Below are 70,013 nucleotides of genomic sequence, written 5' to 3'. Positions count from 1 at the left end.
CCACAAGCTGTATGGCTTCAGGAGGCAGTATGGCCAGGGAAAGACTTTCAGAGACAGCAGCCATGGATCCCTTCTCCTCAGCCTTGCCAGTGATGAGGGCAACCTTTTTGGTCTGAGAGATCTGTAAAAAGTTGTAGGAAACCAGTGATATCTGTTCAACAAAAAACACTACAAACCCAACATAAAATAGGAAGGTTGACTGTGCCATGTTGAAGTAATTATTTCTCACCTCAGTATCCAGGGGAGTATCCATGCCAACCATTTCATTGGCTGCTGCTATGAGGTCCTCCACAACTTTGCAAGCTGTAGTTTTCAGGCCGTCCATAACCAGCTCCTTGGCTTCAGCCTTCACCAGAGCATTTTCCACACGGACATCAGTGATGTGTCCAGTTGCCACAAGCTGAATGGCTTCAGGAGGCAGTAAGGCCACGAAAATACTTTCAGAGACAGCAGCCAGGGATCCCTTCTCCTCAGACTTCTTCTCTGTCTTCTCCAGGAGTTCATCAGGAACATGAGAGATGATGTATCCAGCTGCAGCAAGCTCTTCATACTTAAAAACACAACGTAAACATAAAATATGTTTTAATATGAACATCGAACATGACAAGGCCGGTAAAAGAACTTTAGATATGTCTAGGTTCTTACCAGCTGTTTGGCAAGGATAGGCCTGTGAGAGTGAAAGATGTCATCCAGGACCAGGAATCTCTTCTGCTCTGAGTCCACCACCTTCTCCAGGAGCTCACTGGGGACTTCCTCAACAATGATGGGTGCCTCGATATTCCCACGAAACTCCTCAAGCTCCGAGGAATAATCATCAGCCAGGGGTAGCTGGTACTTGTAGGCAGCAGCCATTTTGCTTTGGTATATCTTTCCCAGATAGGTCACCACCGCCAGGACCACAGGCTTCAACTGGAAGAAGGTGCTATTGAAGCCTAGTAGGTTGAAGGTCTTGGCTGTTTCTTTGAAGCACCGAAGCACAGCGGCCATGCTGTCCCGTGCAATCACGCCTGTAACTGAGGTCAAGATGTGCCTGGAGCAGTTGCCACAATGGGACAGGAAGACTGAAACCACTCTCATGATCAGATTATAGATTTCACATGTGGCTGCCACAGCCTTCTGTCCCACAACAGAGACAAGGCCCAGGTTACTGAATTGTATACTTAGCTTAGCCAGAGACTGCTGGACCGTCTCTCTGGGTTTCTCTAGCAGGTGCTTCAGGGAACAGGTCATCGTGCCTGGGACCAGGACCTCAGCTCCCATGGTGAAGTCAGGCACGGTCAGGGCTAAAAACTCTGGTTCAGTTTGTCCAGACGATGATGTGGAAGAGCTGTTCATGCTCCCTGTTGCCATAATAGGAAGGCCTATCAAGGCCGGAGAGAGGCATTTCCTCACATCCTGGGCTGCCGCAGACCGGATCTTTTGGAGGAATGTGTCCAGACCCTCCGACGTGATCTTCACGGAGAGAGAAAGAGACAGGGAGATCCAATTTAGATATTTTAGTCACCAAACTAAATCTGCCCAGTGTCACGAGAGAGGCCAAGGACAGAAACGCCAGAATGCTGTGTTGTCGTTCATACCTTTCTGTCAAACAGCTCCGACAGACGACGTTCGTATGTTTGCATTTCACTGAGAATGTTCTCCAGCTCACAAACTACCTCACACATTTTGGTGTTCTCCTCCTGAATCCAACAATTGAAACTCTTAACGCTGAATGATCATCTCCAAAATGTCACTCAAATAATGACTTCTGAGCCTTTTTTCTTTACAGACAAAACTACAATGCTAACTTTGCAATGAATTGGATTTGCAGCTTTCAGAAACCTTACCAGTTCGACTAGATTTAGATCAGTCTCTTGTATCTTGTCCCCACTCCTTAAAATGAACATAAAGATGAGCAATCACATATGTTTCTATTTATATGACACTATTAAGACTAATTATTTACATGAATGCTTCACTCACTCCACATGGATGGGTCTTCTTGACATAATCCAATTCCTCATAAATGTTGAGGTATTGTAAGAAGGTAGGCCAATTTCCTTGTCATATTGCGATTCTAGAAATGGTCTCATAAGGTTGAACTGCAACATTTTGAATAAGCATGGGTTACTTAATCTTTAACATATTATGTATTCAGCAATAGCAGATTTTAATGAATTCATACTGTGTAATCTTACCTCAAACTCATCATATTCATTTTCTCTGTCCATTTTGGTGAAACAGTCATTTACCTAAAGAATGACTTGGCAATCAAAATGTCTATAAAATGAAAAAAAAAATCTAAATAACGTCCATTACGGTTTACAGATAATTATTGCAGATACGGTTTACTGCAATTTTGGTGCTGTTGTGAAGAGGACAAAAACAAGCTTTTACTTTAGTACTTCAGAATGGAATGACATTAAGGAATGTTAAGACATTGTGACATCACAGTTATTGATGCATCATAGTTCTTGTCAAAACCATAACAACTGTACACAGAAACTGAATATTGATTAGGGTACTGTTAATTACATAAATGTAGATGTGGAAATCAATGATAATACCAACTAAAGAAATATTATGATGCACAGTATGGGTCATTTATATAAATCATAGCTTATACTGTACATTCATTCATATAAGCTGCCTACATGTTTGAAAATTGTAATCATGGGAAACCACCATCAGTCTATCAAACATTTAAACTGCCTCTACCACCAAATTGACTTAAATTGATACGGCATAATTGGAAATATTAATAGACGGCAGTAATTTAGGGTAGCCTAATAACAGCATAGCGCAACAGTTTATCTAACAAAGATTCAGTTCAGAGCTGATCACTGGCTTTGCTTGCCACGTTCAAAAGGTGACACTAACTTCCAGATAGCGGCACGTACAGGCCTGTCCGAGATTGCTTTTGAACCACATACTATATGAATCCAAATCAACATTCATTGATTGACATAGAAAAGAAGACTAAACCTGTTTAAGTATTAAAACACATGAAATTAAATAACACATACCGTAAGTCTTACCTGAGAATTCGCCTATTGAAATAGAATTCGTTGTGTTTTTCTTCTTCTCTTGCAGTAAATTATTCAACGGAACGCGACATTGGTCGTAACATGATCGAGGTCAAATAACTTCTGGTGACTCAATGTTGTCTTTTCATTTATAATATTAACTTTGACATATCCATTATGACGTAATCATTCCAATAACTCAATGTTAACAGATCCGTGCGGTTATATTGTCAATCACTGATGGTGAAAAATAACGGTACAGTTCAACAAACAAACAACAACAACAACGAAAGAAATGCATAATTTAATCAAAAGGACAAGGATATCAATAACTTTATATATAAACGAGTCAACAGAAGAATCCATTGGTGCATTTATAAAGGAAGTAACACAAAACTGGAGAAAAACATGTGAAGAGTTTATAATCGTTTTCTTTTTACCTGTATGATTAAAAACTCAAATAAAACCATATAACTGCAAACAAAACGACTGTGGATCACAATGGTTTGCAAAATGCCGGTTTATCACTGATAAATTAAACAGATAATTGAAAAGAAGCAGTTACTCTTGGGTGTTATTTCCACAGGGGGGCGCTTTTAATCAAATCAGAATCAAATCACACCCTTTTATTGTCACTCAACCAAACAGACTGCAACAGAGGGTGAAAGTCTTGTGTGCAGTTTCAGGCAAATAAGCAATATATAACAATTATAACAACATGATAACTTCTTATTTACACATAACGCAATTTACACATCTGTTACACAACACAATGTACAATATACACCTAACAAATTACAATATATTTATACACAGGTACAATAAAATACACAACACAATATATGCAGTTGAGGGCAGTGCTGTTGCCGTACCAGGCAGCGATGCAGCCAGTCAGGAGGCTCTCCACAGTGCTGGTCTAGAACAGCGTGAGGATGTGGTGGTTCATTCCGAATTTCTTCTGCCGTCTCAAGAAAAAGAGGCGCTAGTGTCCCTTCTTCACAACAGCTTCAGTGTGGACAGACCATGTGACTTCTTCAGTGATGTGGACAGACCATGTGACTTCCTCAGTAATGTGGACAGACCATGTGACTTCCTCAGTAATGTGGACAGACCATGTGACTTCCTCAGTGATGTGGACAGACCATGTGACTTCCTCAGTGATGTGGACAGACCATGTGACTTCCTCAGTGATGTGGACAGACCATGTGACTTCCTCAGTGATGTGGACAGACATATATTAAGGCTAAATGTCTCGTCCGCGTTGCCGGACAACAGAGTCGAACATCCGCACATGGCGGCCATCTTGCTACAGTCAACTCGCTCACCCATAACATTGTGTTGGTGCTTAGACCACAAACTTAGACCACAAATCGTTCATTGAAAGTACGCGTGAGTTCACGCTGTCCCACAGTTTTTTATGCTATGAATCATTGATAAGGTTAGAGTAAGGGTTTCTAAATTAGTTTTCTTACTGATTTGTGTATTGTTATTGTTGTTGCTTTTATACCTGTACTCTGTCAAATGATCAGATCCACAAATCTCCTCGTAGTTTAAAATTATAGTCGAAATATCCAAAAGTAAAGTCAGTTTCCAGAATAAGAGTCCCATAATCAAATTAATATAAGATAGTCATAAACAACCCATATATATTTGAAAAGCAGAAAAAAAAAACTTATAAGAATTAATAGCAAAAACATAAGGTAATCAGGGATGAAAATTAATTCACATCTCCATTAATTTGGAGAATTACTATTTTATTGTTTTTGTGTTTCTTGTCATTGAATCAATTGACATTGTTGTATTTTTGTTTCTTTTTTTTACTTAAGAAAAATAAATAAAACAGAGGTAATAGAGAAACAAAATATCCTAAATAATAATTTGATTTATCCCACTAGGGGAAATGTAGGTATTTTAGGTATTAAAACACATTCAGTCCATCATGAGTACTATAAACAGCATACCTGACACCACACAAAGACAAAAAACACAATACAGTAAAGTACAAGAATCACTTCATGTTGAAATGTGTCAGTGTGTTTCATTCTGTTGTGCAAACGACCATCTTTCAAAAGACTTTAATCTTCTGATAAATTGTCCCATTCAGTATATTATTATTCTCTTGTAGTAGTGTTAAAGTGAATCATTCGTTACATGTGCGTCCAGGAAGTAGACATCATGACTCGACAATATCAGGTGCCAGAATGGCCTTCTTTATGTAAATAATAGATTTGATTACTAATATCTGTTCCCCATGTTTTGCGGTTGATGTACTAGCAGGACAGGGGATCCTGCTATGTAACAGCAGGATCCCCTAGGTCCTAAAAAACTGTAAGTAATCGTGAACTGGCGTGGCAGATTGGCATTAGGACCACACTCAGTGGACCAGTAGAAGGGGTCGTATTTTGTATTGAATCAGTAGTTTGGGCTTGGGTAGTCACCCCTTTAGTAAAGAGGTGGGTGGTTTGTTGGGTGGTTGGTCACAGGACCAGCAGTCAGAAGTGGAAAAAGTACTCAAATATTGTACTCAAGTAAAAGTACCAATACTTGTACTTGTTTGAAATATTACTCAAGTACAAGGGAAATTACCTATCTGAAAAATTACTCAAAAAATAAAACTAAAAGTAATAATAATTAGTTAATTTAAAATGTACTTTAGGTAAAAGTTAGGCTACTTAATTGCATTAAAAAATAAACTGTAAAACGGGGTGGGGGATCTCTCCCATGTAGAGAAAATAGGACAAGGGGTCATAAATCCCAAACTATGTTGTTTTTAATTAAAGAAAAATCTATAAAAATCTATACAAATCTATACAAATGCAATAACAACATAAAACATGTCACATATGACATGTAAGACCTTTATAAATGTATAATGTGCAATTTTAGTACATAACATCCCATAAAACGTTTTCAAACAATCAATTGAAAGTGAAAGTACCATACATTTTTCGTTTTGAGGGCCATCCTTCTTTTCTTCACAAACATAAACAACAGTTAACCCTTGTGTTATCTTCGGGTCATTTTGACCAGTCAGTCATTGTGATCCCCCCACGTGTTGCGACAACTTTACCTCATACAAATTTAAGTGAAGCATTTTCTTTTAACCGTCAGGCTGTCTCACACCCCCCACAACGCAAAGGTTAAAAGAAAATGCTTTTTGTTTGTTTTTGGAATTGGTTAAAGTTGTCGCAGCACAACGATAGGTCGTTGTGAAATTTCGGGTCATAGTGACCCGAAGGCAGCACAAGGCAAATCAAGGCCAAATAAAGTATTTGACTCCATAAATGAATCCATAAATGACCAAAATATAACTAACATATCAGTGACCTCGAGAAACGGAAATCTATGTGAAAACTCGGCAGATTTCTCCTTTAAGAGGACTAGTCTACAAATTTATTGTTAAATTTGAGCAGCAGTTTATTTTTTGTTGAAAGTTTGTTGCGTTCATCCTTGATCACTTTGCAGTAAACGGTAATCCAGAACAACATATTTTTACTCAACGGATGGGATTTCTAATGTAGAGAAATACAATACCTCACTCAAAACGTAATCAAGTACATTTTAAATGACTGATTAAAAAAAAACTACTTGAAAAATACAAAATACACAACTAAACTAGCCTACTCAGTAACGTGAGTAAATGTATTTTGTTACTTTCCACCTGTCCCAGCAGTGGGGAATATGATATTCAGCACACTGGTAGTGCTGGCTGCGATATTCTTCACACGACTGCAGGAAATTCCATCTTAAGTTGCAGAAGGCACAAAAGTGGCCATCAGAGACGCACTGCACAGATTTGAGGATATACAGCCCTTGAAGAAAACCGTGCTTGCTGTAAAAGAAGAAAGAACGAATATACTGACCTTCTCTTCAGGGCACACAGGGTTCTACTGTAAGTACTCAACACATGATAATTTCATCATTGAGACACTCACCATTGATCACAGCACATGTATCCTCCAGTCCGACACAGTTTGCCGGGGTGTTACACACAGTGTCTGAGTAGCTACTGCAGGAATCACACTGTAGGCCGTTTGGATCTTGACTGGGGACTGCAAAGAAACACAGATCCCATCAGATATACTGTACCGTTCTGTTTCAGTTATATTCATTATTGTCTCCTCCATCTATGAAAGTTGCAGTTAGAATGGATCGTTTTTACTATGTCTAATTTAGAAAAATATCCAAGTTACAAGTACTTGTACTTAAGATTCCTAATTGTCTTTGTCAACCTCCCATTCTCCTACAGTATTTATTGTTCAATGGCAAACCCCTCTCATTCTAAAAATAAAGTGCAGGAAGGCTCCATTGTCATTTTACGTAGTGCTCATAACACTTAATAACCTACCTAAGATGCGTTTGAAAAAAAAACCCATCTCTGAGAACATATGAATACTTTCACACATGACATATTTAAGGTATATCTCATACCTTAAATATCTTTAGCTGAAATTGTTTAGCTAAAACGACACCTTTGTTGGTCTTACCAGGTAGAGTCTGTTTGTTGCAGCGATCTGAGTCACAGCAGAGCACAGATTCAGACATCGGATCGACACCGAAGTTCAGTGAATAATCCAGCTGAACGTTCAGACGTGTTCTGCACTCCACCGATTGTGAGCAGTACTTTCCCTTTGTAATTGTTCTACCAACTGGATAAAAAAAGAACATTTCAACATACACATCAAATCAGAGCATTTAACATTATTGTTATCCTTTTTGATACCAAAGGAAATGCTAAATGAAATTAATGATAGTTTGGATGGAAGAAAACCACAAGAAAAACCCTTATTTCAAATAAATAAGTATACCGAACAGGGTATGTGTCAGACATACTGAGTCTGAGTGATATTGGCAGATGGTTAAAACTTCATTTGTGCATGGTGGTTCACATTCAAAACACAGCAACGATTCCACTGGAAAAACAGAATAAGACAAATAGACATTTACTACGGTTGTCCAAGAATTGTATTATAAATACTCTATAGAATATATACAGTAAGGACCTTACTTTACACATCCTTGTACTTAAATCTCACCATAATTCATGTCATTCATTCTTGAGAAACTACTTAGTACCAGTTCAGCTCAGTCAGAGTATGTTGTATTACCTGTGAGGAGAAGAGCCCAGTTAATGGAGAGTGTCAGAATCAGCTTCATCTTAGATCGGCAGGTGAGCATCTGTATTTTGAGCTGGGAGCAGATCCTTATTTAAGCATTCAGAATACAGAAAGGTGGAACAAAAAAACAGACTGTGACGTCATGAAATAATGGTCCAACCACATTCCCATCATTCAAAATGGATGCACCCATGTATATTTACATTTAGTCATTTAGCAGACGCTCTTATCCAGAGCGACTTACAGTAAGTACAGGGACATTCCCCCGAGGCAAGTAGGGTGAAGTGCCTTGCCCAAGGACACAACGTCAGTTGGCATGACCGGGAATCGAACTGGCAACCTTCGGATTACTAGCCCGATTCCCTCACCACTGAGCCACCTGACTCCTGTATATATGTCTATGGATGCACCACCCACAAAAATAGAAAAGCAGTTCTCATTGTGACCCACCGTTGTGTTGCGACAACTTTACCTAATGAAAATATAAAGTAAAGCATTTTCTTTTAACCTTTGCGCTGTGGGGGGTCTGAAACAGCGCAAAGGTTAAAATAAAATGCTTTACTTAATTTTTTTACTTTATCTTTGTATTAGGTAAAGTTGTCGAAACACGACAATGGGTCAAAATGACCCAAAGGCTGCAAAAGGGTTAAGTAAACACTTTCAGGGTTGGTCACATCTGATTGATGCATTTGGACCTGGCTTAGATCAGGTGACAACACAGAACAGGTTGCACAAGACAGCCCATTTATACTGGGACAGAAACCCACTCATCCCTGGAGCACCTTTGCCCATTCTGTGAAAGAAATAAGGGATTTTCTTTATGCTTATGTTCATCATAATAAGTAGATCAGCTATTGCCTTATTATCTGTTCATGTATTCTCATATTATTCATTCACATATATGAGTTCCTATTGTAACCTATAGTGTACTCTAATGGCAGTCACAGGTCTGTGATGTGGTATCCCTTGAAGCTAATAATGCTAACTATGTTCCCACACTGAAGAGTTAGCCCTATTCCATGTGTAGGGAAGACTAACCCTAATGAATATGCTGGATCCTGAAGTTTTTTTAATGTTACTTTTAATCCTGTTTTGTGTATATGAATAGTGAAGAGTAATGATTGACGTCATATCACATCCCTCACTACTGGTCCGGTGACTACCACAGCCCCAATTTCTGGACCGAGACTACGATAGCCATCACTACTGGTCCAGTTACATTGGATCCATTTCGGAGGTGCATTTTTCCAAAGCGACATACAAATAGTGCCTATAGTTGGACTGATATTAAAGGACTAGATGTATACATCACTCAGTGGTTCGTGCCAGGGCACGTTCTGTATCCTAACCATACACAAGGCAACAAACAAAGTATCTCAATTACATAACTCTGATGATTGGACAACGCTACAATAACAATAAGACAACTCCGTATCCAAGTGCAATATTGTCAAAAGAATGTTCGACATGATCCTTTAGAGCACATTGACATAAGTATCTGACCAAGTAGATGCCCTAAGGGCAAAGACACATACCAATAACTGCCACACCTCACTTAGATTATTGTGTGTTGTGCATCAGCCTCCTCTTCTCCACATACCATTCTGACTCACCTAGGCGGTTCCCCAAATTGTCAAAATGATTGAGAATTGAAAACCAATCAACTGAATACATACTATTTTGTGTCAGACAACACAGTTAACCCAAATGCCCCAGCACTCCAGGCACTGACTACCCAATATTAATCACCCGAGGACCTGGCCACAGACCAGCAGTAAAGATGGAGTTGGCAGTCCCAGGACTAATAGTGGGGTCTGTGGTATACATAGAACTAGTAATCACCAGATCAGTAAATCGAAATCTGAATCAGCTTTATTTGCCAAGTAAGTTTGCACAAAAAGGTAGGAAACCTAAGGAAGGTGCAGAGGGGCACTGCAAGAACATTACATGGTACACACGTGATTCGAGTCAATGAAGAAAATACTGAACACCAGCACATTCACATGGTATTTTCCCCCAAAGAATAGACGACACCTGTCAAAGACATACAGATAAGGATTGCGCGAGGCATCAATCACATTCAAATTCACATGATTGGTGGAAGGAGGAGGCACCAGAGCGTGACAGATCTGCACATCTTTGATCTATGTGTGCCTGAACGCAGGTGTATTACTACATGGGCGTGGATGCCGTCCAGGAGAGTTTGCTGGTGGACGAGGGGGCTTTGAACAGCGCCCTGGTGAGTCTCGCCCAGGCCCTGCAGTGCGACCTGGGCGACAGCCTGCCTGACCTCCACTTAAATGCCTTTCTGTAGCTATTCTGAAATGTGTTCGTAGTTCATAGCATGACCCACTTCAGTAACGATGAAACCAGAAGAACCAGATCCAGACAGGTTGCTTTACAACATTGTATTTCTGAGATAAAAAATATGGAAAAAAGTAGATTTACGGTTTGAGTACAACATGGATGATAGGAGGTTTTCATTTATACTGTACACAGAAAGAGTTGATTTACACCAGATATGGTATAATATATACAAATATATATATTTGATATGTTGATGATACAGAAAAGTTGAAAAAAACTGTAGAGTATGTTCATGATGTAAGATTCATTCACAATCCTGGAGCCCACTACACATTTAGCTCCAGTACTTTTTGACCTGTGTACACATGGATCGCAACTACTTGGAAATGCCAATAAGTGTTTTTATTTTGGATTCAAAATACTTTGTGTGCTGCTTGTAGGGGCACAGACACTCCTAGGTGACAATGCCTCAGTCCTCTTTGGGGATTCCAGAGGAACAAATCATCCTCTTCCAAAGCCCTCTGAAGAATGCACGGATTCCCTTCTTCTTCTTCTTCTTCTTCTTCACCTGTCTGTCTTCATCTGCTGAATAAAAACAGCATACATCACTGAATTAATTTCACGCATTTCAAACTAAGGAAATGAAGGCCAAATTATTGTGGAGCTTTGAATAACTCACCAGCACACTTTGCAGCCTCTCCACTGCACTGCTCAGGAACAAGATCGGTGAGCTGAATACAGAGACATAGAAATGAACGTGTTTAAAAACATCCAAAGGTGAAGATGGGGGTTGATTAAAAAAGAGCAAGGTGCACAAACCATAGAAACTTAGTCACATATATCATCTCTTACCTGAGGAAGCTGTGTGGCCAAGAGAGGGCAGTCAGGGACAGAGATGTGCCTGGAGCAGTTGACACACTGGGACAGGAAGATGGAAACCACTCTCATAATCAGATTAGAGACTTCACACGGAAATACGTAATTATATATTTTTTTAAAATATAAAAATGTATTATATTTATATGGATTACTATACAAAAATAAGGATACCTATAACTACATATAATCGAGTGAGAACGTAAAATCTTTGAGTTAATTTAGAAAGGAAGTAACACAAACTGGAAAAGAATGTATGAAGAAGATGATGATAACGAAGCATATGAAAAAATCTTTTTTTTTATTATTGTATGATTAAAAACTTCCCAATACATCCATATAGCCGGAAACAAAACCATGGAGTTAGTCTGTGGATCACAAAGGGTTTACAAAATGCCTGTTTAGCCCTGATCAATTGAACCGAGAACTGGTAGAGTTGCTCAATGGTGTTATTTCCACTGGGGGGCGTCATTAGCAAATTGTTTCCTTGTATTGCATAGAAAAGAAGACAATACAGTAGTGTAGAAAATTGGATTTCAATAATGTTTTGTCACTGTTTACAAGACAGTGGTGTAAACTGAACAATGTGTTCGAACCATTAAGACTACTAGGCATTTCAGAATCAGAATGGGTTTTAATTGCCATGAATGTTTGCACAGACAAGGAATTTGCTATGGCAGGAAGGTGCATACATTAAACATATAGGAATCTTAAACATTTAAATATGATTTAAATACTATACTAAGGGTACGTAAACTAGCAATACTAAGTGGATTTAGAATTTAAATTAAATATACAATAAAATATACAATAAAATATAAAGTTACCGTCATTTACAATATAAAAATACAAATATTACAAAAAATACAAATGGTAGAAGATACAATTGTGTAATGCAGTGCAAAATGCAATGTGTTTAAGACATTAAGTCATTAAAGTCAGTGTAAATCCTTGGCCTTGTTGAAGAGGCCAACAGCGGATGGAAATAAACTGTTTTTGTGGCGTGTGGTAATGGTCCTGATGGACCGCAGCCTTCTGCCGGAGGGGAGTGACTGAATTAGGGAGTGTCCAGGGTGGGAGGAGTCGGACAAAATCTTCCGCGCTCGCCTCAGGGACCTCGAGGTGTGCAGGTCCTCGAGGGTAGGCAGATTGCAGCCAATCAGCTTCTCAGCATTGCGGATGATAAGCTGCAGCCTGCTCTTGTCCTTGGCAGTGGCAGCAGCGTAGGACGGGATGGACTCAATGATGTCTGTGTAGAAGTGCACCATCATTGTCTTTGACAGGTTGAATTTCTTCAGCTGCCGTAGGAAGTACATCCTCTGTTGTGGTTTCTTGGTGAGGGAGCTGGTGTTCAGTTCCCACTTGAGGTCCTGGGAGAGGATAGTGCCCAGGAAGCGGAAGGACTCCACAGTGTTGACTGGTGAGTCGCACAGGGTGATGGGGGTGAGTGGGGCTGTATTCTTCCTGAAGTCCACAACCATCTCCACTGTCTTGAGAGCATTGAGCTTTAGGTTGTTCTGGTTGCACCAGGTCACCAGGTTGGCCGCTTCCCACCTATAATCAGACTTGTCTCCACCAGAGATGAACCCAATGAGGGTGGTGTCATCCGCAAACTTAAAGAGTTTGACAGACGGATGACTGGAGGTGCAGCTGTTGGTGTACAGGGAGAAGAGCAGAGGAGAAAGGACGCAGCCCTAAGGGAGATCTGGTGCTGATGGACTAGGTGTCAGAGACTTGCGTACCCAGCTTAACACACTGCTTCCTGTCAGACAGGAAGTCTGTGATCCACCTGCAGGTGGATTCAGGCACGTTCAGCTGGGAGAGCTTGTCCTGAAGCAGGGCGGGGATGATGGTATTGAAGGCAGAGCTGAAGTCCACAAACAGGATCCTGGCGTAGGATGCTGGGGAGTCCAGGTGCTGTAAGGTGAAGTGGAGGGCCATGTTAACTACATCGTCCACAGACCTGTTGGCTCTGTAGGCAAACTGCAGGGGGTCCAGTAGAGGGTCTGTGATGGATTTAAGGTGTGCCAGCACTAGGTGCTCGAAAAACGTCCTTACCACAGAGGTCAGGGCGACGGGTCTGTAGTCATTATGTCCTGTTGGCCTTGGCTTTGTGGGCACAGGGATGATCGTGGAGGACTTGAGACAGGCTGGCACATGGCATGTCTCAAGGGAGGTGTTAAAGATGTAGGTGAACACATTTCAACTGCTGTGAGATTGTAATTTAACACTGCTCATACCAGTATTTCTATATCACAGGATACACAGTCAACAGCCATGGCCCTCAGAAGATCCAACACAGCATTTGCGTCGGGAATTGTTTAATGAAAAGGTCTAATGAAAATGTTTTAATATAAATGCTTCATAAGCGTGAGACAAGAATCAAACCACTGATCAATCATGAAAGAGCATATTGTTATACTACTAAATTACATTAGTAGTAAATATGTGTTTTTGAAAAACAATTTGAATAACATGTTGTAAAATGAAGTATGTGACTCTATAATATGAGTAAAACTGTCAAACAAAGACATTGATTGGTTATGATTGTCTGCTGATTACCATGTCACATCCATGTGTTTTTGTTGTGTACTAAAACACATGTCTGTGTGTTTATTTAGTAGGTAATTTTGACCTGTGGTAATCACCAGACCAGTAGTGGGGTCTGTGGTAATCACCAGATCAGTAGTGGGGGCTGTGGTAGTCACCAGATCAGTAGTGGGGGCTGTGGTAGTCACCAGATCAGTAGTGGGGGCTGTGGTAGTCACCAGATCAGTAGTGGGGGCTGTGGTAGTCACCAGATCAGTAGTGGGGGCTGTGGTAGTCACCAGATCAGTAGTGGGGGCTATGGTAGTTACAGGACCAGTAGTGGGGGCTGTGGTAGTCACCGGATCAGTAGTGGTGGCTATGGTCGACACCGGACCAGTAGTGGGGGCTGTGGTAATCACCAGATCAGTAGTGGGGGCTGTGGTAATCACCAGATCAGTAGTGGGGGCTGTGGTAATCACCAGATCAGTAGTGGGGGCTGTGGTAATCACCAGATCAGTAGTGGGGGCTGTGGTAATCACCAGATCAGTAGTGGGGGCTGTGGTTATCACCAGATCAGTAGTGGGGGCTGTGGTAAACAAGGCCTCAAAGAGTGAACTTTACCTAACCTGGTCGTCGTCACGCATACTGAGCCTGATAAACAAGAAGTTTAACCTGGATTTGTGCATCAGGGATCGCATGAAAAACACTGAAATGGTTCCACTGGGAAAACAGAAGCAGACAAATAACCATTTAGAACAATTGTAAAAAAAACTGACTATAAAAAGTCTATAGAATATAGAGTATAGTAGGGACTCAATCAAAACCATACTTAACACCTCCTTTTCACCTGCATCCCATCATCATTCATGTAAATTCTTGAGAAACTCCTTGGTTGTGGTTCAGCTCAGTAGAGTATGTTGTGTTATCTGTGAGGAGAAGAGCCCAGGTAAGCTCTCTCTTGGAAGTCGCTTTGGATAAAAGTGTCTGCTAAATGAATAAATGTAATGCAGAGAGTCAGGATCAGCTTTGTCTTGGATCGGCAGGTGGTCAACTGAACATTAAGCTGGGAGCAGCTCCTTATAAAGTACACCACACCAAACCAAAATCTTTTTTTTTTTTTATGAGATGCTTGATTATAATATGATGTTCTTGATTGACCTTTTGATTGCTTTTATAACAAGCTTCCAACTGACCAGTGAAGGTGGTGGCCTGTTACAACGTGAAAGAGACACAATACTAACTGCTTGTAGTTATCACTCGTTTAATAGTAGATAGATTTAAGTTTGAATCTCTTGGTGTCTTGGCCTGAGTCAGGAAACTGTTTCACACTCCTAGACATCGCATGGCACACACTCAAACATCCCGTTTTGATTCAAAGCCTTTTTGCTGTTTGGAGCAAGGTTTTGTAAAGGTTTATTCAGCTTGGTCTGACAAACTGGTTGTTTGAAAACTGTAGCTATCAGAACACCTCAGGTATACCTCTTACTGGCTCACACACTTTACCCTGCAGACCTTACCTTACCACCTTACCCTGTCTGGTTGAAGGATGGCCTCCAAATCCACCTCTCGCCTGTGAGCGTGGACGAGGGGGCGCGGACGAGGGGGCGCCTGGGAGCGCGGACGAGGGGGCGCATGGGAGCGCGGACGAGGGGGCGCATGGGAGCACGGGCACGGGGGCGGGGGCAGGCGGCGGCCAGAAGTCCTTGGGCGAAGGGGGCGGCGGCGGCCAGAAGTTCTTGGGCGGAGGAGGCGGCGGCCAGAATTCCTCCGACCTGTTTCAGCATTCCCAAAAGATGAAACAGGTCAGACTGGTTGCGAGGTCAGTTCACCTATGGAGTGACGAGAGTGTGAGTGGACTTAAAGCCATTGCAGACTACAAAGAGAGAGGCTACAGTGAGACCCAGTCGTTTGTCCTACTGGCAGATGAGCTGAATGCCTTCTACGCTCGCTTTGAGAGGGACAGTGACCCCCCCTGCAGTGGAGCTACCTGAAGGCCTAGCCAGTGGTGTGCCTACACTAACTGTAGCTAAGGTGAGGTATTGCTTCAAAAAGATCAACCCTCGCTGGTCCAGATGGCATATCAGGTAAGGCCCTCAGGGGCTGTGCTGACCAGCTAGCAGGGGTCTTCAGTGACATCTTCAACCTCTCCCTCAGCCTGTCTGTACTCCCCACCTGCTTCAAGAGGACCACCATCGTCCCTGTGCCCAAGAACACCAAGGTCATCTGCATGAACGACTATCGCCCAATAGCACTCACCTCCGTCATCATGAAGTGCTTCGAGCGGCTAGTCAAATCATCCATCTGCTCTTCGCTGCCTCCCACCCTGGACCCCATACCGGTCCAACAGGTCTACAGACGATGCCATCGCCCTGACAATGCACACCGCTCTCTCCCATCTGGACAAAGGGGATACATATGTGAAGATGCTGTTCATTGACTACAGCTCAGCATTCAACACCATCATCCCCTCCAGACTGGTCTCCCAGCTTGTGGATCTGGGACTAAGCACCTCCCTATGAAAGTGGATCTTCCACTTCCTGACGGGGAGGCCACAGGTGGTGAGAATCAGTGACCGCACCTCATCCACACTGATCACCAAAACAGGCACAGCCCCAGGGCTGTGTGCTCAGCCCTCTCCTGTTCTCCTTGTTAATTAATGACTGTGCGGCAACGCACAGCTCCAACCTCCTTGTTAAGTTTGCTTACGACACAACGATCGTAGGCCTCATCTCTGACAGTGACGAGTCAGCCTACAGAGAGGAGGTTGATATCCTGACATCATGGTGTCAGGACAATAACCTCTTTCTCAATGTCAGCAAGACCAAGGAGATGATTGTGGACTATAGGAGGTGGCAGGAGGAGGAGCATGCACCCCTATACATCAACGGATCCGAAGTGGAGAAGGTATGCTTCAGATTTGTCGGGGTGAACATCAGCAATGATCTCACCTGGTCTGCTCACACGGACAAGGTGGTCAAAGCGGCCCGGAAACGCTGGGCTTCTTTTTTACAGATGCACTATAGAGAGCATATTGACTAGTTGCATCACAGTGTGGTATAGGAGCTGCACAGACAAAGACCGCAAGGCCCTACGTATTGTGGTCCGGTCTGCTGAGTTCATCATCGGCAGGAAGCTTCCAGCCCTACAGGACACCTACCACAAACGATGCCTCAAGAAAGCTGGCAGGATTCTAAGAGACTGTTACCACCCATCCTTCAGTCTTTTTACTCCGTTGCCTTCTGGCAGGCGATACCGTAGCATTCGGTCTCGCACACGCAGACTGGACAATAGTTTCTTTCCAAGGGCCATCAGGCTTCTGAATGAACATTGATATGGACACTGATACACTTTTCACTAGTCACTTGACACACTGTCACTTTCAGCTACTGGTTGCACTATCAGCAATATTGAACTATTGTACTTCACTTGTCTTCGGTTAGCATAGGTTTATAAGGTTAGTATAGGTTATTTCAGCTACTGGTTGCACTATCAGCAATGTTGCACTATTGTACTTCACTTGTCTTAGGTTAGCATAGGTTTATAAGGTTAGTATAGGTTATTATTTACATTTACATTTAGTCATTTAGCAGACGCTCTTATCCAGAGCGACTTACAGTAAGTACAGGGACATTCCCACGAGGCAAGTAGGGTGAAGTGCATTGCCCAAGGACATTTGGTTGGCATAGCCGGGAATCGAACTAGCAACCTTCTGATTACTAGCCCGATTCCCTAACCACTCAGCCATCTGACTCCCCTATTATGTGTATTATGTGCTACCCCTGGCTGTACCAGCTAGTACCAGTACCAGCTACCCCTGGCTGATGATTATTCCTCGGAGCTTGAGGAGTTTTGTGGGAAGATCAAGGCACCCATCATTGTTGAGGAAGTCTCCACTGAGCTCCTGGAGATGGTGGTGGACTCAGAGCAGAAGAGATTCCTGGCTGACCTCTCTCACTCTCACAGGCCTATCCTGGCCCAACAGCTGGTATGAACCTAGACATATCTAAAGTTCCTTTACCGGCCTGTTTACGTTGTGTTTTTTAAGTATGAAGAGCTTGCTGCTGCTGGATACATTATCTCTCATGTTCCTGATGAACTCCTGGAGATGACTGAGAAGAAGTCTGCGGAGAAGGCATTCCTGGCTGCTGTCTCTGAAAGTCTTTTCCTAGCCTTACTGCCTCCTGAAGCCATACAGCTTGTGGCAACTGGACACATCACTGATGTCCGTGCTGAGAAAGCTCTGGTGAAGGCTGAAGCCAAGGAGTTGGTGATGCCTGGCCTGAAGACTGCAGCTTCCAAAGTTGTGGAGGACCTCATAGCAGCTGCAGTAGAGATGGTTCACACGACCACTCCCCTGGATACCCAGGTCTGGAATCATTCATCAAAGCTTACTTTGCTGTTCAGACAACAGTACATATAACTTATCTAAGTCTTTACACTGATTTGCTGTTTACAGATTTCTCAGACACGGAAGGTGGCCCTCATCAATGGGAAGTCTGAGATTGCTGCTGAGGATGTTCTTAATGAACTCCTGGACAAGGTTGTGAAAGAGTCTGAGAAGAGGAGATCCCTGGCCCTGATCTCTGTCTCTGACTGCCCTCTCTTGGCCACACAGCTTCCTCAGGTATGAGACGATATGTGTGACTACGTTTTCTATGATTTGTGCACCTTGCCCTTCTTTATCAACTACCATCTTCACCTTTGGATGTTTTCAGACACATGTTAATTTCTGTGTCTCTGTATTCAGCTCACCGATCTTGTTCCTGAGAAGTGCAGTGGATTTTCTGCACCTTGCTCTTCACCTTTGGATATTTTCAGACACATGGAGAGGCTGCCAAGTGTGCTGGTGAGTTATTAAAAGCTCCACGATAATTTGGCCTTCATTACCTTAGTTTGAAATGCGTGAAATTAATTCAGCAATGTATGCTGTTTTTATTCAGCAGATAAAGACAGACAGGTGAAGAAGAAGAAGAAGAAGAAGGGAATCCGTGCATTCTTCAGAGGGCTTTGGAAGAGGATGATTTGTTCCTCTGGAATCCCCAAAGAGGACTGAGGCATTGTCACCTAGGAGTGTCTGTGCCCCTACAAGCAGCACACAAAGTATTTTAAATCCCAAATAAAACACTTTCCAAGAAGTTGTGATCCATGCAGATATGTGTACACAGGTCAAAAAGTATTGGAGCTAAATGTGTAGTGGGCTCCAGGATTGTAAATTATTCATACGTCATGAGCATACTCTACAGCATATTTTAACTTTTTTGTTATCATCAATATATAAAATATATATATATTTGTATATATTATACCATATCTGGTGTAAATCAGCTCGTTCTGTGTACAGTATAAATGAAAACCTCCTGTATGTTTTTATATAAATGCATTGTGTTATACTTGAACAGTAAATCTACTTTCTTGTTTTCTTTATTTTCAGAAATACATTGTTGTATCCTGTCTGGATCTGGTTCTTGTGGTTTCGTCATTACTGCTGTGGGTAATCCTTTGAACTATGAAAAGAAATACCTCCACATATATTTGATTAATATTGGGTAGTCAGAGCATGGATTGCTGGGGCTTTTGGGGTAACTGTGTTGTTTGACACACCCAAAATAGCATGTATTCAGTTGATTGTCAATTTGATTTCGAATTGAAAACTATTTGGGGAACCGCCTAGGTGAGTCAGAATGGTATGTGGAGAAGAGGAGGCTGATGCACAACACACAATAATCTAAGTGAGGTGTGGCTGTCTAAAATAGTTTCCTCTTCCATGGTGACTTTGTGTCACCATGGAATGTGTCCATATGTGTCTTTGCCCTTAGGGCATCTACTTGGTCAGATACTTATGTCAATGTGCTCTAAAGGATCATGTCGAACATTCTTTTGACGATATTAAACTTGGATACGGAATTATCTTATTGTTATTGTAGCGTTGTCCAATCATCAGAGTTATCCAACGTTGTAATTGAGATACTTTGTGTATGGTTCGCATGCAGAACGTTCCCTGGCACGAACCACTGAGTGATGTATACATCTAGTCCTTTAATATCAGTCCAACTATAGGCACTATTTGTATGTCGCTTTGGAAAAATGCACCTCCGAAATGGATCCAATGTAACTGGACCAGTAGTGATGGCTATCGTAGTCTCGGTCCAGAAATTGGGGCTGTGGTAGTCACCGGACCAGTAGTGAGGGATGTGATATGACGTCAATCATTACTCTTCACTATTCATATACACAAAACAGGATTAAAAGTAACATTAAAAAAACTTCAGGATCCAGCATATTCATTAGGGTTAGTACTCCCTACACATGGAGTAGGGCTAACTCTTCAGTGTGGGAACATAGTTAGCATTATTAGCTTCAAAGGATACCACATCACAGACCTGTGACTGCCATTAGAGTACACTATAGGTAACAATAGGAACTCATATATGTGAATGAATAATATGAGAATACATGAACAGATAATAAGGCAATAGCTGATCTACTTATTCTGATTAAAATAAAATAAAATAAAATCCCTGATTTCTTTCATAGAATGGGCATACGTGCTCCAGGGTTAAGTGGGGTTATAAATGGGCTGTCTTGTGCAACCTGTTCTGTGTTGTCACCTGATTTAAGCCAGGTCCAAATGCGTCAATCAGATGTGACTAACCCTGTGTTTACTTAATTTCTATTTTTGTGGGTGGTGCATCCTTTTTGAATGGTGGGAATGTGGCTGGACCATTATTTTATGATGTCACAGTTTGTTTTTTGTTCCACCTTCCTGTATTCTGAATGCTTAAATAAGGAGCCGCTCCCAGCTCAATATACAGATGCTCACCTGCAGATCCAAGATGAAGCTGATTCTGACTATCTCCATTACCTGGGCTCTTCTCCTCACAGGTAATACAACATACTCTGACTGAGCTGAACTGGTACTAAGTAGTTTCTCAAGAATTAATTACATGAATTGTGGTCAGATTTAAGTACAAGGAGGTATAAAGTATGGATTTGATCAAGTCCTTACTGTATATATTCTATAGAGGATTTATAATACAATTCTTGGACAAACGTACTAAATGTCTATTTGTCTTATTCTGTTTTTTCAGTGGAATCGTTGCAGTGTTTTGAATGTGATCCACCGTGCACAAGTGAAGTATTAACCACCTGCCCATCAAGCTCAGACTCAGTATGTCTGACACATACCCTGTTCGGTAAACTTATTTATTTGAAATAAGGTTTTTCTTCCATCCAAACCATCATTCATTTCATTTAGCATTTCTTTTGGTATCAAAAAAGGATAACATTTTTGCAAAATGCTCTGATTTAATGTGTATGTTGAAATTCTTGAAAATTCTTTTTTATCCAGTTGATAAAACAATTACAAAGGGAAAGTACTGCACACAATCGGTGGAGTGCAGAACACGTCTGAACGTTCAGCTGGATTATTCACTGAACTTCGGTGTCGATCCGATGTCTGAATCTGTGCTCTGCTGTGACTCAGATGGCTGCAACAAACAGACTCTACCTGGTAAGACCAACAAAGTTGTCATTTTAGCTAAACAATATCAGCTAAAGATATTTAAGGTATGAGATATACAGATACATTAAAACAATATGTCATGTGTGAAAGTATTTATATGTTCTCAAATATGTTTTTTTTTCAAACGCATCTTAGGTAGGATATACAGTAGTTGGTCATCAACAGGGGCAAGTGTTATGAGCACTACGTAAAATGACAATGGAGCCTTCCTACACTTTATTTTTTGAATAAGAGGGGTTTGCCATTGAACAATAAATACTGTAGGAGAATGGGAGGTTGACAAAGACAATTAGGAATCTTAAGTACAAGTACTTAGGAGTAACTTGGATATTTTTCTAAATTAGACTGGATAGTAAAAACAATCCATTATAACTGCAACTTTCATATAGATGGAGGAGACAATAATGAATATAACAAAAACAGAACAGTACAGTATATCTGATGGGATCTGTGTTTCTTTGCAGTCCCCAGTCAAGATCCAAACGGCCTACAGTGTGATTCCTGCAGTAGCTACTCAGACACTGTGTGTAACACCCCGGCAAACTGTGTCGGACTGGAGGATACATGTGCTGTGGTCAATGGTGAGTGTCTCAATGATGAAATGATCATGAACATGTGTTGGAGTACTTACAGTAGAACCCTGTGTGCCCTGAAGAGAAGGTCAGTATGTTCTTTCTTCTTTTACAGTAAGCACGGGTGTCGTCAAGGGCTGTATATCCTCAAATCTGTGCAGTGCGTCTCTGATGGCCACTTTTGTGGCTTCTGCAACTGAAGATGGGATTTCTTGCGGTAGTGTGAAGAATATCGCAGGCAACACTACCAATGTGCTGAATATCATATTCCCTACTGCTGGTTCTGTGACTACCACCCACCTCTTTACTAAACACCCAACCACTCCCCAAGCCCAAACTACTGATTCGAAAAATACAGCCCCTTCTACTGGTCCACTGAGTGTGGTCCTCATGCCAGTGTGGCTTACTATGATGGTCAAACTTACCTACTAATAGTTTTTTAGGACCTATTTTTAACTAAGACCTATTTTTCAATACTCAGGCCACATATTCAGAACTCTTCATACAATTCTCCTAAGCAACTTTCAGCTTGTCACAGCAGTTGTTTTCCCATTCAAAATGCGCTAAAACTGCCATTACACTTTATACATGTATATATCATATATATCACAATATAAACTCATTCTTCAATAATACTAGAAAAGGTTATCAACCAACAAGCACACTTTGTTTATAGGTCAATACTTTATGAGTGACAATGACAACAGGTAGCATTACGCAATGTTATCTTTTGTAAAACGTCTTTACAAAACAAGAATGACACCACTCTACTGTTTAGAATTCCCTGCCGTATACCTTAAAGGAGTGAATCAGACATGATTCAATATGTCAATGGGTATCTTTTCCTAATTTTTTCACACTGAGTGATTCAAAAATACAATGCAGTCATTTGTACACCCTCTACCGATACAGTAACAACACTAGGCAACTCTGTCTACTGCATTTGGTCACACAGGTTCTCATCCACATCACATCTTACGTCATCTTGGGCAACACACCTATGAAAAAAACTTTTTTCATGCCTGGTCCATCCCTGACTATCTTCTGCGATATGTCCAGGCAACCAGCATTCATTGTGTACAATGGGAATCAGCCTCGGAATGTTCTAATTGTTTAGATGGTTTTTATTTTAATTTTATATATATATATATATAAATATAGTATTATTGTATAAATGTAGCCAATTGCTGTCTATTCAATTTTGTATCATGTTAGATTTCGGACTTACGTAAGTTAAACAGTTTTGAGTATGAGTATGTAAAAAGAGTATGTAAACGTGTAAATTGACTTGTGGATACATACAGTTTTGGTGGTGGTTGTGTCTGAGTGAGAAAATAATTAACGTGATTAATCAATGAATGCGTTTTGTGCCAAAGCAATGACAAATCATTCACAGTTTAGCTCACATAGACTGCTGTGCTCCCTGTATGATACGTTTTTAAAATGTGACCTAAGTATTTAAATTATTTATTATTTGTATTATTAATTAATTTATAAATAAAGAAATGAAAGCATGATTTTTAATTTCAAATTTTTATCAAAACACTACACAAAATTCACACAACACAGTATCAGAAGATATTTTGCAACATGAAACACTTCATTCAAAAGTATACAACTATTTATAAAAAAAACAATTTTGTTACCGTATGGCACACACATGGTTAACACAATCTGATTCTGTTTGAACCAGTCACACTGTTGTGCTCAATTTAAAACACTTAACATTTCTACTTTTCTAATGATAGAGCTGGGCTTGATTTTTTCAGAGTTTCACAACACACAAGACTAGTACTACACAGTGATCCAATGTAGATCGAATCTCAGGTAATAAATTTGGCCCTCATCTTTTTTGTCCAAGTCCTCGACTCCAGAACGAATTTAATGGGGGGGGGGGGGGGGGCATTTTTTTTCACAAGGGGGCACGCATTTACAAAGCATGTATGAGTCCAAATAAGAGCAGGAAAGTGTAGCCATCTTGATATTTAATTTATAGCTTTGGAGCCGACCCTGCCTCCAGGTCTACCTCTCCCTCTCCCAACCACTCTTCCTCCATGGGCTCCCCCTCTCATCCTCACTCTTCCTCATCCTTTTCCTCTCACTGCAACATTGCCTTCCATTTTTGTTGAAGACAGGTACCTGTTGCCTTTTTATAGTGCTTACGCCTGATTGGTGGTAAGCCTGTACACTTGACGCCTGTGATCAATTGGTTCATAGGTGTGGTATTTTTAAGGGCGATGTCTTGAAATGTCAAAGAATTTACATCTTAGATTTATGTGTCTATTGTAGAAAAGTGTGTGTAGTGCTTTGCAAAACACTGTGTGTAGTGTTTTGCAAAACGTGTGAGGTTGAGCAGGGGCGTAGTCGTAGACAGACGGCGTTAACATTCTCACTGTCACTGACTATCACTCAGCGCGGACCACCAGACCCACAGACCTTCAGTTAGCTAGTTAGAGCAAGAGACACTTCATTTATTTTGACAGACTTTTACAGCATGTTACGAAAACTCACACATCACACACATTGTTTTTTTGTGGAGATATTAAAATTACATTCGGGGCTACACTCAAAAAGTTCTGCAGCCCCGGAAAAAATGGCTGGGGATGATGCCCATGCTGAAAAAGTGCTTATAGTAGGCTAGTTGTTTTAGAGTAGTTTTACAGTTGTTTACTCCCATTTTACATTCATATCTTTTATTTTACAATATGTGGTTTAAATAGTTGGCCATTATCGATACTATAATTCGAGGAATCTGTGTGCGTGTGTCTATATGTGCAAGTTAAACATTTACTATTGTACATTGGTACATGGTCCGCGAATGTGGAAGGCCGTTTGCCATAAATTCACTGACCCAGTGGGTGGCAGTATATGCATCTTTAGCTGGATGTTATCCACCAACCAAATCTAAGAAGAAGAAAAAAAAGAAATTAGACTTCAGTTTGTTTTTCAAGCAACCGTTGGGAGGCAGCATAGGAGGCAGACATGCGTTGGCCGCTCCTACTCTTCCGGAAGGCAAAATAAGCGGAGGAGAAGAAGAAGGGACGCAGCCAGTTCAGGGCAGTTCACCAAAACGACTAATTTACAGCCACACAGCTCCTAACTGTCAGTAGGACACCTTCCATCTCCTTTTGTGGGGACCACAGTCGATTACTAAATTCTAGCAAGATCGCTTTTCAACGACGTATTATTTTCGATACAACAACTGCTTTTGTCTCACTATGACTCTTAGGTGATCTTTAAATGATCCGGGTGATTCTGGTAAGTGCCTTGACTCGTTTTTGTACTGTTAACGCCAGCCCATGTGTTAGCCACTGGCGTTATTTAGCCAGCTAGCAATACTATAAGCTGTGTCTGCCATTCTGGTCATTCGTGAATCATGTAGCCAGCGTTAATGACACACTAGCTAAATAGCTACTTGATTGTCAATCCCTGGTCTGGGTACTTCAGTTTAATTGGAAAACCAATTTAAGAGTAACGGTTCCTTCTGATGAAATGTTTGTTATGTATGTACTTAACTAGCTAGTTAATGCTAGCTAGCTTGTTGGTTAACACGTTAAACCAGGAAGATTTCTAACTACCTACGCTAGCCTACCTAGGCTGTTAGTTATTTGACGGATCGATCAATAGCCAGTTAATTTAAACTGTTTTAATATCTATGAGCAGTTACGAGCATCTAAGCAAACTAACATTTAGCTAGCTCCATATTAGTGCTTACCGGCCAGACTCCTGTGTGAATCACACACTTGCCACGACCTGTCAAACAAAGCGCCACTAAATGCGGCTTTTGTAGCTGGGAAGGTAAGTGGCCATACCTTGGCCATGATTAAGACTCAAACTGTTTGGTTATAAAGTAGTATTGTTTTATTTTATATAACTTAAGATTTCAACCTTAAGTAAAAACCTCTTGGTGTCTGTAGCAATGTAATTTGACAGGTTTGTGTCACAGTACGATCCTCAATGATGATTTGTAAGTCGTTTGCGAACTAACCCATGACACATTTCATTGTCGAGACTACAAATTGAAACTAGAATATAGTCACAACTTTATTTGCTTGCGTTATAAACGTTTTAAATAAGTCCATATTGTCTACGTCAAAGAGTAACTTTTTATGGGGGTGAATTGAGCAAGTGTGTCATTGGTTAGGTAGACTGGCCCTTTGGAGCTAGATTTGTCAGTGTAGCTACATTTGACAGTGAAACTCCCTTGCAAACAAAATTATATTGTCGAAGGGTTAGGGTCATTTAACTTCGAGAGAGGCTTACTGGATATAATGCATGCAAATGTTTTCCTTTTTTTGAGTGAAAGTTGAAAGTCTCTACGAGACCCAAGCTTAGCTCAATCTTCTTGCTAACCGAGCTACTCAATATTCTTATCCCTGTTAGGCTGATGTATTAATAAGCCTTGCCACAAAAAGCGACAAATGTTGGTTATTGTTATAGTCTTAGCAATATGTGGATGTACTTACTTTTGTTCTAACACCTTAATTGAAATGATGTATCAAACAATCGGCTCATTAATATTATACATACAATAAATAATTCATGGTCATAGATTTTCTTTTAATACTATAGTGTAGTAATACTAGTGCATATCAAGGGTAAGTCTAACTCGTGAGTGTTTTGTGAGATTCTCTTAAAGCTTTAAGGTTAGGGAGCACAAAGTATCCATCATGGTGTTGACCTGATAACTGAGAACCCAACACAGAACCATCCATTTGTACTCATGTGATATGCTCTGATATACAATCCATTTAATGAGCCAGCAAGGTAAGGCAATATGTCAATAATGTGCAGTTGACTGTCTGTGCCTTTTTAATGTGTTCTTTTCAAACTGCTGGCTTGACTACCTTGCCATGTTACTCTCTTGCATCCTGTCTTTGCGCAGAGAAAGTAGATTCTGTGAGGTGGAAGTCACAACATGTTGGTCATGTTTGGTTTAGAGATTAGTAGGCTACAGCCTGTTATATGCCAGTCTCTCTTTAGCACACCAAGACTAACTTGGCTCCATACCTTTATGTACAGTTTAGGCTATAAAGAAAGAAGGCATAATTAAACAAATAAATTAAGGCTAAAGCCTGATCTACTAGCCAGGCGATTTTCACCATAAGTGCTTGTCTGCCACAGCAAGACACTTGGCAGAAGAACATGCGAAGCCACTTGTGAAATGACACTTGGCAAAATCACATTAGCATTGAGCATTTTAGTAATGCAAAGTGTTGTCTTCTAGTTTAGCTTCGAATTGGTTGTATCGTAAATAGATTAATCATTTTATCTAGGCCCTGATGCATTAAAGATAGTCTTCTAGTAACAAAGCAATAAACTTAAATTATTTGTGTGTGACTACATTCACCCTTATCTAATTTATGGTAGCTCACCCCTGTATACCGAATGACTCCCCTTTATGATTTTATGCTAAAAGGTGTTTCGTTTTGTGTAGAAATACCCAAATACTTTGTTGATTTGATTGAATAATTGTCTTTACTTTCTTAAAAGAAATGGTGCATTTTCTTCTGTTACATTTCAAGTGTCACTGACCAACCTCAACAAATAGCAAGCCATCAAGAGCTTGAGGTATCAGACCATCCTCAAACCAACAAACTACAGCTACTGAGGTTTATGCTATGAATCACTATAGCACCTGGCTGATTTCTCGTCGTTCAAAAGGAACAATAGGCCTAGCTGAAGTGATCCATACAGCATTACTGATCTACACTTTGGTTTGTATTCTGTTGGTTGTTCTTGCACTGTATTTGTCATAGGCTAGTCGTGAGTGTGATGATGCATAACATGATGGTGGGCCTTATCATTACTAGCTTTTGTTTGCGACTCTTATGTCATCACAAGTTAATATACAATTTTAATTTCATCATTAATTGCTGAAGAACCTGTGGAACAAAGTTCACACCTTCTGGCTGTTGTCCACTTTCTCACAATGACTGTCTCGTGGTTATGACCAACTGTGTTTATGTTCAGAATAAAATGTAGGTTCACAATATTTTAGTGTTTGCCTTCGGTCTTAAAAGCCCACAAGATTATTTACAATAATAATTATGTCTGAGAATTCATCAACTTGGTGGGACCTTTGTCACTTATTTGCATCTGAAAATAAGACTAGGCTAGTATTTGCCTGTCAATGTCCTGGGTGGCCATAATTGTAGATTTGGACTCTCGGAGTCTCTGTTTTATTGGAGATCCAATCAAACCTGTCACATCCTCACGTGATATATTTTGGAATTGCAGTTGCAATGTGGTAATATTTAAATGCTTATGACACATGACAGCGATGGCACCAGCAGAATTTGCTGGCACAGTTTAACCAGATGCCAGTTTGACTGTTCATCCAATGGATGGAATAATGGGATGATTTGGGGAAGGTGAGTCATTCATTCCCTTGACCAATCACGTTTGCTTGTGCCCGAAAAAAGAAATGGTCAAACTAATTGAAATGATTTAGTCTACAACAAGTCATCTAGCTTTGTATATTGCACCTTACGTAGTTCCAAGTTTCAGAAATTGTTTAGCCGTCATGCTGAGAAGCAGACCACAGTCTTCCCCTCGGGTTCCAAGCATACAGGGTGTCCTTGCCAAACAGAAGATTTGGAGTTGGTTACGGCGGGCTTTGGAGTGCGGCACCAATCTCCCCCTGAGCCTTTAGCCGATGCTAAAGGGCCTTTCACAGGTGAACTCAAAGACCACAGCCTGTGACAGAAGGTCTGCCAATGTTGATCTGGAGCTGGGGTGTGAAATATCTCGACATGGTGCAAGTCCCTTCAGCAACCTGGTCGGGTTTGTCCTCTGAGCCATTGGGCAGCGGTGCAGAGGTGGGTCTTTGTAGTTGCGGCCCAATTGTTTGCTTTAATAACGGCCAAGGCAAACCAAAGGCCCAACGGCGGGAACAGTGATGGATCAAGGATCTAAGCCACAATTTAACTGACCTAAGAAGAAGGACACCAAAGGCAGAGTCATATTTAGGCGAAACGCTGAAGGTGCAAGCCAGATAGATGCAGTTGTCCGTCCAAAGAGGTATCCTACATGAACCTAGTCTGCCCCAGGTCCTCTCCATTCTCTGTCGCTCACGAGGCTGAAAGAGGGGTTTAAAATGAAAACGACTATGAAATGTAGGATTGCAACGTTAAACAGTTTCTCTGGCAATGGGTCAGAATGCGGAAAGTGAGCCCTTTCTTACTTTAGATTGGTTTCTGATTTCAAGTGCCCCAGTAAGGCTAATTGTCATTGTTTAGACAAAGGGATACATGCTCAAAACAATCCAAATTGTTTTTGCAGTGGCCTTCTACAATTGTCCCAAGGGGTTTTGTAATTTTGCTTAATCTTTGCAAGTGTTCTCATTAGTTTTCCCAGGCGGTGCCACTGCTAATCCACTAGCATGTGGCCCGACTTAAGAGTTCTGTGCATGTTTGATCTCTATTTTTCGTTCTCCCCAGGTTTGTTTCACTGTTCATTTCGTCAGCTTACATGCCACCTTACACGCCACCTTAATCCTGGGTCTCATCTTGACCCGCAACTCTTTCTTGATCTCCTCTGTGATGGACTCAGGCCACGGTCAGATGATCTTCTAGCTTATTACAGTTAATGCTAGTCTTGAACTAGAACAGGAAAACCGGTGTTTCTAGGTTTTCACGTCTTGTGGGGAAATCAACTGATCAAGCCTACCTACCAGACTTTGCTCTTTTTTTTGTGTGTGGGGGGGGGTAAAATATTTGTTAGCATTTTTGACAGTTTGAAAGGGGGTGTGATGTTAGCTCTCTACAGTTTGCTGAGGACAGATTTGTGTGTGGTTCGTAACGTTGCAATACAACTCTTTCCCTCGTGCTAAAGCCACCTTTTATTAAGGCAAACAGGGGCAGAGGAAGGAGATGAAGGGTCTCAAGTCAACAAACACAAGAAGAACACTACAGACAGCCTTCAGTGGCTTTGCTTGAGATTTCTCAATGTCGAAAACCCGAAAGGTGTGTTTAGGTCTGACTGATAATTAAGGCTGGTTATACTCTTTCGGTCAACCTTTCTTGCGTCCGTTGTTGGGCCACATAACTAACGTTTTATTGTTAGTAATGTCCTTGTCCAGAAGCATACCTAAACCCTAAAGCGAAAGTGTGATGCAGCAATTGCTTAATCCTTGTCAACAATTAATCAGTAAACAACAACTTTCTTTTGCTCATAATACCTTTTAAGAATTTTACAAGCTGGAAACAAAGCCATTCACAGAGTTGCTAATGCACCAACGTTCTAATATTGGTAGAAATAGAAAAATAGAAATAGAAAATTAAGAGAAACCGCCATACTGACGAGAGAACCTGTGTTTTTTTTTTTCTTCCCCTCACCCTCTGCTCGCTCATGCAACCGCACTTTGTACACTCTTGCTTTCCTGGCGTTTTGCCTCGAGTAAAACTATCGAACAATTTTCTAATTGCTTTCGAGGAGGTGTCTATAGCGGTACACGTTACTATTGTTTTATCGCCCGGACTTACTTTCTGTATAGGTAATTGAAAAGTGTGTCTTTCAGGGGTCCAGGTTGGTGTTGTGAGAGAGTTAACCGGGGAGAAGGACAGCCTGGTAACTTCACCGCCCAGACACCTAAGGTGAGAATACCTGGTTTCAGCTTGCCATGTGTGGTGCTTCTCACCAGGCCTGGTCTGCTATGCTCAGTTAGTTAAATGTGTCTTTCTCCAGGGGCTTGTCTGACCAAAAACATGAATTGGGGGATCTCTATTAAACATCTACACTTGGTTCAAAGACAGTTCCCAGAGCCTCCCTTCCACAACGCCTGACACAATACCCTACAAACATTACTGTTACTTTTTCACCTCCGGTTAAAAAGTGAGCTATTGATGCTATGAGTCCTGAGCAGAAAAAAACATTTGGGGCTGCTGATTAGCCATGCTTTCTCTGTAGCCTGTGACTATGTACCAACAATGTAAAACCGAAGAAACTATGCAAGGCCAAGAATGGCTGTTTTCTGTATAAAGGATCACTTTATGGCAGGCTCAAGACGTGTAACAGTGCCTTAACTATTTGCTCCACCTACACAAGAATGGATATTTTGGATACTGAATTAATATTATTTGAGGACAGCTAGTTAGACTTTTTCCCAAAAATCGAATCTAATCTAGTTTTGTACTACTTATCAGTAATACACTTGACAGTGATTTATTATGCACACACACACACACACACGAGAGAGAGAGGCCTGTCCAGCCACCAGACGAAGCACCATTCCAGATCCCGTGCTGTTAAATGGTAGGAAGGGCTTGGTCACAAGCAAAATATCCCCGCTGTGTGCCAGGGAACACACTCCCCACTGCAGCGGGGCAGATAAGATCAGGGCGAGGGGCAGGTGGCAGAGGGCAGGGGGAGCCCAGGCGGCGTCCCAACCCAGGGTCACCCCCCCCTTCCCCTTTGTCCTTTCTCGCTTATGTCTCTCTTCCTTCATTTCACCCCCCCTCCCCTCCATTCTCTGGCCTTTGGAGCATTCTCTTAGCCCCTACAAACTCTCCTCAGCCTTTCTCCTTGTCCTTGCTTGCCTGCCGTGCGTTTCTCCATTGTTGATATGACAGCATGTCCTGCCAAAAGCCCCTCTGAATTGCAGCCGCCATCCTGACTCAATCTAACAGCGTTTTCTTCTCAAGGCCCTGAGAGAACCGTGTTTGTGTGTGTTGAACAGAAGCGGCACTGTTTGATGATGAGCCTATGGCACCACTATAAACCTATTTCTGAAATCAGAGTGTAGATTTCCCTTTCTTCTGATGCTATATACTTGATTCAAGGACCTGGCTTTCCAATCACAGAGTAGTCGATCATCTAGAGAGAAAGAACCTCGGTAATTAAAGCAAAGGAATGATTCACATTGGCATCATGCTCTGTAAAACTTTGTTACCTACTACTACCAATATAAATAAACTATTACAATAGCCTGTAGCTGGCACCACAGCGTGCATGGGGAAACCATTTTCCAAGATCCCACTGTACACTGCTGGGTAGCTAACCAGGTAATCTGGTGGGAAGCCCGTAAAACCAGCGAGCATATCTGAGCTAAAAATGTTTGACTGATGACAGCACGGTGCTCAACCACAGTCAGTCATTCTAACCCTCCCATTGACAGCTGACAGCCTGTCCACAACATTTGTACATTAATTGTAATACGTTGCTAATAACTTAAGTTCATTCAACACCCCCCGTGTCTTATTTTGTTGTTCTCCGGGAAAAGCGGATATGACTGAATGTCGAGCCCCATATCAGGTTGGTCAGCTGTTTGATTTCCCTTACCAGAATGAAACAGTTGGACACAACAATGGACACAGATAGGAGATTAACGAGCTACCTAGCCAGCACATGGAAGTAGGGTTGTACTGTCCTCTGTTGGTTGAACGTGGCACGGCTGTGGCAAACCTTTATGGACAGACAGTCACTCCAACTCATTTATATGTGGCCACTTCCCTCCACGGACACCATTACTTGGGCTTGAGGCCAGTATGAACCCCGTGTGGAGCTTCAATGGTTTCACTTAAGATGATTCAGAGAGTAAGAAATTCCACTCAATACCTTTTTTTTTATATGACATATGAAATATAGCAGTGGTTGATTTAAAAAAAGAAAACACACAAAATAAACCAAGGAGGACTGTATTGTTAATATTTTATGTAACTACTGTGAAACGTTTTCCATCATTTGTTATTCAATAGTCGCTGAATATTCATAGCAAGGTAAGTTACTGTTAACTTGCCATGAACAACACACTAATGCATACACGGATGCCAGAAATGAATACTGCCTAATGAAATATAGCAGTGGGGCCTATTCAGCAAATGCATGTAAAACTCAATAACTAAATGAGGGGGACTATGTACAAAAGGTTCTGGAATTTCTAAGTGGTTCATCTGATATGGCTGAGAATGCCGTCAAAGTGTGCCTTGTTGATTTCAAGTCTGAAAGACACAAACTGCTGTAAATGTGTCAGTTTCCATGTGATCTGTGATGCTCACAGTAGGTCAGGTGTTTCAAATTAGGTATTCACACCCTTTTTAGGGATGTTGGTGTGGTTTGGTCACTGGTCATCTGGTTTGTGCCACAAATAGGAACTGACTGCATGGTTGTTTGTCTTTCCAGTGAATCAGCATTTCTCTGTGGGCTTGGTGACTTGTCTGCAGCGTCATGGAGAAAGAAGACCTGAAGATCATCAACAAGGGGGAGGAGGATGAGATGGTGCGTACCTTTTCTTCTCTCTCTGTCTCTCTCTCTCTCTGTCACAATCTCATGCACGCATTCTCTGTCACTCATATACATTTGGAGCATAATTTGAAACGATCCCAAACCTTGCCGCCACTTGATTGGTTGTTAGTCCCACTTGATCGGGGCATACCAGTTCCAAAAATCCACATGAAGAACATATTTAAAAAAGTAACAGGAAAGAATATGATGTTGTTTTTGCGTAAGAGGCGGCAAGTAAAAAGAGAAGGCAATAACTGCTTTCCAGGCTGGAGCTCTGACTTCCTGGTCTCTCCCCCCCCCCCCCCCCCCCCCGTCTTTCCCTGCAGGAGCTCCAAGGGTACCGGCTGTGTCGCTGGCGCCTGGGCCTGGTGGGCCTGGGGGTGTTGTGTACTGGGGGCTTCCTTCTCCTGCTACTGTACTGGATGCCCGAGTGGTGTGTAAAGGCCACCTGCACGCGGACCACTGTCAGAGACGCCCAGGTGGTGCTGCTCCAATCCACTGTGCGTATCTGCCTTCTCTTGACTCCCTTGTGTACGCACAGATGCATGCATGCGTGCATACTGTTCGTACATGCAGTTAGCCGTGAAATATTAAATATTTTTCAAATAATACACTATTTTTGGGGGGGAAATATTTCTTTGGTTTGCACGTAATGTTTGGTAACACTGTATAATAAGTACACTGTATGGAACATGAATTGGTTAATTGTTGGTTCATAATTTCTAAAACACCAGTACATTATTCTAACATTACTATAAGGAACATTACAAATCCATATATTAACTCTGTTTCATAAACCCAGACACACATACACGCACAGGTGGTCAAAGTTGTGCCTGTCTGTGTTACAGGACGAGTTCAAGCGCTGGTTCCTAGCGAAGGTCAGAGTAATGCTAGCCCCAGGAAGACGCCCCTTTGACAGCCTGGAGACCCCTGCTGGGGTCAACGGGCACGTACCCAACCCTTCAGACACCCCAGCTCAGGAGTTCATCAAGAAATATGCAGAGTACCAGCCCACTCAGGTAGCACACAGACAAGCAAACGCTGCTGACAGTTTGAAAACACGGCCTTAGATTTGTCCTTATTTACTGTTGCTTATTTACCTTTCTCTTCTCTACCCATCAGATCCGCTATTTCACACTCCACAGCACAAAGTACTACTGGAATGACGTGGTCCAAAACTTTGAGGCATTACTGTAAGTCTTACGTTTGTTCTTACAAAAAAAAGAAGAAATATGACTTGGGCTAGACCTTTTTTTTTTGGAACCAAGTCTATTTCGATTTTTACATTAAAGTAACTAAACCTCCTTGCTTATACTTCCTCTTCCGTCAAAATCTGTTGCGCAATTGTTGTTGTGAATTTCCCACTCCCAGTCTGAGTGAGTTGTAAGTCGGCATGTAATGTTCATGTAGAATGTAATAGAATACGCAAATATGCATGACACCATTGGGGCACAATAGCGTTGTCAGGAAGGCCAACTTTAAGAATCATACCTCCTGTTTCGTTTAGATTTGCAGTGTAGTGTTTTGTACTGTTATTGTTGCACTTTTATCGTCTGTTTTCATGGTACAGAACTGAACAAAATGAATTTCCCTTTGTGGCAAAGAACATCTAATCTATAATGAAAGCACAAGGTTCTGTGTTCAACCCTGGGACAAGTCTGACTTTCATGTATTTTTCCAAATCGTTAGGTCATTGTAAGTCATGTTTAGAATTCTGCAATCACATGTTACCTTGATCTTCTCCCAGTTTCCTCTATCTGTGAACTTGAATCAAACGCTCCAACAAATTCTTGACTCATAGAAGTCTGGCACCCAGGATGGACAAATAGAACAGCTTTTTCTAATAGCATACAACACCTTTCAGAGATTTTTTTGTTTACCAATCTTTCTTAATCTTTAATTTATATTATATGGTTTGCAATGGCCTGTTTGTGAATGCCAACCCTTTAATTATTCCTGAGTTGTGCTTTTTTAAACAATGGTCTTGTAAGGATTTTTTAAATGTCATTTGTATTGTTTCAACTTTCAACTTGGTCCTATTAGCAATGCACAAGCCAATATACACATGCGGACTGAACGCGATTCTCCATAAAAATAATTAATTTGATAGAATATCTATGCTAGTGTGTCAACATTATATACTTACAATGTGCTTTGTCTCCAAACCTCTCCAACCACTCACTGTAGAGGCCTGGAGGATCTGCAGGTGAACTGCTCAACCATGCACTCAGAGCATAGCACTGGACTAACTAGTAACCAACAAGAATACAGGTAACTGCTTACAAATTCCTTTATTTATCGCACAGAGCTCAGGGCTGCATTGATCTATATATGTGCATGTTATAGAGACAGTGAGAGAGGGGGAGAGAATGTGCTGATTGTTCTCAACCTTTGGTATGGTTAACCTTTTTTTTTTTCTTGTTTTACCCTGGCAGGAGACTGTTTTTTGGAGTAAATGAAATATCAGTAAAAGTGCCTTCAGTTTTCAAGCTGCTAATCAAAGAGGTAGGATTCAGACACCTTCAAGGATTTCAGACCAAAGCACACAGAGATATATAGAGATTTATTTTTGTCTTGCAAATTGTGAGAATTTTCTTAGTGAGAATGTTCTTCATATATAATAGGTGAGAAGCACCCTACCCCAAATATTTAGATTTGTTTTACAGGATGGTATCAATTTGAAAGTTTTTCCAATTCATTCACAGTTTATCCTACTGCCGTTGGAGTTGCAGTTTCTCCTTTCTCAAGTTTAGATGCATAGGCATGGGTCATTCTCCCATAAAAGAATGTTGGTTGATATTATTTGTAGAATATTTCCCACCACAGGAAAACGTACAAACTTTTACACGACAATTCGAACACATAGAAAGTGAGTCGAGGCGTTGTGAGTAACGTCTGCTTAACCTTTACTCTTTCTTGCTTTCATTTCTGCGCCTCTCCGTCCTACAGGTCCTCAACCCTTTCTACATCTTCCAACTCTTCAGTGTGATCCTATGGAGTGCAGATGAGTACTACTACTACGCCATAGCCATTGTCTTCATGTCCGTCATATCCATAACTACCTCTCTGTACACCACTAAAAAGGTTTGTTAAATAACCCTGGAGCTGATAATAATATAACAAACACGCGCACAAACCCACTGAGTCTAATCCCGACCTATTTTGAACTTAATTAGACACGCTCATGCATAGTTTAGCATCACGTTCATCGAGCTGAAAACAGTTGAATTGTCAAACCTCATCTATGGTCCTAACTAATTAGGTTAAAAGGTGCCCATAATTGGGCTTCTTTTTTTCCCCACTCAGTTTTAGTTAATTTTCCATTAATTCGCTAGGTACTTGTGACGTTGTATTTAGAGAGCAAAACTTTGGATGGAACTTCTTTACCATAGGCAAAGTTATCGTGATGTGTTTGGTCAGCAAGGAGAACCTTTTGGACTTTGTGGCGCTATCTGTCTAGTATACCACAGCAAAGCACCCGCTATTGGGCAGAGGTCTACCAAATATAACAATGGTTCCCAGAGTTATGTAACTGGGGTTCTAGTGGAGCGGAGCCCCATAGGGCTTTCACGCCCTGCTACCCCCTGTGGTCTTCCGTCGCTGGATAGGGGCCGCTGTACTTCGCGTTGGAAAAGTTTGTACGTGACTGTTTTCTCAGGCTGTGTTGTCTAGACAACCTGCCTATACCACTGGGAGCAAAGGGCACCGCTCTAGGGCTCCGCTCCACTCATAGAACAGGAGTTGCATAACCGTTTCGCACTGCGGGGATCGGAGTGTGACACGCATGGAAGACAATGGCGCACATATTCACATTTTGGTGTCGTCTCAGCAGAACTGTCAGGGGGGGGAGGGGGGGGGGGGGGGAGTGTGGAGACGATCTTTTCATTCCTTTGTTTCCAACTGGAACTGGTCATCATGGCGCGAACGAAACGAACGATGTCCCACGACGAGGTGGTTTTAGTTCATCAGGTCCCTGCTAATGCAGCCCTTCGGACGCACTGCACGAGATTGGGTGTTGTCTTGATCTGCTTGCCTCACTGAACGGTCTTTTGTCTCTCTCTCTCTCTCTCAGCAATATGTCATGCTTCATGATATGGTGGCGGCTCACAGTGTCGTCCGCGTGTCTGTCTGCCGGGCCAACAACGGTAAGTCGAGGCATTCAAACGATTTCCCTTGATGTGTAAACTTTGCGTTTGAACACCTGGCTTGCTTTAGAACGTACTCGGGGAGGGTGTTAGAGGAATGTAGTGTCTTGCACTGTACTTTAAAGCCTAGCACTGCAACGAGTCCATACAAGCTTAAATTGGCATTAGAACTATGGCGGCCTATCGTCAACACAAAATCCCTTGAATTCATATGTTTTTTTTTTTTACATAATGGCACTATTTTAATGCTCCCATAAGATATAAGCTTACTTCCTTATTATGTGTCAGATGAATACAATTACTACAGGTCATTTAACAATTAGAAGGGTTCATGTAATGTTTTTTGTGCATTTTAGATGCCATGCTTCAGCACCTATATAAAAAAAACATGAATATTTCTTCTTATTAGGGTCAGCTTGAATATTTCTTATTATTATTATTAGGGTCAGCATAGTGCCGTCTGTCACCCACCTCTATAACTATTCTGGAAAGCTGTGTGTGTAGTTGAACGTACCATGAGACGTGTCTTTCTTGCTGTGCGCATGTTGTGTATGCTGGTGATGTGAGCATTGCGTGTGTCCGTTTTTCCCGGTGCATTGACCTGTAAATATGACACCTCAGCAGTTTTCCTCCGGCCCAGAGGGGCATGAGTAATGAGAGATGTCTTTGTGGGCAAGACCTCCCCCCAGCTTCCTCCTCCTCTCTATATTCTCTTCAATTCACACCCCCCCCCCCCCCCCCCCCTGTGCTTTTTCGCCTTTATTCCTTTTTCTTAATTTCCTCTTTTTGTTTTCCCCGCACCTACCTTGTCGACCAACAGAGACCGAGGAGGCCTTGTCCACAGACCTGGTGCCCGGCGACGTAGTGGTCATCCCTAGCAACGGGACCATCATGCCATGTGATGCTGTGCTGATCAGCGGTACCTGTATTGTCAATGAGAGCATGCTCACAGGTGAAGCACTGAACTCCTGCCCCTTCCCGATACTCCGTAACTCTCTAAGTTGTTTTCTTGATGACGCAAATAGCTGCCTCCACGCAAAAGCGGTATATTCGCTCGTTTCTCACAACATGCAGCACATGTACAGGGTTTGTTATGTAGCAACATTTTGATTGGCCCAGAGAAAGACACGTTTCCCAAATCACTGTATCGCTCCACTTTTGTGATGAACTCACTCCCACTGACTCTCTTGAAAATGTCTTCGAATCTTTGCCAAAAGCAGTGGGTCTGTAACGATAGCCTTTCACCAGAACCTGGTGAAAGGCTATCGAAAAGAGTGAAAGGAGTTATTTGCGCGATCAGGATGGAGCTGGCAATTTACAACGTCATCACAAATATCGTTTCTCTTATCCTCCCATCCCAGGTTGTCGTCTTCTCTATCAAATCCAATCCAAGGCGGCCAGTCATCATAACTCGTTTCTCCATCACCCTTTCCCAGGTGAGAGTGTTCCGGTAACCAAGACCAACCTCCCCAACCCGGGCCACGCCCAGGGGGATAAGGCGTCCGAGGACGACACACCGTACAGCACCGAGGAGCACAAGAGGCACACGCTCTTCTGCGGCACCCACGTCATCCAGACCCGCTTCTACTCCGGAGAACTGGTCAAGGCTGTGGTGGTCCGCACAGGTACTTTCTGTCACGTGGTTCATTTTGTTGTTGTTGTTATTGTCCTCCTCCGGTCTGGTTGTGCGTTTTGTTATTATTACCCTCCCTCCCTTTTTCTCCTCCTCCCCTCGTATCTGGATTCATCTCTTCCCCTTGTTCTCCTCCAGGCTTCAGCACAGCCAAGGGACAGCTGGTTCGCTCCATCCTCTACCCCAAGCCGACGGACTTCAAGCTGTATCGCGATGCCTACCTCTTCCTGTTGTGCCTGGTGGCTGTTGCCGGCATTGGCTTTGTGTATTCCATAGTCCTCAGCATCATGAACAAGGTATGGTTGAGTTTTGGTTGGTATGGTTGAGTTTTGCCTTGACGGCACTTGAGTTTTTTGGGGGGGCCGGAGGAAGTAAAGGATGCCTCTTAATTGTTTGAGTGGAAACTTGTTGATCTCTGACAATGTATAGGCAGCAGTAGCATTTAGTTTTTCTGTTTTTTTGTTGCTGCTTTATGTAATGGGGGTACTATCAACAGTAAATGTAATTTGGGCCCCCAAATTTGCCCCCCCCCCCCGAAAAACAAACAAAAAAAATACATGTACCGGTATATACAAATAAAAGCGAATGTAATTTTACCCCTCTTATACCTGTCCATAGGTCCCTGCCAAGACTATCATCATCGAGTCCCTGGACATCATCACCATCACTGTGCCGCCGGCGCTGCCTGCTGCCTTGACGGCAGGCATCGTCTACGCCCAGCGCCGCCTCAAACGGATCGGCATCTTCTGCATCAGTCCGCAGAGGATCAACATCTGTGGACAGCTCAACCTGGTCTGCTTTGACAAAGTAAGGACCCAGAGAGAACCGCCGGCTCCACGGTGTCTAGCACCCTAGGATTTCCGCGTCAAGGCCCCGCGTTAAAACGGAAAAATATGAAAATGGGGGGGGGAAGGAAAAAAAGAACGAGCATGCCATCTGAAAGTTCCGAAAATCAGTTGAAATTAAGCGGTCAAATAACGCTGCTGTTATTTGAGTTTTTCATCTTAAGTAAGCATCGTCTCAATCACTAACGTGCAGTGGTTCCTCTCAGACAGGCACACTGACAGAAGATGGACTGGACCTTTGGGGTATCCAAAGGGTAGAGAATGGCAGGTAAGATGGACCCAAATCATAAACTACACACAGATAAACTAATAACTTCATCCTGATCATGTAATCAAGAACGTGTAATCGTCTCCGCGTAAACAAGTTGCATTTAAAAGGGTTGTGCCAAAATTCTGAGTCCAGACAAGTTGGAGAATCTGAATTAGCCCGCTCACTAGAGGACAGTACTGTGGGCCGATATCTTGAAATAAACTCCCTTAAAACAGTGCCTCATCTCCCCCGTTTCTTCTCTGCCCTCCCCAACCCCAGTTTCCAACCATCAGAGGAGAAGGCCTACAAGGAGAGTCTGGTCAAGTCCCAGTTTGTGGCGTGCATGTCTACCTGCCACTCCCTCACCAAGATTGAGGGCCAGCTCTCCGGGGACCCGCTGGACCTTAAGATGTTTGAGGCCACAGGCTGGGTGCGTGACGACTCGTCCCTGGATGTTCTGAATCCTGCGCCTTTGCCCTCAGGCTCCCTCACATTCTTTCTCGCTGGGAATAAGATTCCCCTAAGATTATAGCGTGACTACCAAGTATAGCATGTTAAGGTTTGGAGCTATGGTTCATGTTTCTTCCTAAACTCAGTATCCCCTCTTTCCAACTCTTTGTCCATCCCTCTCTCCCACCGTCTTCCCATCACTCCTTCTCACCCTCTCTCCCACCATCTTCCCATCCCTCCTTCCATCCCTCCATCCTTCAGATCCTGGAGGAAGCCACAGAGGAGGAGACCTCCCATCACAACCTCATCATGCCCACCGTGGTGCGGCCTCCAAAACAGCTGCTCCCGCCCGAGCCCACTGCCTCCCCAGAGCAGGATATGGTACGTGCTAGAATCCCTCCCCTCCCCCCCCCCCCTTGCGAAGGTGTCATCGTCATAAATCGTCATCATTCATCATCGGGAATAATCTCTCTGATGGACCTATGATCTTTGTTCTTCTTTTCTCCACCTCTGTCTCACAGGAGTTGTACGAGTTGTCGGTAAGTGGCACGCTGATTTGGTTTCATTCGTTTATTTCTTGAGTGGATTCATCAAATTTCTTTTTTGAAGGGTTTGCAATCTCTACTGTGTGCTCTGTCCCTAGTCGGCCTATGAGATCGGCATCGTGCGCCAGTTCCCCTTCTCCTCCGCCCTGCAGAGGATGAGCGTGGTGGCCCGGCTCCTCGGGGAGAAGCGCATGGACGCCTACCTCAAGGGGGCGCCAGAGGTGGTGGCCAGCCTCTGCAAGAAGGACACGGGTAATACCTTCAAACTGGTTTCCTCGCAAATCTGCTGACGTTGCGTGTTCATCATGCGCTCGGTTCCTGACCGCTTCCGTTTATGGTCGACGGAACCAAAGCAGTTTCCGTCTGTTCTACCCATTGAGTGAACGTCTGTTAAGTTAGTCGTATGTGGTAATGTGATGGGGGGGGGGGGGTTGGAGGAATTGGCAAATATACAACCTCCTCCAAGTTGACCTAAGCCCAACATCTATAAGACCGGGTATTAACGTTTGTGTGTCTGTGTGTTGTAGTTCCAGAGAATTTTGCAGGTGTTCTGGAGGACTTCACGAAGCAGGGCTTCCGGGTCATTGCCTTGGCCCACCGCCGCCTCGAGTCCAAACTCACCTGGCACAAAGTCCAGAACGTCAACAGGTATCTTCCACTCCCCAGCTCATCTCTCTACCCCAAAGGCTGTACTCTCTGAGGTGACGGATCCTCATTCTGTTTGACCTAGGGATCATATTGAAGCCAACATGGAGTTCCTGGGCCTGATCATCATGCAGAATAAACTCAAGGCAGAGACCTTTGGAGTACTGGAAAACCTCCGCAAAGCCAACATCCGCACCGTCATGGTCACTGGTGAGCACACACGCGCACACACGCGCACACGCGCGCACACACACACGCACACACACGCACACATGATTCGATCCGAGCTAAAATGATTTACCTACACTTGTCTCAAAAATGAACTGCGCATGCAGTATGCGTATTTACAGATACATATTATCTGAACAGCTTCTACAAGCTTTCTAGACCTATATACCACAGCCTCTATCCCCCCCCCCCCCCCCCGTGTCTCAGGTGATAACATGCTGACCGCCATCTCCGTGGCGAGGGATTGCGGTATGATCCCCCCACAAGACAAAGTGATCATTGCAGATGCACTGCACCCCAGGGACGGACAGGCCGCCAAGATTACGTGGCGCTACGCAGACAAGCCCAGCCAGTCCCCTCCCCTGGAGGTCAACTATAGGGTGCGTGGTGTGAGTGACGGGCGCCGCATGCGTCTACTTGGGTTTAATCACAAACGCGTGCGCTGGAATTTGACCGATTTTGAGATGTGAAAAGCATCTTTCACAGCGGATTACGTCTGATGTTTTCTGATATCCTCTTAGCCTTAGCGACAGTCATCACTCAGTTGTTGTGCCCGGATCTCTTCTCTCAGGATGTGGAGATCAGCCTGGAGGACGTGTGTCACACAGACAAGCCCAAGACTCAGGAGCAGTACCATTTTGCCATGAGTGGCAAGTCCTTTGCCGTCATTACCGAACACTTCCAAGACCTGCTTCAGAAGGTAGAGTTGAATTGTTGAAGAAACTTCAGAAATGTCTTGTAAATGGTTGTTGTTGTTGTGGTTATTTTCCCACTGATGTTTGATTGTGTTTTCAGCTGGTCCTTCATGGCACGGTTTTCGCCCGGATGGCACCTGACCAAAAAACCCAGCTCATTGAGGCTCTACAGGGTGTAGAGTGAGTAACAACACACGCACAAACGACACACGCACAAACGTTTCTTTTCGATTTGAGTCAACAACATACTTTTGTTCTCCTTTTCCCTGTCCAGCTACTTTGTAGGGATGTGTGGAGATGGTGCTAATGACTGTGGCGTAAGTACCAACTTCATTTCTTTTTCCTTTGTTTCTGCTAATCGGGTCACTTGGCGCATTTCATAGCGAATAATAGTTGGTTGGATATTTTTTCGGGTCACTTGGCGCATTTCATAGCGAATAATAGTTGGTTGGATATTTTTCCGAGGTGTAATTCAGGACGTGAATCGGTCAGTGATTTTCATCCCTCTCCCGATCTAGGCGCTGAAAAGGGCCCATGGTGGGATATCTCTGTCCGAACTGGAGGCCTCGGTGGCCTCTCCCTTCACCTCGCGCACCCCCAACATCTCCTGTGTCCCCAGCCTCATCAGGTAACGCGACGCTCTGCCCGACCCGCCGTGCGCGGTGACGGGCCCACGGCGCGGGCCAGCTATCCCGTCTAACACATTGTTGTCCGTCTGCAGAGAGGGCCGCGCCGCTCTCATCACCTCCTTCTGCGTGTTCAAGTTCATGGCCCTGTACAGCATCATTCAGTACATCAGCGTCACACTCCTCTACTCTGTGAGTGGCCTTCAAATGTACTCTGCCGCCGCCCTCTAGTGGCGATGCATTATTTAGCAGTATTTGTTACCACTGCCCGTGTTAAGCAGGAACTACAATCAATAGATGTTTTTCAATAGAATCATTTCTAAGAATAGAAAACTGCTCAAAAGATGAAGTTCCACAATAAACTGTACATTTCCATTTGGGACCCTTTTCGGCTCCAAAATAAACATTTACGTTAGCAAAAATGATTTAGGGTTCTCAACAGCACCTTACAGAGCTTAAAAGGGTTCCTAAATGTCAACGTAGGCTTTTTCCAAAGGATTTGTCAATCGCAATATATATGTCAATTCTACATGTCTGGTGACCATGCTTATGAGAAGACGTTTGGGAATAGCAAGTCCATTTTTACCAGGAAGCTTTTTTGCGAGGTAAATCTGTGATGGAGCGTTCTTGGGCTCGGGCACAATCTGAATGTGTGTTTGTGCCGTCTGTGGTTCAAACAGATCCTCAGTAACCTGGGAGACTTCCAGTTCCTCTTCATTGACATCGCAATCATCCTCGTCATCGTTTTCACGAGTGAGTACCGTAAACGGGAGAGAACCGACGCACAGAGGCCAGCGGATAGACTCTTTTGTGTCCCCCGTTCTCTCAATGTTTTCCCTCTCTCTCTCTTCTCCTAACGCCTCCCTCTCTCGACCCACGCCTCCCTCTCTCTCGACCCAGTGAGTCTGAACCCAGCGTGGAAGGAGCTGGTGTCCCAACGTCCTCCCTCCGGGCTGATTTCCGGCCCGCTGCTCTTCTCGGTTCTGACCCAGATCATCATCTGCCTGGGCTTCCAGACCATCGCCTTCCTCTGGGTCAGACACCAGCACTGGTATGAGATCTGGACCCCCCAGTCTGAGTGAGTACAACATGACAACCAGCGCCGCACCATTTGACCCTTTTTTTTGTTCATTTTGCAAAAACGCTTCCATCGAAAGCAACGTACACATGAGCATAACTGCCCTTTTTCTTCTCGCAGTGCCTGCAATATCACCACCTACGGCAATTTCTCTCCGGAGCACAACTCCAGCGAGGACTTGGACCACCACAACATCAAGAACTACGAGAACACCAGCCTGTTCTACATCTCCTCCTTTCAGTACCTCATCGTGGCCATCGTCTTCTCCAAGGGCAAGCCCTTCAGGCAGCCCAGCTACAAAAACTGTAAGACGCCCTTGTCACAACCCCCCCCCAAAAAAAAATCTCAAACTCCCTTAATTAGTGTTGGATGTGGTGACTCATTCTGCGTGTGTTCTGTTCTGTTCTCTGCAGGGCCATTTGTGCTGTCAGCTTTAAGCCTTTACATATTCCTTACTTTTATCATGTTCTACCCCGTCGCGGCTATTGACGACTTTTTAGAGGTGAGTGGGACGTCAGCCCCGATGAACCCGACCATTCGCTTTTTCCTGACAAATATCGGTCGAAAGGCAACCGTGAACATATCTGTCCCCCTGTTCAGATTGTGTGTGTGCCGTTTGAGTGGAGAATCACACTTTTCTGCGTCATCGTCGTCAACGCCGCCGTGGCGGTCTTCGTGGAGGTAAGCGCATGCACGCGATCACGCACACTCCCACCCTTACCGTGCACAAACGGTTCGGACCTTTTTCCCCCCTCAGGTCAAACGCTTGTCGCGCAGTGCGCTCGTTCGTTTCACCTTCTAGAATCATTAGACTCGCATTGTAGCCTCCCAAGTCAAGCACGCTTTCTCGGCGCACAAGTCTAAAGGGTGCCACTGCGTCTTACACCACCAATGAGTAGATAATCACCAGCTACCCACAGATCCTAGTCGCTCCTCGCCAATAACAATGAGCCAAATCCTCTTGATGAAGTGTAGCCATCCAACTATTGTAGATGAAATCACCAGCAACCCTCTCATCTTCACTTGAGTTTGAAAGACAAAAAAATAACAACCATCTTGTTTTGCCTCTCTTCCTTACTTCACGACTAATGCACAGCCTCTAAACAAATCACCCTTAATGTCCCTTTTCATAGCGTATGTCAAAGGAATGAGGATAACATGCACAAATCTATTGGAAGTAGCAAGTGTGATCAAGTAGCCCTTCTGTCATTCTTTCCCCTGCACACTGCGCCACTCCATAGACCTTCGTGCTCGATGTCGTCTTATGGAAGCTTGTGTTCAGCCGAGACAAGCAGGGCAGCTATGGCGTCACCTCTGCTGCAACCCCGACACACCAGGTTGGGAAATCTGACATGTCACACTCTCTCTCCCTCTCTCCCCCCTTGTCTGGTGCTCTCGTCCCCTTTTTCGCCTTCCTCCTCTTCCCAAGTCACCTGACACTCTTTCTGTGTAACCAGCTCCTCTCGCATGTGCTTACTTTGTGCCTCTCGTGCCGGGGGGGGGGGCATGAGCATGATCACGTTTCGTCTTTACGCCCTCCTTTCCGATTTTCATTTTATTGCCCCGTCATCCCAGTGGCTCCAGTAAGAGTGCTGCTTTTTTTATCTATCAGCTTTTCCTTAAACTGTATATAGTCTCTTCTCAAACTGTGCGAAAGCAAACAGAACCGCCAAAGGCAGGTATGTACTCTGGACACAACAAATGCACAGTAACTTCCAAGGGGTATGTTTGTAGCCAATAAGGATGGGTTGTCAAAAGTTGCAGAAACTTTTAGATTTATTCCAGAAATTGGTAGGTAAGGTGGAATTCATGATTTTGACTCCATTAGATTCATTTTTGTGAAATATTCACAATCATGCAAAGTGCAAGAAGGCAGCTGCTCACACTAACCAAGTGTTGGGTGGATGCATGCATGCTATTTTTAAGGTAATTTTCAAAGATGTATCCAATGGAAAGCTATAATATAATATATATATATATATATATATATATATACCTACTCCATATAGATCATTGATCATACAGTGCATGATAGTCATTCGTTCATGAAAAAGTATAATAAAATGTGTTTTTTTTATCTTTTTTAATTTGTCATTGTCATGACTTCAGAGTGGCATCGACCTCTGGGGCCGGCGGTGTCTGTCCTGGCTGTGCTGTAGACGGAGGACCATGCCCAAGGCTCTCTACATGCACCTGGCCCAAGAGCTCAGCGTGGACCCCGACTGGCCCCCCAAACCCACCACCACCACCGAAGCCAAACCCCCACCACCAGGACCAGAGAACGGCTCTTACCAGATAACAGGCGACTCCTAGCACCCCCCCTGCCCCCCAAACCCCCGCCTACAGTTTTTTTTTTACAATACTTGGACCACGATGACAGGTTGTTGATGATGGCCATGGACGACTCTGAAAGTGAAGTGAAATGGTGGTGAGGAGGAGGGGTTGGGCGACCAGGTCACCTCTGATGCATGTAATGTAGTCATGTCATTTCCTCCTCAGAGCCCTCCTACTCTTCCTTATGTAGGCTGAAATGCGCACTCTCAACACGCGTGTTTTGTGTCGACCCCTCCCCCCGCAAGCCACCGAGCCCTCAACCCAACCTTCTCTGCTGTCCAATAAAATATCTGCTGTCCAATATGCGCACACGCACAGTATTTTGCTTTCGATATTGCTAAATATGCAGAGAACTGACAAAATCAAGGGACCTACGCAGGATTCTGATCTACGGTCTCGGCGATTCTCGGCACCCATAGATCTTTCAGAGTACTTGTTTTGGCTTGTGTGTGTGCGCACCTATCAGACACACATACTCTCCAATCGAGCGGTTACCAAGGGGATTCGATGCATGGACCTGCATGAAACAAGGTTGAATACCACCACAGCATTTCTACAAAACGGTAGAAATATAGGAGTCTGCCGTAGCAGGCTGCCTGCTTTTGAGGAGCAGAACTAGAGGTGGCATGCAAATCTACTTGAGAACACGGGCAGAACCCACGTACATGAGACCTTCCAAAGCTCTTCTCGATCTGCAAAATCATGTGAATTTAGCCATGGTCGAATACTACTGTCTGTCTTCTTTTTTAATTATTAGATCTTCTCTTTAGCTTTTTCTTCCTATGGAAGACCAATCAAAGAATCCTACTAGTCAAAGGCCAAACATTGTGATTGTCAGTTGCTTGCTGTGCGCACACTCAGTACAGCCGCGCCATGCAGCCCCATTGTACCAAGGTACACTGCTGTGGTAATGCATGTCAGTATGCTTTATGGCTAGGATAGGATAGTTGAAAGACCAGGTGATGGTCCAAGATATGTTTCCTGTGCTCTACTACATTAGTGTTCAAAATATATTTTCAATATCAGAATTTACAGGATACCGAATATGCATTTTGATCCACTTACACATACAGTAAATGTACTAGTACGCACATGGCTATTATTTGCTGCACAGCAATGATGAGCGTTTCTACGGTTTTTAGATCGGATTTTAAGTTGTTGAAATTCCACCCCGCTTGACTGAATGATCCAGTAGCAAAGCCGTCAATAACCTCAAATAATTTAAGGCAAAGTAGGAATTTATGGACAACATCCATAATGGTCTGTATTTTGAGTTCACAAAATTGGAACGGATTACATTATCAGACTTTTAAAGTAAATCGTGATATACACTAAATCATTTTTTTCCGGTTGATCATGAAGCCTAGCTGAAGTGCAGATCATGTGGAAATAGTTTATGGTTTTGACCAGGATAGTGGCTAATAGCCAAATTATTTCTCTATAGAAACTGGCTAATATTAGCCAAGGGTAAAAAAGGTCATGGAACATGACTCATGTTTTCATCTGCAGAGAATCTTGCAAATATATCACAAATCTTCAAATATTGACAAATATATTGACAAATGTTGCTTTGTTTTGTACAGACTTATGTACTAATGGAAATGGATAGTTCAATTATTATTATTTTTATCATGATGCATACTTGAACAGCACCCTCAAGATTAGCACCAAAATATTCCCATTTTGCAGTCCCCAAAGATTTTAATACAATTAAGTTATTTGAGCATTTCATATATCTTCCAATTTCTCAAAAAGACCAACTCAGAATGAGACTGAAAAACAATGGACCTCATGTTGGTAATAATATGAAAACGTTGCTGTATTTCTTGAGATGCATATTTACAGTATTCTGCTCATTTTCAGCATTCTATTATTTAAAACGTCGCCGTTCGTTTTGTAACAGAGGGCTTTGTTGTTGCTTTTTACTTTTGGTACTGTTTGTCATGATACATTTTCAATTTCTGTCTGGGTTTTATGTTTTGTTATTGTTATTCATTTATAGGGCTGTAATTTGTTGATTTAGCTGGTTTGGAATAGATGCCTTTGGCTTTTCTTTGACGGTTTGAACCAATGATTCTGAGGTGGGATTATTATGGCATCTTGACTGAGATGTATTGACTTTGTAACCAAGCACTTGAGCTTTTGTCACTGTATTGTTTAAATGTATGTCTAGTGATTGATGAAGAAGGGATTCCACATTATTGGGCAAATAAACCAGGCAAATTAGATACTCTGTGCTAAAAACCTTTTCAGTTTGTGAAATCAAGATGCACGTTACATGCTGAAGAATGTGCAATGCTGTCAGTGTCTTTTTATTGATTTACTTTCAATATCTATCCTTGTAAGGATTATTTTGCTGCTTGGGGACAATGATTATTTATCAACTGTCATGATGGTGCACCTTTAATCCTTTTTGTATTCTTAATATTTTATGATTACCATAAATCTTGTAAATTCAGAATTCATGAAAGCGCTTGATAGTTTTCGGCTCAATGGATTACCAAGACATAACAATATCAAACCGATTGAGTGTATACTGAAAGCCCTATGATCTTTTACAGGTACATGATTCCAAGGGTTGACACCTTTATTCTCTAGAATTGTATTTAGAATTTTTTTAAACAAGACCATCGAGAGACCTTTAAGAACCGATCAGCCACTAAAATTGTACATGTTCCAGTGGACATTATTTCCTCAGGGAAATGTGTATTTGTAACAAATAAAGAAATAAAGTTGATACCTAACTAATTGACAAATGCTTGTTTTTAGACAATTTATTACAGTTCTCCTGTATGTCAGGTGTTTGTTCTGTGTAGATTATGCTTCAAAACCTGTCTTCAGACCCTTAATAGGCTTCATGGAGTAATTATCCTTTCTTTTTTTTGCAGAGATGTAAATTACTCACCGAATTTTGTACTTTTATTTATTTTGTATTTATTTTCAGTTATATTTCATTTCTGAGCATTGCATGTCTGATTTCTGTAGATTTTTTTTTCATTTCAATAAATGTGGTCAAAACATCCTACAAGTTTGGATTCATTGCACAAAATATAATTTACATTTGAAAACATTGTGATTATGAACTAGAACATGGTGAAAGTTGCAACATAACATAGACACAGAGGAGGGTAATACGATGGTGTTTTCTCAAATATGCCCATTATCCTTATTTGATAATGCTTAAGTTGTTGGTTGTGCTTGGCTAAATGATTATAAAGAAATACTGGACTGGCTAGAATCAGAGCCCTCCCTTCAGGTGAAAACCATGTTTTAGCCTGGGATGTACGCAATCAGGGATTTAACACAGCTGGCACTACTGTCAAAGAAGGACACCATGGGAAAAAGGCTACAAAACACTAAAACGTACAATAAAAAGTTAAATGAACCACATAAGTATACGATCCATTAGCTCATTCAGATACAAATAACAGCTCTCTCTCATAAACACACACACACAGCCCTCATCACCCTAATTAGTAATGACTGCCCACTCTGTCTAATCCCCTGCTCTATGAGTGTCTCGCACAGGCGCTGATGCATGCATCTCTTCCCAACCCCCCCCCCCCCCCCTCCCCGACTGACTGTGTGTTGTGAACGGCTAACAGGGCCTTTGTGTCCACTAAAGACCTGTTGCTGAGTCCACGCCATGAACAGGCCAAGCGGATCCAGGAAAGAGCTCGCATGAAGGCCCGCTCTTACCCACTCAAGGCCGACCACACCATCCTACCCGTCCAGAGGGACAACTCGTGAGTGGCCTATGAAAATAATACGTTTGTTTATTTGTGTGTGTGTGTGTTTACATGCGTTTCAGGGATGGACTGTTTTTTGCTGGCCAGGCTAATCTGTAGCAGGCACCTAAACCAGCAAGCTCTTTCAAAGAGTATATTTGCTCTCTTCCCTCCCTCTGTTCATCTCTATATTTGTGGGACCCTGTGCCCGTAATTAAGTAAGGACGTTGTGGTCGGTGGCTTTATTATGTTTGGTGTATATATGCAGTTCTGTCAAGACACATTACTGTGGAGAGATTAACTACATCTAATGGTGCTGCTTGTTTGCTGGGGTAGTTTAGCCTGTTATGCCTTTTATGAATGCCCAAATGCCTGACGTGTCTGTTTAATATATGTCATGGCCATATATTAGGAAAACATTGCCTTGCTTTGATGTATTGCCAGATAATTTAGATTTATTTTTGTTGACTTGTATACACATTTTTGGACTGTTCTCAACTATGCTCCAGAGATATGACAACCTAAAAATATTATAAAGTCTTACATGGTATAGTTTTTAGATACAATGTACTAGCGCTGCAATGTAGTTGTGTTCAGTGTAATCAATATAGTCAGTTAAATATCATAAAACGCATCATAATTATGCCAATAGTAAAATAAGCATCATTTGTTATCTATCTTATTCTCTCATTCAGGCTCTCATAGTCCTTTTCACAGAAAGAAATATTTTCTGCACCTTCTACATGCCTCCAATCTCAGTCCTAAAATAATTTCTGGTATAGTGATCCTTTGGTGACATCAGCATATTCACCTGAACGGAGGGTGTTTAACTCATACAGCTGCATGTATCCCATGCGACACCTGTCCATCCCAGATCAGAATAATCGAAAGGAACATTTTGGGACATCGACCAACACAGTACAGAGGATACCTTGATATATGTAACCAAAAAATGAAAGTTCTTGAAGACAATATTGCATGCTTTGGTTTGATTTGGCCGCAGAATCTGTTTGATGAGGATCATATATACAGTGCCTTCGGAAGATACTTAGGCCTCTTACCTTTTCCGGAGGTAACGCACCGCATGCACACCCTCGCGGCCGTTAGTATCAACAGGATACAGTGTGCTGATGTCAGCACAGCACTACCTCTCCTCTCTTGGCAGCTTAAGAAGGTAAACAGCCATGCAATACTTACCTGCCCCACAATCTAACCGTGTGCATAACAACAACAACACAGTGCAGTCAGGAAACCTCCAAACAATTTGACCTCCTCCATCAATCAAATCTATACATTGTTCATGTCAGGCTAGCTCAATTCTGTGCTCCGCTTACTGGCATAGAGGGCCAAAGAAACGGTTGGGTATCTTTCGGAAGCATGTTGTAATTGAAGTAATGGAGAGATGCTCTTGCAGCTGCTGAGACAAGATGATTGGATGCAGAAAGAACATTTATACTGAGGATGGCTTTTCTCTGCCTGCCAAGCATGTGAAGAATGTTAAGGCCTGGATTTTGGAGAGGAATCCCACAGGCATGAAATCAATACTCTGCCCAGAAAGTAAAACACTTGTATGCTTTTTGTGTGTGTGTGTGTGTCCACTTACAGGGAGCCTTTTTCTAGGCCCGGTGTACCTCTGCACTGGCCGTATCTGGCGGGGAAAGACGGAGCGTCCGATTGTATCAGTACGTCCTTGTCGGGGAACCACGGCGATTCCTCTGGAACGGACTCCGTTTGCGCCCCCAGGCGATGGCCTGGTCAATCTCCGACGCGGGTGCGTTTTGAAGACGAAAGTGAAACCGAAGCAGAGATCCGCTACCTGGAGAGACTGAGGCAGAGACAGAGAGCGGTAGAGAGGGCTCCGGCGCTGCTCATGTCGAAGCCCCATGTTTCCTCTTTCGTCAACAAGAAGAATGAGCCCACAGGAGCCGCAAATGGAATATCAACCGACAGAGGATGTTGCCCTGACGGTGGTGCTGTATGGCCTAGGAAGCCCTATGGTGCTCAGGGGATCTTAATGAGTGGTACGTCGAGCCATTACGCAACTCTAAAGCCACAAGATGTGTTCGGGAGACAGTGCAAATCATGTGGGACCCTTCTAACAGCAGAGGTCCCCAACCACAACCTCAAGCCGAACCCTTCCCCCCAGAACTCGTACCTCCATCGCAATCCTCCTGACCCCCCAGTTGGGCTTGCGAAGGGTGTGACTGACGGGGTGCCGTGCTGGGTGCACTCCGAACGCATAAAGGAGACGTATATCGGCACAGTGGTTCCGGCCACTAAGGGGGATAGTGACAGCGTGCGTAGAGGTTCAGGGGATGACACGACAGAGAGTGGAGGCAAAGCTCGTGGTTTCCATATCTCTAAGACGCGGGTGAAGAGGTGCAGCCAAAATGGAGAGCGAGCGGGCACCCACAGACCTACAGTGCCTGTGGCGCCCGATGACGACCGCGTGTCGCCGCCTGCCTTGACCAATGGCACAGTGGCGCTACCACCCAACCCATATGCCATGGAGCAGGCTGTGGTAGTGCCTGTTCTAACCCCACGCCTGGTGTCCTCGGTCAAAGAAGCCAGAACCTTGGGAACACCCAAGAGCGACCCCTCTTCCCCACTCCGTATCAAATCTGCGTTAAATCCGGGTCTCAGGAGCCAGTGTAATGGCCAGCAAGCGGCGAAGAAGGCCCTGGAGGTCCAGGAGAGAGGTGCCATAGCCCGTGGTCAGGAGGGACTCTGTGTTGAGGGAGGTCACGGAGATGTCACGGAGGTTTGTGTCTCTTCTGTGCCCCCTTCTTGCGGAGTAGCGATGGCCTCTTGCATCGACCCCACTGTCCCAAAACACTCTTCATCTCCCGCCCGAACCACAGGAGAGCACAGTCACACCGCTCCACTCGCATCAGGTTAGACTAACTCCTCCCCCAACACCCTCCCTCACACACCCCCTCACGCTGACCAATTAGAAATTGGTAATTGACTGAGATCCCAAACGAAAACAAACAAAATGGGATCCATTGTTTTATTGATGTTGATAAAACACAAAACTGCATGTGCATTATATTTTTCCATCCCATAGCCGAGAATTTAGGTATGGAAGAGTACTGTCTAAAAGGAGTGAACAACATACCATCAAAGGACCACTGTGCGGGTGACGGAAGTGACAGAGGGCAGATGGGAGCAGAGATCCAGAGGGAGGACGGCCGCAGTCCTGTTGAGTGAGTCCTTCTTCCATTCATCCAATTGCAATATCCATTGTTCAAGGATAACAGACATCACTCGAACTTGAACCTGTCCACAGCAGTGTAAACTCCTCTATTAACATTGATAGAGAAAGTGTCGTCAGTTGAGTTATCAATGATCAATCTGCAGATCAGGGGAACCAGACCCCTGACAAGAGATGACAACACAATACAGGCTAGGCCTCAATAAAGTCTCTCTCAGCTCTGAAGGCTAGAGGACCAACTTTTATGGAAGGAATGTAAACACAGATAGGAACAACAGGCACTAATGGTTAACAACAGTCTCAAGGAAGGAAACTCACAGCTGGAAGCCCATGATTCATCTAAGGGCGAGAGATTCTCAACTGGGCCATTCCCGTGACGTTTACAGCCTGACAACTTCCTCTTCTACCCTCGGACATCTGTTCAGTCTGCTCAATGGATACAATCAACTATTTTTAGATGAAGTGCGCATAATAGTCTAGTAACTAGAAACTAACTAGTTCTACTGATTATTTATTGACATAATGGGAATCATGTTTCATTCACAACAGTACGGTTTTGTTCTGAATAGAAGAACCAGTGACATGAGCTCCCCTTTATATGAGTAATTCGTGCCTGTTTTCTTCCATCCTTCTTCTTTTCTATCTTTCTCTATCTCTTTCTTTACTTCTCTACTGTCAAACAAGGTCAGGAAAAGATGCAGATCTGAAACTGGGACATTCCAAACTGTCACTGAAGCGCTTTTTCTCCGCCATTGGCCTCAACGGTGTGGGGACTCTGAGTAAAGGGCGCTCCAGGAGTTTGGAGCAGTTGAGCTTCCAGCCCAGTAACAACCCGGCCTCCCCCAGCCCCTCCCCCAGCCCCTGCCCCAGCCACTGCCCCAGCCCCTGCCCCAGCCCCTGCCCCAAACCCAGCCCCAAAACACGTCCTCCGGACACCAGACAGCTGAGGAAATCCCCCTCACTCCAGTCCCTTCGCTTGGTGAGGATGCTGTGGAATCAAATACTCCTATTTCTTGCATCTGAAACAAAAACATGATTTTCTGAGACCATGTACACTGTGAACCATGAGACTTATTAAATCACAAGCCACCACGTGGCAGGCGATTCACAGTCGATCGACGCAGGGCGACTGACAAAATCTAATTGATCCAGTGTAGTGAATGGGACAGTTTGTCGCCTGGTTAATAAGGGGTAGAATGGCCTAAACAATAGACACTTGTGTGAGCGTTTTGTATACTAGTTCAATTTCTTGATAGATCTTGCAGCTTTTGCTCAAAATGTGATTATGTTATATGGCTTGTTCAAAGGAATGGTTTGATTGGATTCTGAGTTACATGAATTGATTAATTAATCATTTCCCCTCCAGCTTTTTAATCAAAGATGGATGTCTTTCACACAAATGTTTTCTGCTTTATCTTCTTAGTCTCTATGACTCATGTTTTAAAGTTTAATTTAACTGAATCCTCCAAATCCAAAATGTTAACAATTGAAACAAATCTATTTCACCACAAGGGGTCACCATTTCTCCAGATGAGGAAATCGTCATCTATCCAGAATTTACAGATGCCGAAAAAGAACAGAGATCGCTCCAGTGCATACATTCCTGGAGATCTGTCTGGCAGCCCTATTCTCAGGTACTTCAGCCTAAACACACAAATACAACCACATGTTTACGAATAATAGTCATTTCAACTTGTTTAAACCAAAATCAAATTCAAATATAGCGCCTCTTTTTCCCAAAAAATACATTATCTTGTATGAATTATGAATGAAACAACAGCAATCAGAAGTCCATCCTAATATGGACTGGCATGTGGAAGAGGTCTCCTGTATGGTGTTCAGAGCGACTACTATAAATGTTTGGGTGTGCATTTGTAAGTGTGTTGTGCAACCAAATAGTTTCCACTCCCTGGAGTCTCTGACAGTGTCTTCTCTGATGGCATGTGGTCCTGCCATAGAAAGAAAATGAATTCCAAAGAAGACCACATAGCAAACAGTACAGTGCACCGACACCCATACATTGTGTGTGTGTGTGTGTTTACTAGCAGCTGATGTATTATAGAAGCCTGCGAAGACATTCCAGTCCTTCTCCATGGTGTTGAAGTGTGCTTACGTTACCTTTCTCAAAAGACAGAAACCTGATAGCCACATGGCACATTCTAAGTTATTAATGGATTGTGCTCCAAGTTCTGGGCTGTGTGGGTAGTAGAGACAAATGTATGAAGTACAGTGAACCTTTATGGTTGTCCTTTAGATGACATCTAATATGTAATTATACATTTAAAGAACCCGGGGAGGTTCATTTCACTTAGATTAGCAGATACAGTAGCTTTAGCGGAAAGCAAGCTCATCAACTAGCTTTGTGCCAGTGTGGCTTCTACCCACATCCCACCAGTGGAAGAGGTGAAAATTACCTGTGATCTCTGCACTAAATAGGACCATTTTGGTCAGAGTTTTATGACCAAAGTGTATGCTTAAACAGTGAAAAGAGTGATGGAAAGTGGGTTGTCACATGTATCAACGCAAGATATTTATAACTGAGGATCAGGACAGATGTAGTAGCTATTCGGTACACGGTAGACCTCGAATTCGGAGAGATTGCTCATGTCTATCAAATTCACTCAGGTGCCTCTGGAGGTTGATCAAGGATCATTTTCGGTTCAGATTGGGTAAGCCTGTTTTGAACTAAACCCAGCTCAACTTGATCTCCCCTGTCCAGCAGGAGCCTCCATAGGCCTCTCAGCGTTGAGGACGTCGGCTGCCCCAGTGAAGTGCGCTCCGTGGGGAGGGTGGCCCAGGCCTTCCCTGATGGGACCCTACTGCTGGAGCTCAACAGACCGTCCGACGGACCCTTTGGTTTCCTTATTTCCCGGGGAAAAGGACGGCCAGACTCAGGTCCAAATGCATATATTGCTTATATCCTACTGCTTTGATTTGAATGATTGTGGGCGAGTCTGTTCTATACATATGCCCAAAGTATAGGCCCGATTACATTTTTGTAAATTAAAAGTTTACAAAGGTTTTGAAATCAAAATGATTGGGACCCACATTAACATTGAATTGCTTTAGTGTGGAAAAACACACAAAAATGCTAACTAAAACTTCTGGACAATATTGTGGGCACTCCACAGAAGTACGGTAGTTCTACATCATTCGATTTTAAGCAGGTCATTCATATACAGAAGATTGCAGCAAGGGATTGGTCCAATGGTGAAAAAAAGCATGTTTGGATGTATTTCATGTATGTTTTATAGCACTGTACAGTACCTGGTGTGTACCATTCTTTACACAACCTACTGACAAATGTGTACTGCTTAGATGTACCTCCTCTGTGTGGAGCCTGTGTGTCTATTTATCAAAGTATTTTTGCTATGGGAAAAGTCTGCACAGTATGCGTTCATTTCTCAAATTGATGTACGTCCATGCATTTTCCCATATCCTCATGTTCCACAGGTGTGTACGTGGAAGAAATGGTCGACAGCAACACTGAGAAGCTGTACACGGGGCTCCTAGGCATTGGAGATGAGATCCTGGAGGTGAACCAAGAGAAGGTGGCCGGTCTGAGTCTGGACCTGGTGACACAGCTCATGACCAAAGACAACATAGCATCCGTCCGTGTGCTACGTCACCGGAAAGCCCCTCCCCACTAGCCCACAATGATGATAATGATAATAATAAGAAGAAGAATGTGTTTATTGAGCAGACACTTTTATCCAAAGTGACTTGCAGGGGTTGATTGAATCCGTGAGCTCTTGATCTACAGTCAAATGTTCTACCACTGAGTTGTACCCAAGAAGAATGTCCGCGCAAGGCAACTTTGAGCATAAAACTTTTTTTATTTTATGTTTTACTTTCTTTTAACACACCATTGGCTCGAAATGACAACTGGGTGGTATATCTCGAGTTTAGGTGCTCATCAAGAGAACAACTTTCACCAAGCAATAACAATATCTACCTTTTTTTATGTTTTTTCCCTCCACTGTCATAAGGACGATTGTGGTACGGAAGGGCATGTTTTTTGGATAAACTGTATGCAATCTAATAGTCTTCCCATTGTGTGAACTGCTTTAGTCAAAGAGCAGATATAGATCATGCATGAGCGTTGATTCAACAACATTGTAAAGAGATTATAAACCAATAACTCGCGCACTCCTATGTTAGAAATATATACTTGTCTTTAATAGGTGCCCTTTCAGGGAATTTCAATATCTTTATTGAGATATCTTGGTCAGGTAAATGTTCAAGACAAATCTGTGGCCCACAGCATTGAGGTACTGCTGTGGGTTATTTGTATGAGCCAAACAATTCACTGAAATTCAATGCAAAAGGCAGGTAACAAGGCCATTAAAGATCAAATCAACTCCAACGGATGAGGGAAAATTGCTTTGTCACAATCAGATCTATCATGTAAGTCTTTTGGAGCATCCTAACATCACAGACAATCATCAAAAAATGTATGTACCAATGTAGGCCTACTAATACAAGAGAAGTGTTAGGAAAGATTTGAAACGTTTATTACACCTTTTCCCATCATAGACTTTACATTGAGTATGGTATAGCAGTGTATCCTATTGACTTAATAAGGGATCATCCACTTTCTGTTCTGCTTGGTAAATAAAATCTATATTTATTTTATTGTACATTGTGTTTCACTCTTGTTCCCTGTATTGCTAACAAAATTGAGTGCTGTTGAGAGATTGCCACTCATTATTTTTGTATTTTACATGTATATTTGTAATGCTGCCAATGTGAGTAAAATAACATGTTATCTATTCTAATGCTGCTTTTTATGCTATTTCCGAATGCATTGTAAAACAACAAAAAACAAAGCCAAATGTTATGAACACTTGAACCCCAAATGGTTCATATAGACCTTTTTTGGAACGTAATCTGTCAAATAGAATTTGAAAAAAAGGGAAACTGTATATATTGACACAGTTCCATTTCAAAAGACTTCCTTATGTAGCTTGTTCCTCCACGAGCTGTAATTCAAAAGTAAGAATGTGTATGAGGTCACTGTTTACCTAAGAGTCGTGCTCTGAAAGTACAGTGTCTACCCTTAAGGCTGTCATTTTGTCTGTAATTTTTAATCCAGTCCAAATAAAGAAAACCATGATTACTCCCTTTGAAGCAGCCATCTCACTTTTAATTACCAAAAAGGTGATTTTTTTTTAACGTGCACTGTGTACCGTCTCTACTGTGCGAGACTGGAGGACCACTTCACTGGTGGCATGCCGGAAATTCAACATGGGGTTGACCGTTTTGCGAGCTTTGACACTCCAATGAGCAGGTGCCATAGTAACGAATAAGGTGTCATCTTTCAACATCTTTGATGCTCTAATTCTGCCAAGACAATTCTAAGACATACACAGGAAACGAATCACATATTTCAGATTTTAATGAAATGAGCTGAATCAGGTTTTTCAGTTTCAGCTCTAGGGCTTATTAGTTAGTACAGCTAATTAACGACAGACACTCAAGGGCCAAAAAGCAACAGGATGACTTGCCGGATACAACAGTAGCACACTCACACACCCCAAAGCATGAACAAAACACCAAAAAATATTCACACACACATACATAATACGACTTGATTGTGAAATGTAAATTGTATATGTTTGTAAGATTACAATAATAGATCCCTATCTGTAGACACACCGCTTAACCCTTGTGCTGCCTTCGAGTCACATGACCCAAAGGTTCATAACGAACCATCGTTGTGTTAACCCAATTTTACCCAATACAAAAACAAATAAAAATAATTTTCTTTTAACCTTTGCAATGTGGGGGGTCTGAGACAGCCCAACGGTTAAAAGAAAATGCTTCACTTTGTTTTTGTATGCTGTAAAGTTGTTGCAATACGACGGTGGGTCACAATGACTGATGGGTCAGAATGACCCGAAGATAACACAAGGGTTAACATACGGACTGATATTTTAGCGAATACATAGTTCCTATGTGCATCAATGTGTTATTTTAAACCTCTTCCACCTCAAGTTCACCAACAGGCAATTTTGTATATATATATATATTTGAATGGCCTTCTAATCAGTTAACCCCTGCAAGCCATGTATCCCTAAAAGAGACATATCTTTCTAAATGGTTGCTCTCAACCTTGCACAGCATATCACTGGAAGCCAACAGGCTAAGCACTAGCCTTAGCATTAGCACAGATAATGTCCCTTTTGTAAGTGTGAGATGCACAATGAGTCAACATCAAACACGCCATGCATCTCCTGTAGTGTCTCATAAGATCCCTCCATAAATAGATCTCCTATTAATATATTTCACTTTATTTCTCACTGGATTACAATCCACTTTGTAAATGTCCAGGTGAGAAGGTGTACCATTACTCTAATGACATATTTGGTTGCTCACACTGTATGAAATAGTATTTTCAACTTAATTTTTGCTTTGTGGAATATCCATGTTTCTAATACTTTACTCACAATCTCACAGGTGTTAGGTTTCTGTAGGTACCAGATTGATACTTGAAGCCCTATATTGGGTTTGTTATTTTAGGCCCACATTTTTTAAAATATGCTTCAGGTGGAAGAGGTGAACAAAATGTGTAAACTTGGAAATTCTAATAATTTCAACTACAATTTCAGCTCTATTACAGTAAAAAAAAAAAGTAGTGAGGTGAGAGGAGATTAAAAAAAGTAACTATTTTTAGACGGTTGGGGTTCAAGGTATTTCGCAATTCCTACCTACATGTTACGATGCTGCAATACTGAATTGCTCCTCCCAAGGTTTCTTCCATTTTTTCTCCTGTTGGGAGTTTTTCTGGGAGTTTTTCCTTGAGGGTTTAGGTTGGTTGAGGGGCAGTTCTATGGGCGTATGTGAAGCCCTCTGTGACATGCTTGCGTGTAAAAAGGGCTATACAAATACATTTGATTTGATACTTAAGTCTAATTCTTTTAATTAAATATGGTGTACATTTTAAGAGGCCAAATTTAAAAAGTATATCATTCCAGCCCTTGTGTCACAGCTTAGCCTAAGGCACTGGCTATTTATTTTTCACAGTTACAACCAGTTAAGTCAGTGTGTTTAGATATGCAGTTTATTCCTTATTAATGTGTATATTCATAATGAGTTTCCCTGGGAACTGACATTCAATACTGAAAAGGAAAACCAGACCACACAGACTTGATAGTAGAGCGAGAGATGACAATTATAAAGAATACTTGCATTGTTGTTGTGGAATGTTATAGATGCGTCAACTGATACATTCTGACACATGAGCTTGTATTGCTAGTCTTTACTGCAGTAAACAAATGTTGTTAATATTAGTACAGTCAGAGTATACAGTTTGGAAATAATAATACTCGGTTAGTCATATTTTCAAACAAGTACAGTGAAACCATAGAGTTGGGTTCTCTTATGATTTATGTGCTTATAGGTACAATAACAAGTGAAGTTAGTGTTGAAAACAAATGCAATTTGTTAATTACAAGTGTGTTGCCAATTTTGGAGTGGCTCTATGCAAGGTAAAATGTTCTGTTAGTTTAAAGTTCAATTGCTTTAGATTGTTGCTGTGTTTTGCCCTATGGCAATGTAGCAGACACACCGCACCTGTTACCTGTAAATAATATACAGTAATAATGATGTTTGCCTTGGTGGTGTTATGTAAAATTATAATGCAACAGTAGGTCAGTAAAATAACAATGAAAGAACATAGATAAATAAATAGAAATAGTCCACCAGTTTTAGTGCTAGCAGTCATACTGTATACATGCCTAGAAATAAATTGTAATTTTCTTACTAGTAACTTCAAGGTCCACAGAAAACCACGAACATAATTGTTACAATTGACAGTAGTCGTTATATTCAACCAGGTATTCAGCAGTCAGTGCACAAGACAACATTAAATAACAATGAAGAGGGTAGCCTCTAAACACTTTTCATTGAAAATGAAATGTCAGACAATGTCCTGTAAGTATTATTAGGTCATTATGAGTTGTACTAGTTTTTCCACACAGTAATAATAAAACACTACGAGGTTTGCAACCACCCTTTTCCAGCCTGGCGACATACTGTAAACCTTATTCAAAATAGTTTCCAGGAATTTAAGAGCCAATTCATTTTCAGTTGTCTGTATGCATAACAGCACATGCATCTATTGATTCAGTATTGTAGGAAGATGGCCAAGACAGTGAAAATAGTGCATTTAACTCTACACTTGCAGTGCCTTTTTTTGAGTTGAGAAAAGAAAGTGAACCTTCTTGTCTGAATAATTTAAAAAAATGAAATGAACAGAACCTGTTCTTACCATCTTAATACAATACCTCATGTTTACAAAGTAAAAACCTTCTGAAATGAAAAAAACACAAATACAGAAGTATCTAATTTGCATATGAATGCACATTACAGAGTACAAATTACTCATGTTTGTTACTGGTCATTTAGTCAACCAAGTATCCCATACAAAGTCTGTTTGTTACTTGTCATTTAGTCAACCAAGTATCCCATACAAAGTCTGTCACAGACTAGGATTCCGGACTATGGCTAAATTCTCAGACATTAAAATTCAAAGCTTCAAAGAGTGAAAAAGTATCAAGATATGGGGGATCCTGATTATTTCTGTATTTAAACCTTTCTAAATTCACGTTTCAACTCGAGTTTTGAATTCAGGCTGTAGAATTGACAGAGGTGGATGTTTTGGTAGGGGGTGTGGACTCACAATCACTGTTTGTTTAAGATAAGCGAGTTTCTGTTTGTGGGAATGGAATTATGTTAGATGGTACATCACAGAATAAAGAAGAGCATGAGGATGACTAACAAAACGGCAAGCAGGATACCAATAGCACACCACTGTCGCCGATCTGGAGACAGGAAGGAAAGGAACAACACAAGTGTTATACCATAACTATTTACTGGTAACTGCATTAAAACATGCATTTATGTACAACAAATAAGTTATTATTCTCAGCACTTCTTGGGAAATTGTGGATGTTTTTTTTAATTTATTATTTAATGGCTTCTTTAGATATGACACAGACATAAGACCACACAGTGTCACTTAAGTGATGTCATGTTTTGGGCATTTTGAAACAACTTCGGCGATATTGATATTTCACCCTGTGTTCTGAAGTGTAAACAAGAAGCCGCACGTGGTAGCTGGGTATGGCCACGGGCATACTTTTTCAGAGAAATTTCAGAAAAAGCATCAGTTCTCCCCCATATTGAACAGCCATCCACTGAAAAAGTCCAAAAAGGAAAGTAACTTACCACTCGTCATGTGGGAAACCTTTGCCAGCTTCTTCATAACACTGTCCAGTCTGGAATGAGTGCTGTCCATCTCGTTTCCAAAGTCATCAAGCATCCTTCAAGAGAGAATTTCTACAATTATCAACCAACAAGACAATATGTGTTGCCATGTAACATATTTCTAGGAGACAGAGTATGAAAGAACCGTTTTATTTCCAAAACTGGGTAATAAAAGCAACAAGCACAAAATGCTTTTTTTTTGGCCCACTTCTGTATCTCTCAAATGTTAGGAGGAATGAGTCTGAATGGAGATGGTTGTGAAACATACACGGCCTGTTCATCAAGTTCCATGCCGATCCTCTCAGACATGTTCTTCAACACCCCAATGGTCCCAGAGACCAGCTCCAGGTGCTCATCCTGCTTCTCTGCAATGAGCTATCTCACACACACACACAAAAACACACACACACACACACACACACACATTGACACCCGATGCATGGGAGAAGATTCTTGAGGGCAACAGCCAACAATGTGTTTCCTAGAAAACAGTGTATGATACCTGTTGTTGAGTTTGTTGTTCATCTAAGAATTGGGAGTTTGCGGTTTGGAGTTCTCCGTCCAGACGTGTGTATTTGTCTGACTCTGGTTGCCAGACTGGACCCTGAGATCCACTGTTCCCTAAAAGAGCCTGCAGATATAAAGCGAGTTACGCTGAAGGTTATTGGAGATGGAATACAGTTAGGTCCATAAGTATTTGGACATTGACACAATTTTTATCATTTTGCCTCTGTACCACAATGGATTTGAAATGAAACAATCAAGATGTGCTTTAAGTGCAGACTTTAGTTTCAGGGTATTTACATCCAAATCAGGTGAACGGTGTAGGAATTACAATACATTTTATATGTGGCCCCCCCCTTTTTAACCCTCGTGCTGCCTTCGGGTCACATGACCCAAAGGTTCATAACGAACCATTGTTGTGTTTACCCAATTTTACCCAATACAAAAACAAATAAAAATAATTTTCTTTTAACCATTCCAATGTGGGGGGTCTGAGACAGCCCGACAGTTAAAAGAAAATGCTTCACTTTGTTTTTGTATGAGGTAAATTTGTCGCAATACGACGGTGGGTCACAATGACTGATGGGTCAGAATGACCCGAAGATAACACAAGGGTTAAGGGACCAAAAGTAATTGGACAATTGGCTGCTCAGCTGTTCCATGGCCAGGTGTATGTTATTCCCTCATAAAGGGAGTTCGTTATTTCATTGACAAGGAGCAGATAAAAGGTCTAGAGTTCATTTCAAGTATGGTATTTGTGTTTGGAATCTGTTGCTGTCAACTCTCAATATGAAGTCCAAAGAGCTGTCACCATCAGTGAAGCAAGCCATCGTTAGGCTGAAAAATCAAAACAAACCTATCAGAGATATCAAAAACATTAGGTGTGGCCAAATCAACTGTTTGGTACATTCTTAAAAAGAAAGAACGCACTGGTGAGCTCAGCAACACCAAAAGACCCGGAAGACCACGGAAAACAACTGTGGTGGATGACAGAAGAATTCTTTCCCTGGTGAAGAAAAACCCCTTCACAACAGTTGGCCAGATCAAGAACACTCTCCAGGAGGTAGGCGTATCTGTGTCAAAGTCAACAATTAAGAGAAGACTTCACCAGAGTAAATACAGAGGGTTCACCACAAGATGTAAACCATTGGTGAGTCTCAAAAACAGGAAGACCAGATTAGAGTTTGCCAAAAAACATCTAAAAGAGCCTGTACAGTTCTGGAACAACATCCTATGGACAGATGAGACCAAGATCAACTTGTACCAGAATGATGGGAAGAGAAGAGTATGGAGAAGGGAAGGAACTGCTCATGATCCAAAGCATACCACCTCATCAGTGAAGCATGGTGGAGGTAGTGTTATGGCGTGGGCATGTATGGCTGCCAATGGAACTGGTTCCCTTGTATTTATCGATGATGTGACTGCTGACAAGAGCAGTAGGATGAATTCTGAAGTGTTTCGGGCAATATTATCTGCTCAGATTCAGCCAAATGCTTCAGAACTCATAGGACGGCGCTTCACAGTGCAGATGGACAATGACCCGAAGCATACTGTGAAAGCAACCAAAGAGTTTAAGGCAAAGAAGTGGAATGTTCTGCAATGGCCAAGTCAATCACCTGACCTAAATCCAATTGAGCATGCATTTCACTTGCTAAAGACAAAACTGAAGGGAAAATGCCCCAAGAACAAGCATGAACTGAAGACAGTTGCAGTAGAGGCCTGGCAGAGCATCACCAGGGACGAAACCCAGCGTCTGGTGATGTCTATGGGTTCCAGACTTCAGGCTGTCATTGACTGAAAAGGATTTGCAACCAAGTATTAAAAGTGACAATTAGATTCATGATTATGTTAGTTTGTCCAATTATTTTTGGTCCCTTAAAAAGGGGGGGGGCACATATAAAATGTATTGTAATTCCTACACCGTTCACCTGATTTGGATGTAAATACCCTGAAATTAAAGCTGAAAGTCTGCACTTAAAGCACATCTTGATTGTTTCATTTCAAATCCATTGTGGTGGTATACAGAGCCAAAATGATAAATTGTGTCAATGTCCAAATACTTATGGACCTAACTGTATATTCACGAAATCATGACATTTCAAAAAATGGTTCTCTATGTGAGGATACAATTAATCCATTTAGGTATGTGTTGTGTATGATGATTGCCAAATAAGACAATTTCTTGTCAAGGAACAGAAGAAGGAAGCATCAGATCTGACACCTCGGGCAAATGAGACTCCTAAGGGAGCCACTTCTACTGAATTCTATAGCTTCACTTTGCTTCCATTACAGCTTAAAAAAGAAGAGTGTAAATTGATGACATCTGACACGCCCTTCCTCATATTTCTTAGCAAGAGGTGCATTCGGCAATTCTGTTCAATCACAAACTAACCTGGCGGTTTTTCCTGTCTGTCATGGCCAAAGCCGTTGGACTGGACATGTGTTCTTTCATTTCCTAAAAAGGCCAAAAATACAACAAACCTTTATGAAACTAAAATGTCCACTGACATGCTCAGAGTACAGTTGTATTAAAACAATTCCATTCTGAATATCTGTTGTTTGGGATGCATCCATATATTTACAATCGGTCAATACATTGGGTATTCACTGATAGTCACCTGCTTTTATTGGACTGTAAGCACATAAGCGGCTTCTCACATGCACAAAAAGTATAAAATCACTTGACAATTCATGCTGCTTTGTTGACAAAGCTATACTTTATATAAGTTTGCCTGAAAGATTGTTGTTGATAACTTGATCCAACAGAGATTTGGGAATGTGTAACATTATAAGTTAATTCATCGCACAACACAAAAATATCAAATGCAAAATTGGAAAAGAGCATGGGATTTTTACTTTTTTTGTTTCCAATAAACTGAAAATTGCAATACCAGACTTTTTAAATTTAAATTAAAGGTGGACATTTTGGTGTTTGACTGAGAAACTACTGTGTTTTATTTTTTCAAGCTCTTGGAACAGACCAAGCCATGATAATGGGAATTATTTCTAGTTGGGACTTCCCTCTTATTGGTCAATGAGCGCCACTAGTATCTGGAAATTCCAGATATTAATGACAGGTTAATCGTTAACACTGCGCAACCAACATTTGCAGTGTTAACAATTAACCTGCCATTTTTATTTCAATACTAAACTGAAAACACTTATCTTTACAGTTAGACAAAGGTCTATTTATTTGTTATGTTTTACTCACCTTAACAGTTTGTCTGGTGCTTGTGATGAAAGCTTTACGTTTAGTCATTTCCAGAGAATCCAAGTTGAATTTCTTAGGGTTGGATTCAACAATACTTATGTTAAAATTAAAGAAAAGCTTCCGTCTCACCCCTAATTGTATGAGTAAAAGAATGTGTGTTGGTGTGTGTATGTTAAAGTCAGCAGTAGTGAGCTTCACCAAAGGCTTCTTGTATGCAACACTACTTGGATCAACACACAGAACATGGCTTCATAGGATAACTTTAGCATAACATATGTGCTACTGGGATCAAGACAGGTAGCTTGCTTTTCAGCCTTTCTTAAACTATCCAAGTCAAGAAGTGAAAAGGATATTGATTGTCTCATCAAGGTCTTCCAAGTCCCATTCAATTGACCTCAGGCTATTCCTCAGTTCATTGGTGGTCCAGTCCACCTCCTCTTTGGAAACACCACCAGGGTCCTGCAAAAGCTCGCTCCATCGCTGATGCAGGCCTTGTGCTGTGTTTACGGCTTTCTGTACCTCACTATAAACAATTAAAATACACGCCTTGGTTACAACTATTATTAGAGCATGCGCATTACTGTATTTGATATTTAGCTAGCCAGATGAGTATGGTATACTGGTGAGTTTCCTAAAGCACAAGTCATAAGATAACTAGCTCTATCCCACACATCCTTTGAGTTAGCTGGGACGTAAAGCCATGGGTAAGCTACTCGTCACTAGCTATCGAAATGTCGAGTCTAAACAGAATTAAGTAATCGAAGGTGTACTGTACACCATTTATCAAACCAGCCCAACAAAATGTTGAGTAACGGTGCTGCTTGTAAGAAGACTACCGGCTGTACTCAGCTATCTAGCTAGCGAAACCGCCCCTGGCATGTCAATTCTCCATTGTTTATAGTACAATAGCTAGCTAGCTAGCTAGCTAGTTGTAGCCCTATTTACTGTAGCCTAGCGTGGCTAGGCTAAGTAGGTATAGACAAAATGCTATTGAAGCAAGATTGCTATACATCCCAGGTGAGGTATCGCTATAGTGACGTGATGTTACTCACCCTTTAACGACGAAAAACGGATCTTCCATTGACATCTTGAGAACCGAATTGTTTGCAAAAAAATTGAAAAACTTACTCTCCACACTCATCTACTTCATACATGCTTGCCTTCTTCTCTGTCTGTGTAACAACAAACACAGAGGATGGAACGTACGGAACCCCTACAGGGACATAATGATGCAAAAATTATGAGGTGGGAGGAAAAATATTTTCCCAAACTTTGCGTTCGCTTGCATATTTTTTTACATTCTCTTGCAGAGATATTTTTTTTATATATAGTTGGGAGCAGAATTTCAGCATTTGCTCTCAACCTGTCAGAACAAATACTACACAAAACAACTAATGGTTAATTTGGAGTGTGGATTGCTTACATAGCACTATAACAGTACATTTCATTAATATTAATCACCCAACAGTCATATTTTGATGAATCAGAAAATATATAAACTGGATAAATATGATTCAAAACAGAATGAAAACTTCAAGGACCCCGGGGTCCATTGTTCACTTGCAATAGTAGTCCCAAAAGCAGTTCCTTTCCTCTGAAAAGCAGAGACAGAGATTGCACTTTCTGCAGAGCGTATTAGAATAACCTTTTATGCAGTGTCTGCAGTGTCCTCTCGTTGTCTTCACCGGAAATGTGCGACCATGTCACTGCGCCACCCGTTGGTGGTTCACTGGGACCCCATTTGGTGGACCCCCATTACCTGAGGATGGTCTCTTCTGAGCAGTCACAGGTCTCTGAGGTGTCACTGTTATCGACGTCAAAGGGATCCCACTGGCTGAAGATGGCCACCCTCTCCTTGGTGTGTTGACAGCTGTGTTTGTCAGGATGAGAGAGGAAGCTAGTTGCGCCTGGAACAGTCTCCTGTTCAACATCTTTTTCTTGGGAATATTGAGAGCTTTGCAGTCCCGTTTGTAGAGGAGATAGGCGTTGATCACAGCAATGATAATAGTTTGCCAGAAGATGTAACTGTATCAGCGGCGTGATTTCATGAGGAACTTGTATTTGGCTGCAAATGAGTCCAGCAAATCCACACCGCCCATGTATTTGTTGTATGCACCCACAATATAAGGTCTCTCAAATTCAATGTAGGATTTTGTGGCTTTGTTCCAGCGTTGAATCTTTTGCACAGGATCAATGCCAACAAAGGATGACACAAGTGTAACTGCCCTGTTGTCATACCACTTGACAGCGCATATGTTGTGGTTTGGTTGGCTTGCTTGATGTCTTTACCATCATCATCATCATTTGGACAATCAGTGGGTCTCTGATTCTCTTTTTCCACTTCCTCAACATTTTCAACCACCTCCTCATCACTCGAATCACTGGTGTCTGATTCCATGTCAACATCACTTTCTCCATTTTGGATAGCATCAATGACATCATGCACACTGAAGTAAACTCTCCTTGCTGGTGTCATTCTGAAATGGAAATAATAGTTATAGTATGTTCAAGTACAACTAATTCCAATGCAAATGAATCCTATTCATGCAATACATTCCACTGAAGGCACACAATACTGTCTGGCTAGCCTAATGTGCTTTCTACTTAACATTCTAAAAGGAAGATACAACCCCCCAGACCTCTTACATCCCCATATTGCAGAACATTCACACCTGTTCCTGAACAATGCACCATACATGCAACCCCCACATTCCAAAACATTTACACTTGTCCCTGAACAACCATCCTCGAAAGCATTCCACAAACAGTATTGCCCAAAGCAGATATTTGGGCAAACAAACAAAGTACAGATTTTAAAAAACAGTTGACTATATTTCACTGCTAACAGAAATAACATTGATTTAGAATTATGCAAATCTGGTCTAAACTGAAAATTATAACAAATAACCCATTTGTAAAGTGTGAATCATCAAATACATTATATTTCTGTAAGTATTTATCCTGTATCTGAACATTCGAGAAGTGTAACACTACCATTTTCACCCAACGTTGTAAAATTACAACAAAGACAAAACAAGCTGAAAATCAAATGTGATGCATGAATTCCACAATAACTTTGTATTTACATGAACTACATATTTTAACAATCACCCAAAAAAATATTTCAAGGAATTTACTTACTTCAATGTTGATATATCCAGTCAAATGAAACAAGGAGATTCGCTTCCAGGAAAGTTTGCTGGTGGAGGGAGTTCGTTGCCTTATAAAGCCAGATCTACGGTATATACACATTTAGTATCCAATGGCATTGCAAGGAAATACAATAAGACCCAATGGCCATGTAAATGTGGTCTTTCAAAAACAATTTTTTTTGCAAATGTGATTTTTGGAGAGGTAAAGGTGACGTTGTAATATTACAACAAGGGGTCTTACAGGGTTAAGGTTTAATTTCGCGCTGCCAGTCGAGCAGTGGTTCAGACAGCCAACTATGCAATTGA

General features: G+C 42.1%; 6 protein-coding genes and 2 long non-coding RNA genes across 10 annotated transcripts in view; 4 read left to right on the top strand and 4 right to left on the bottom strand.

The window, feature by feature from the left end:
* LOC134012690 (uncharacterized) overlaps nt 1–4,021 on the bottom strand; it is a 6,736-nt gene extending 2,715 nt beyond the window's left edge. Inside the window, exons 1-7 of the mRNA XM_062452231.1 lie at nt 3,018–4,021; nt 1,963–1,998; nt 1,827–1,872; nt 1,578–1,679; nt 646–1,452; nt 230–550; nt 1–121 (exon numbers count right to left, since the gene is read on the bottom strand). The exon at nt 1–121 is cut by the window's left edge and continues 164 nt beyond it. Coding sequence (XP_062308215.1) covers nt 1–121; nt 230–550; nt 646–1,452; nt 1,578–1,679; nt 1,827–1,872; nt 1,963–1,988 — 1,423 coding nt within the window. The 5' untranslated portion in view covers nt 1,989–1,998; nt 3,018–4,021. The remainder of the gene's footprint in view (nt 122–229; nt 551–645; nt 1,453–1,577; nt 1,680–1,826; nt 1,873–1,962; nt 1,999–3,017) is intronic.
* A 2,340-nt stretch (nt 4,022–6,361) lies between these two features.
* On the bottom strand, nt 6,362–8,165 carry LOC134013041 (uncharacterized). The gene is made up of 5 exons (XR_009928670.1): nt 8,114–8,165; nt 7,814–7,918; nt 7,493–7,654; nt 6,941–7,057; nt 6,362–6,837 (listed from the first exon to the last, which is right to left on the bottom strand). It is a non-coding gene; the product is annotated as an uncharacterized LOC134013041 (long non-coding RNA).
* Nucleotides 8,166–10,895: 2,730 nt separating this feature from the next.
* Nucleotides 10,896–11,326, bottom strand: LOC134013023 (uncharacterized). Its single transcript, XR_009928668.1, has 3 exons — nt 11,282–11,326; nt 11,109–11,160; nt 10,896–11,011 (listed from the first exon to the last, which is right to left on the bottom strand). It is a non-coding gene; the product is annotated as an uncharacterized LOC134013023 (long non-coding RNA).
* A 4,580-nt stretch (nt 11,327–15,906) lies between these two features.
* LOC134012689 (uncharacterized) lies at nt 15,907–18,887 on the top strand. The gene is made up of 6 exons (XM_062452230.1): nt 15,907–15,918; nt 17,631–17,819; nt 17,880–18,200; nt 18,291–18,458; nt 18,582–18,672; nt 18,775–18,887. Exons 1-6 carry the CDS (start codon nt 15,907–15,909, stop codon nt 18,885–18,887), a joined length of 894 nt encoding a protein of 297 aa, XP_062308214.1.
* Nucleotides 18,888–20,622: 1,735 nt separating this feature from the next.
* LOC134013123 (phospholipase A2 inhibitor and Ly6/PLAUR domain-containing protein-like) lies at nt 20,623–23,445 on the top strand. The gene is made up of 5 exons (XM_062452908.1): nt 20,623–20,716; nt 20,923–21,027; nt 21,183–21,344; nt 21,821–21,937; nt 22,044–23,445. Exons 1-5 carry the CDS (start codon nt 20,647–20,649, stop codon nt 22,358–22,360), a joined length of 771 nt encoding a protein of 256 aa, XP_062308892.1. The 5' UTR covers nt 20,623–20,646; the 3' UTR covers nt 22,361–23,445.
* A 1,522-nt stretch (nt 23,446–24,967) lies between these two features.
* On the top strand, nt 24,968–49,650 carry LOC134012776 (polyamine-transporting ATPase 13A3-like). Of its 2 annotated transcripts, XM_062452350.1 has the most exons (34): nt 24,968–25,186; nt 30,450–30,525; nt 33,050–33,145; nt 33,478–33,651; nt 34,003–34,173; nt 34,277–34,347; nt 35,342–35,425; nt 35,590–35,659; nt 36,104–36,238; nt 37,227–37,299; nt 38,120–38,251; nt 38,736–38,924; nt 39,071–39,228; nt 39,551–39,739; nt 39,984–40,045; nt 40,307–40,457; nt 40,739–40,858; nt 40,999–41,016; nt 41,121–41,274; nt 41,550–41,670; nt 41,753–41,877; nt 42,103–42,275; nt 42,467–42,595; nt 42,691–42,770; nt 42,865–42,907; nt 43,109–43,218; nt 43,312–43,408; nt 43,897–43,969; nt 44,117–44,294; nt 44,415–44,599; nt 44,708–44,796; nt 44,895–44,975; nt 45,536–45,631; nt 46,404–49,650. In XM_062452350.1, the coding sequence occupies exons 3-34, from the start codon at nt 33,095–33,097 to the stop codon at nt 46,605–46,607; spliced, it is 3,786 nt and encodes a 1,261-aa protein (XP_062308334.1). In that variant the 5' UTR covers nt 24,968–25,186; nt 30,450–30,525; nt 33,050–33,094; the 3' UTR covers nt 46,608–49,650. The 2 variants fall into 2 exon arrangements, with proteins under 2 accessions (XP_062308334.1, XP_062308335.1); XM_062452351.1 differs by lacking the exon at nt 45,536–45,631.
* On the top strand, nt 46,685–58,639 carry si:dkey-121a11.3 (uncharacterized protein KIAA1614). Its single transcript, XM_062452229.1, has 8 exons — nt 46,685–46,722; nt 50,234–50,374; nt 51,962–53,250; nt 53,424–53,562; nt 54,255–54,549; nt 55,083–55,204; nt 56,290–56,465; nt 57,024–58,639. Exons 1-8 carry the CDS (start codon nt 46,685–46,687, stop codon nt 57,218–57,220), a joined length of 2,397 nt encoding a protein of 798 aa, XP_062308213.1. The 3' UTR covers nt 57,221–58,639.
* Nucleotides 58,640–60,363: 1,724 nt separating this feature from the next.
* stx6 (syntaxin 6) lies at nt 60,364–67,838 on the bottom strand. 2 transcript variants are annotated; one of them, XM_062452491.1, is made up of 8 exons: nt 67,608–67,838; nt 66,910–67,078; nt 66,556–66,651; nt 65,737–65,799; nt 63,343–63,471; nt 63,109–63,215; nt 62,802–62,896; nt 60,364–62,395 (listed from the first exon to the last, which is right to left on the bottom strand). In XM_062452491.1, exons 1-8 carry the CDS (start codon nt 67,694–67,696, stop codon nt 62,319–62,321), a joined length of 825 nt encoding a protein of 274 aa, XP_062308475.1. In that variant the 5' UTR covers nt 67,697–67,838; the 3' UTR covers nt 60,364–62,318. The 2 variants fall into 2 exon arrangements, with proteins under 2 accessions (XP_062308475.1, XP_062308476.1); XM_062452492.1 differs by lacking the exon at nt 65,737–65,799.
* Between the last annotated feature and the right edge of the window lie 2,175 nt (nt 67,839–70,013).

The sequence above is a fragment of the Osmerus eperlanus genome, chromosome 26 (assembly GCF_963692335.1).
Source record: "Osmerus eperlanus chromosome 26, fOsmEpe2.1, whole genome shotgun sequence".
NCBI classification, from domain to species: domain Eukaryota; kingdom Metazoa; phylum Chordata; class Actinopteri; order Osmeriformes; family Osmeridae; genus Osmerus; species Osmerus eperlanus.
This window is presented reverse-complemented; position numbering and strand designations above follow the sequence as displayed.

Excerpts from the sequence above, each read along its gene's own strand:
- LOC134012776 (XM_062452350.1), top strand. The coding sequence starts at position 33,095 with ATGGAGAAAGAAGACCTGAAGATCATCAACAAGGGGGAGGAGGATGAG. Across the intron at positions 38,925-39,070 it reads GGCTGTGGTGGTCCGCACAG|GCTTCAGCACAGCCAAGGGA; the intron begins GTACTTTCTGTC and ends GTTCTCCTCCAG. Across the intron at positions 40,458-40,738 it reads TGTTTGAGGCCACAGGCTGG|ATCCTGGAGGAAGCCACAGA; the intron begins GTGCGTGACGAC and ends TCCATCCTTCAG.
- si:dkey-121a11.3 (XM_062452229.1), top strand. The coding sequence starts at position 46,685 with ATGGCCATGGACGACTCTGAAAGTGAAGTGAAATGGTG. Across the intron at positions 53,563-54,254 it reads GACGGCCGCAGTCCTGTTGA|GTCAGGAAAAGATGCAGATC; the intron begins GTGAGTCCTTCT and ends CTGTCAAACAAG. Across the intron at positions 54,550-55,082 it reads CACTCCAGTCCCTTCGCTTG|GGGTCACCATTTCTCCAGAT; the intron begins GTGAGGATGCTG and ends TTTCACCACAAG.
- stx6 (XM_062452491.1), bottom strand. The coding sequence starts at position 67,696 with ATGAGTGTGGAGAGTAAGTTTTTCAATTTTTTTGCAAACAATTCGGTT. Across the intron at positions 63,472-65,736 it reads CAGACAGGAAAAACCGCCAG|GCTCTTTTAGGGAACAGTGG; the intron begins GTTAGTTTGTGA and ends TTATATCTGCAG. Across the intron at positions 63,216-63,342 it reads AACAACAAACTCAACAACAG|CTCATTGCAGAGAAGCAGGA; the intron begins GTATCATACACT and ends TGTGTGAGATAG.
- LOC134012689 (XM_062452230.1), top strand. Across the intron at positions 17,820-17,879 it reads CTATCCTGGCCCAACAGCTG|TATGAAGAGCTTGCTGCTGC; the intron begins GTATGAACCTAG and ends GTGTTTTTTAAG. Across the intron at positions 18,201-18,290 it reads CCACTCCCCTGGATACCCAG|ATTTCTCAGACACGGAAGGT; the intron begins GTCTGGAATCAT and ends TGCTGTTTACAG.
- LOC134013123 (XM_062452908.1), top strand. The coding sequence starts at position 20,647 with ATGCTCACCTGCAGATCCAAGATGAAGCTGATTCTGACTATCTCCATT. Across the intron at positions 21,028-21,182 it reads TCTGACACATACCCTGTTCG|TTGATAAAACAATTACAAAG; the intron begins GTAAACTTATTT and ends TTTTTTATCCAG. Across the intron at positions 21,938-22,043 it reads TACATGTGCTGTGGTCAATG|TAAGCACGGGTGTCGTCAAG; the intron begins GTGAGTGTCTCA and ends CTTCTTTTACAG.